The sequence below is a fragment of the Hippocampus zosterae genome, chromosome 4, assembly GCF_025434085.1.
Source record: "Hippocampus zosterae strain Florida chromosome 4, ASM2543408v3, whole genome shotgun sequence".
Classification (NCBI taxonomy): Eukaryota; Metazoa; Chordata; class Actinopteri; order Syngnathiformes; family Syngnathidae; genus Hippocampus; species Hippocampus zosterae.
Window position 1 is genome coordinate 12,308,951 of NC_067454.1, and position 69,161 is coordinate 12,378,111.

The 69,161-nt window shown below is 42.3% G+C and overlaps 4 protein-coding genes and 2 long non-coding RNA genes across 9 annotated transcripts; 3 read left to right on the forward strand and 3 right to left on the reverse strand.

Moving 5' to 3' along the window:
• Positions 1 to 421: 421 nt before the first annotated feature.
• On the reverse strand, positions 422 to 16,132 carry fam120b (family with sequence similarity 120B). Of its 3 annotated transcripts, XM_052063414.1 has the most exons (17): positions 16,050 to 16,098; positions 15,658 to 15,780; positions 14,675 to 14,865; positions 14,011 to 14,144; positions 13,810 to 13,932; positions 13,058 to 13,249; positions 12,708 to 12,972; positions 12,438 to 12,621; positions 12,245 to 12,346; positions 11,643 to 11,815; positions 10,290 to 10,382; positions 7,414 to 7,620; positions 6,497 to 6,638; positions 3,411 to 3,669; positions 3,256 to 3,341; positions 1,359 to 1,409; positions 422 to 607 (listed from the first exon to the last, which is right to left on the reverse strand). In XM_052063414.1, the coding sequence occupies exons 2-15, from the start codon at positions 15,776 to 15,778 to the stop codon at positions 3,311 to 3,313; spliced, it is 2,217 nt and encodes a 738-aa protein (XP_051919374.1). In that variant the 5' UTR covers positions 15,779 to 15,780; positions 16,050 to 16,098; the 3' UTR covers positions 422 to 607; positions 1,359 to 1,409; positions 3,256 to 3,310. The 3 variants fall into 3 exon arrangements, with proteins under 3 accessions (XP_051919374.1, XP_051919373.1, XP_051919372.1); XM_052063413.1 differs by lacking the exon at positions 1,359 to 1,409; XM_052063412.1 differs by lacking the exons at positions 422 to 607; positions 1,359 to 1,409 and having other exon boundaries at positions 2,710 to 3,341; positions 16,050 to 16,132.
• Positions 16,133 to 24,200: 8,068 nt separating this feature from the next.
• On the forward strand, positions 24,201 to 31,965 carry dld (deltaD). Its single transcript, XM_052063445.1, has 12 exons — positions 24,201 to 24,660; positions 24,828 to 25,142; positions 25,763 to 25,823; positions 26,345 to 26,602; positions 27,897 to 27,957; positions 28,063 to 28,193; positions 28,316 to 28,485; positions 28,568 to 28,784; positions 28,894 to 29,070; positions 29,161 to 29,899; positions 29,991 to 30,252; positions 30,361 to 31,965. Exons 1-12 carry the CDS (start codon positions 24,607 to 24,609, stop codon positions 30,364 to 30,366), a joined length of 2,451 nt encoding a protein of 816 aa, XP_051919405.1. The 5' UTR covers positions 24,201 to 24,606; the 3' UTR covers positions 30,367 to 31,965.
• An 18,936-nt stretch (positions 31,966 to 50,901) lies between these two features.
• mis12 (MIS12 kinetochore complex component) lies at positions 50,902 to 52,463 on the reverse strand. The gene is made up of 2 exons (XM_052063575.1): positions 51,837 to 52,463; positions 50,902 to 51,325 (listed from the first exon to the last, which is right to left on the reverse strand). The coding sequence occupies exons 1-2, from the start codon at positions 52,227 to 52,229 to the stop codon at positions 51,068 to 51,070; spliced, it is 651 nt and encodes a 216-aa protein (XP_051919535.1). The 5' UTR covers positions 52,230 to 52,463; the 3' UTR covers positions 50,902 to 51,067.
• A 517-nt stretch (positions 52,464 to 52,980) lies between these two features.
• Positions 52,981 to 53,649, forward strand: LOC127600104 (uncharacterized). 2 transcript variants are annotated; one of them, XR_007962274.1, is made up of 3 exons: positions 52,981 to 53,208; positions 53,290 to 53,352; positions 53,472 to 53,649. It is a non-coding gene; the product is annotated as an uncharacterized LOC127600104 (long non-coding RNA). The 2 variants fall into 2 exon arrangements; XR_007962275.1 differs by lacking the exon at positions 53,290 to 53,352.
• A 2,735-nt stretch (positions 53,650 to 56,384) lies between these two features.
• On the forward strand, positions 56,385 to 63,781 carry ppm1g (protein phosphatase, Mg2+/Mn2+ dependent, 1G). Its single transcript, XM_052063410.1, has 14 exons — positions 56,385 to 56,548; positions 56,822 to 56,958; positions 57,725 to 57,794; positions 57,946 to 58,031; positions 58,125 to 58,254; positions 58,373 to 58,484; positions 59,351 to 59,553; positions 59,644 to 59,837; positions 59,914 to 60,042; positions 60,924 to 61,026; positions 61,181 to 61,312; positions 61,591 to 61,720; positions 61,832 to 61,928; positions 62,519 to 63,781. The coding sequence occupies exons 2-14, from the start codon at positions 56,848 to 56,850 to the stop codon at positions 62,750 to 62,752; spliced, it is 1,731 nt and encodes a 576-aa protein (XP_051919370.1). The 5' UTR covers positions 56,385 to 56,548; positions 56,822 to 56,847; the 3' UTR covers positions 62,753 to 63,781.
• Positions 63,341 to 64,666, reverse strand: LOC127599453 (uncharacterized). Its single transcript, XR_007962119.1, has 2 exons — positions 64,542 to 64,666; positions 63,341 to 63,974 (listed from the first exon to the last, which is right to left on the reverse strand). It is a non-coding gene; the product is annotated as an uncharacterized LOC127599453 (long non-coding RNA).
• Positions 64,667 to 69,161: the final 4,495 nt, after the last annotated feature.

A 69,161-nucleotide genomic window follows, 5' to 3' on the forward strand; every position in this document is an offset into this window, starting at 1 on the left:
ATATGTGTCCCATTATTCCTCACTAATTAGTATCCTAACCAAGGTATAAGGTGTATGACCATTTAAAATATCAATTTAATCCAAGGTTACAAATATAGGTTGAAACTATCACCTAATACAATATGAATAACCTCTGTAACTGCTTTGAAAAAGAACCAAACATGTTATAGGGTGTCGATTTATATATATTAAAAAAAATCCCAATAAGATGCCTGTATTAGTGAGCACACTCTCCCTGAAACTCACACTTTGCTGAAGCAGCTTTTGGCGATATCACTAATGTTTTGGGGGATGAGTTTATCAGAAATTTTAACTTGACCACTCTTCTACATACAAAAGAGCTCAAAATGTGTCCAGAGTGCCAAGGCATTTCTTGTGCACAGCCCTTTTTTTCTCCCAGTACAAAAAAATGCAACACAAGTATATTTACTTTCTTTTATGGTAAAATCAACAATGGTTTGATTAATTAAACAAAATAAGATCCATCTCACAGCATATGAGGTTTGTTGAGTTTGTGGTAAACAATCTAGTAGAGTTCCTGCACACGTCGTCAGCGTGCTTTCATCAACACGTGGGAATTCCTCCACTCGGCCAGTCATTTCCATTCCTGAACATAAACATAAATACACACAAACACACAAAACAGCCAGGGGTGGCTTGATGGTGCCATTTGACTGAATGGCCTATCGCCATGGTTACAGCAGTACTCCATCAGTCCATTCAAGGAACAGATGGCCGATGTGCAACAGGAGGCACGTTTCAATGAACACACATACACACATGCACATACACACACACACACACACACACACACACACACACACACACACACACACCAATAATTCTCTCCTCTCTCTGTCTCTCTCTCTCTCACACACACACACACACACACACACACACACACGGATGTGCTATGGCTCAGAGGGAGGTTATTGAACAACCAGCAGCATATGTTCCACTAGTCAAAGTGCATTCATTCAAAGACACAGGGAGGACAGTGGGAGGGAGGGATGATGGAGAGTAGAATGGCCACAGGTAAGAGAAGAAGAGGCAGGCTTTCAACACACTTCAACAATTCATTGCAAGCAAATTGATCTCTCTCTCTCTCTCTCTCTCTCTCTCTCTCTATATATATATATATATATATACTGTATATATTAGTATATATTTTTATATATAATTAAAAGTATGTAATACAGTTGTAAGGATTATCATGTCAATTCAACTGAACACTTTTTTTCAATCACAATCAGATACACAGCCTCATATACAGTATGTTATGGGAGTTGCTCCCTCAGTTTTTTGACTTTGTACTTTTAGACCTATATTGTAAGTATAGAAGGCATATATTTAGTCACCGAATATGTATTGCACATATATGGAGGTCTGTGTCAGCGCTGTTCGTGCATCTGTAGAATAATCCAAAATAACAGACTGTGTCAGTGACTCACGACAATTTGACAATGGAAGCGCATCCACATCAAGAAAGCAACCAGATAGTATTGCCCGAGTATTTTGCCCAAGACTGTCAGAGAGGCATAAGTTTCACGATGGTGAATGTAAATACATGTCACGTTTATGGTCAGAGTATTTTAATCCACACTCATTCCACTTTTCATTCAATAGGAAATTGCCGTGGCTCCAAAAGCTTTAGAATGTGCTTAAGAGAATGTAGCAGGCAACTAATTCAATGGCCACCATAGCAGGGGAAACAGTTGAATTAAGCAATCCCAGACCGGAGGATTCCAATGGGCTTGACTGCATGTTTGTGTCCATGCTGCTGGAGGAACCACACCCACGCACGCACATATAGAAAGAGGAAGCCAACAGGGTTTCCTGTGGTTGAAACAACACAACAGACCATCAACTCCGAACATGTCAGTTTTCTCCTCTCTCCCAACGTCGCCTCACTTCTTCCATCTCTTCCTGTTTTCTGCTGGTCTGTCTATTCTTAGTAGTTCCTCCATTCCACCTTCTCCCACTGCTTTCCTCATACCTAATACTTGACCTCGCGCCAACAGTCCTAAATTTCCTTTCCTCTGTTGTCCCCCCCACTTCTTCTTTAATCAGCCTTTTCTCATTTGCTTCACCACAGAATACATCCTGCTGCTTCATATTAGTATCTAAACACGGCCACTTCACTCTTGTTACATTGACATCCAGGCTATCCAACCCACTAATTTCTCTCTCTCGTGAGTAGAGGTGGGTACTAACACACTCCATTCCATTATTACAATCCACGATTCTAATAGACCAATCCAACATAACAGCTAGTGACGTTAAATGACTCCATCTTATTCATCAAACTGAGCCAGGCAGTCACATGGTCGCATCCCCACGAAGAGGCAAAGTTTTCAAAGTGTCTAATTAACATCTGCCAGAAGAGACAACACTCCTTATTCTGGACGCTGTATTGCATTACAGGACAATGGCGTTCCTACGATCACAGCAATGAAGCACACCAATCGTTGCAGACACACAGAAAGGAGTGACGCAATACCACAAAACACGCCTATGTAATGTAACACCTGCAAGGTTATAGTACATCTAGTTCCAATATTTTATTCACCCATATATAAAAAAAATGATTATCAATTCACAAAGCATTATTTTTCTACGTAAGGTTCCAAATTAGAACAGTTTTGTTATTTCAGTGTATTGCTTTTTGCACAATACTGTACCAATGTGACCAAAAGAACAATATCCAAGTGGTTTTGATTTTTTTAATGTCACTGCACTGTACAAGTGATGTTCTTTCCCACAAGTAAAATATTTTTCAAAATCTTATGTCGTATGAGATTTATGTGTGTGTGTCCAAGTATTGGAATAGGTAGCATGTCAAGTACGGTAGTAGATCAGAGTGGTGGACTTTGTAATGGATTGCAAATGTGGTCATGGATCCGACAAAAGGTTTAAAAATAAAGGTTTGACGCTTAAGCACTCCTGCTGTTTTCAATCCAAATTTTAATTTTAAAATTGAAAAAAAAATTGTCTACATTTGTTTCTTGATACTGTCAACTTTGTTTTCCATCAGAGCAAGTTTGAACAGTGGCGAGTGATGCCACTGGATGTTTCTCCTTCTTCGAAAAACAAGCAAAACAAAAGCTGACGAAAATGACAAATTTCAATGTCCTTGACCTCTCAATTATCTCTACGAACCCCCCTACTGCATCCTTTAGTCAAACATTCTTGACTTATAATCAGTTTGTTCAGAGTGACTTCATTCTGTGATGCCTTTCATCAGCTCTTTCCTACCCTCTTAACTCTTCAAGTCCTGCACTCTAATCCTCTCCGCTATGACAGGGTGGAGTTATGTTCCAGGAGCAGGAGGCAGACGCCATCTGAGAGGAGGAATTCCAAATGAGGGACCATGAACGAATGTGATGATTAAACACCTTAGGCAATGTTACCTGGGAGCCAACTGGTATCGCCCTCTGCTAGGACGCCATCGACTCAGAGTGTGTTCTGGTCGAGAGCTCGTGTTCTGAGCACCTTCATCCACAGAGGGAGGAAGAAAGCGAGGGTGGGAATGTTGGTCTCCTCCCCTTACTCTGTGTGCAGGTCTCTCTTGTAGTTTGGCTCTGCTGTTTCCACCACTTCGCTGCCCAGTCTCCCTCCTCCATATTCCGAACGATGTATCGCCCCTCTCCCGCCAGTTGTCACCGCAAGCTGAAGGCGCAAGCATAGAAAATCACGTTTTCCCTCGCATCTTTTTAATTCTTCAATGGAAAAGTGAGCAACAATGCAACAAAGAAATCCAACACCGTCGTTTGCCTGCTATCTTGTAGCCTTTTCACACTGCACTTGGTTTTCATCACGAGGCAGGATACATGGATGACAAAGCCCAGGCGAAAGCTTGCTCATATATGGTAATAGTTGCTTAGCGGCCTACCAGGAAGTAGCCTAGAGCAAGATTATTATATTTAACAAAAACTAATGACTAAATTTTTAATAAAATTTAAAAACAATTTCATTTATAGAATTCAATATAAACAAAAATGCAAAAACTAACTGAAACTACATCTTACATTGATAAAATTAAGGGTTCGATTGCAGCTCTGGCGTTCCTGTGTGGAGTTTGCATGTTCTCCCCGGGCCTGCGTGGGTTTTCTCCGTGTACTCCGGTATACTCACACATTCCAAAAACATACATGGCAGGTTAAAGGACCACTCTAAATTGTCCCAAGGTGTGAGTGTGAGCGCGGATGGTTGTTTGTCTCTGTGTGCTCTGCGATTGGCTGGCAATCGGTACAGGGTGTCCTCCGCCAACTGCCCGAAGACAGCTGAGATAGGCTCCAGGACCCCCCGCGACCCTTGTGAGGATAAAGCGTATCGGAAAATGGATGGATAAATGGATAACTATAATTATAGTAAAAATGTCCTTCATATTCATCTGGAATGAACAAGGAGAGAGATAGCGACAATATTAGTGACCTATGATTAAGCCTAGATGAAATGTACAAAAAAGGGAAACCAATTTTTGGGAAGTTGGAAGCGAAAGGATCACAAACGGCTTGCTATAAATTTAAGGCTGTTAAATGAGACTAGTAGTTACTCTGAAAACAACCATGGATGTCAGTTTGTCCTTATAGGGAAAAAAAGGGAGAGGAAAGTAGATTCATGGTTAAGGAGAGATTTAGGATGGAGAGAGATATTTGCTGAGCTAAATTGGGCCTGATTACAAACACAAACCAAGCTAGGCCTGGTACGGCACCACAAAGCGACAGCACAACTCTAACGCGTGTGTACATAAACACACACGCACACACACGTCTGAAATAATGATGGGAAGTGCAAGGACACAGCCCTCCATCTTATGCATCCTCTTGAGACCCACAGAGCTTGACTTGAGTAAAGAGCAGACAGTTTGGGGTAAACCAACTTGGCACAAGCTGCTGCTTAAGAAAAAAAAAACATTCACCAAAAGTCACAGGAGTTGCATAAAAACGACGGGTTCATATTTCACAAGGCTGCTGCTGACTCGTGCCCGATGACTGACCAACAAGTGGCAGAGAGTTCAAGTCTATTCATAATAATAGGTACTTTTGTTTTTTTTGGACAACAAACATAAGTTATTTGAAAGGCCAATTACTTCATTGACGTAAAGACGAGCATTTCAATCAACATTTCAGTGGTGTTTCGCGTCAAAACTTTGACTGGAAATAGTTTTTGTGTACCGGGTACTCAACACTGGTCAGAGGTTTGTTTGAATTGCGGAAGTTTTCCATTTCTTTTCCGACTTGCAGTTTCATTCGAGCTTCACTTGAGCTGTCGGTGGAGTAAAGTGCATTTTGGAGTGGGGGATTACAATTAAAAGTGACAACTTTTTCTTTCCTTATTGTTGAGAACTGTTTCGTTTTTCTAAAACTTTTCAAAATGAATTTTGTGATTGATTTTCCTTAGGGAACTATACCTGTAATGAACAGTTTGACAATATGCAAACAATTGTACTTTTAGAAAAATGTAATTTATATGACAATGAGTATTCCACTGAGGTCGGGTCGAGCATCACTCAATGTTAGATTAAAAAAAAAAAATCTAATTCATGAGAAGTCTACCAAAGCTGAAGCTGCTCATCAGTAAAATTCTAAGCAACATTCTTGTGTTCACTGAGAAATTGATTTAAAGTTTACTTACTAATCATCTATGTTGAGCACTGTACATATACAGCGTGATGAACAATTGGAGGGAATAAACAAGCTGCCAAGATAGTTTTTTTTCATTTTGGGGGGTTAAAACTTTCCTGTGTTTCTTCCCTGTTGTTCATCAAGCTGTTTTTTTTTTTTTTTTTCAAAAAATATACAGACAGGAGGTAAACAATGGTAAGGTGTGAAAATGCTGCTGGAAATGAGGAGGTAAAGACAGGACAGAGAAGATAAAAGGATCATCGTATGGGAACAAGTGAGGTAAAGGGGAGCCGAGGGCCGAGTGGGGGGTGATGGGGGGGGTTTGAGACCTTAAAGAGAAGCCTGTAATCATTGTTGTTATGTGTCTTAAAATAGAGTGCTCCCAGCCTATAAACAGAAACATGCTATTACTAGTGTACTGACAAAGCAAGTGTTGGATTCAGACGTGCACATGTGCTTGCTGCCGTGTGTGTGCGTGCGTGTGTAAAAGACCACAGCACACATGGAGCTGGTTACAGCACGGCCCTCTGGGTAATGTGGTTCACTGAGGGCTACCAGAGAACTACAACCATTGATCAATGGTCATATTAATATGCTGTTTCTCCATTTGGCTCCATGTGTATTTTCAGCCCTGGGGTGCATTGTTCAAATGTGAGGCCTTTGCAAGATCAAAAAATGGAACTAAATACACAGTTGTTATGAGACTCTTGACAAGTGCGCCGAGTATTTGAGCCACAAAACTCAGTCTTAACTTAAACTACATAGTAATAAAACTGAAACGACCACAGAGCAAGTATGTTTCAGGAAGAGAAAATTGACGAATGACAAAAGATAGAGGAGAAAATATGTGAAATATGTCGCTTAGTCACCTGTGCGTCCATCTCTGTATCGGGGCCTATGGCTTTGTCCCAGCACGTTAACTTTGGATTGAGACTGCAAGACTCTGTTTCTCTTCTTGCAAACTTCTAAATGTTTCTCTCTCAGCTGGAGAAACAAGGCAAGACTGGACGGCTGGAAAGGGAACGGACAATACCAAAAAGACATTGCTGTTAATCGGGCCTGACTGACATTTTCCTTCAAACTGATACGTAAACACACATGGACGCATCACTGAACACATCTAAACAATCTAAAGAATTCCATTTGAAGATATACAGTATGTCAAAAGTGTTGTTGAACATGTCTTTTGTTGTGGTTGTAGTTTCAAGGGGAAGACAGCTGTTTCCATAAAGACGCAAACAGTGCATTGTAATTTAAATTCACAAATTGTTGTATTCAAGTCTTGGGTCATTATTAGAACTTTTGCTACCAGCAACACCACTGGCTTTGCTATTTAAAAACAATAAAAAATAAGGGGAAAAAAAACAACTCATAATAGGCTAAAGTTGGCCCAACTGTATAAAGTGTGACCTCCTCTTACATTCCACACAAAATAAAAGTCTTCAGTGAACCTAACCTGAATTGCAAGTTGGCGGAAGCAAGGTTGTACAGAGAAAACTCAAACCAATATGGGCAGAACATGCGAACTCCGTACCCCTCGACTGGGAGGCAGACATGCCAATCACAACTTCGCCAGGCTGCCCAGTTGCCCATACATCCTTTTATTTTCGATACTGCTTATCCTGTCCATGTTTGCAGAGGAATGGAGTCAATAAGAACTGACAATCAAATCCGGGCATATCTTTTGTAAAGAGGGAATTTTGAGCCCTGGATGTCTTTCGACCGTGCAGGTGTACCTCATGAAACAGAGTGTATTTAAACTGTTGGGCTCCCTGTTTCCACTCACATGCTTGTCCAGCAGCACTGCTTGCTCAGTGCCGCTATGCGCCAGCAGGTATTTCGAGTGAAAGAGCTGTCCATCGAAGCTCTGCCAAGGCATGAGGGCAGTGTTGGGCAGTGGGCAGCCACTGGCACAGTTGGCCCCCAGCATGTAGCTCAGTCCTCGGACGTAGAGAGAGCCCAGTTGGACTGCTCGGCTGCAGAGGAATGGCAGCTGAGGAAAAAAAAAAGAACTTTGGAATTATATTGCTTGGTCACACACATCACACATAGTCTGATGCTTTGTTTGATCATCTGTTGCGGCACTTGGACAAGAAGTAGCATGAGTTTGCACCGCGTCACTTTTCATTCTTACAGCAGACAGCTCAGTCGAGGACAATCGGCTTTTTGGGATTCTGGATTTTGCTTCGGTACTTTCCTTTCTTTTCTTATCCAAGAGCGATGACCAGGAAGTACTTTGAGGAAACGCTGTTCGAAAAGGTGCCTTGATGCAACCATTAATCTACCTTAAGGATTGCTTTCTTCTGACCAGACTTTATGACAAAAAGGCAGATATGTTACCTGTAATTCTTTTTGGCAGCAACATTTAAAGCAACAGACCACAGACAAAGTTCCAAACCCAAGTTAGGAAAAGTGGAGAATTCATTATAAGTAGTGCTATCTTTTCCCAAATTGGAAAAGAATCAATTATCGTTTTTCTTGATCACTTTAAAACATAAACGCAATTTTGAAAAGTAGAAAAAAAACACCATCTGTAAATGCTTATCCTCTTCAAAAGTTGTTGTTTTTTTTACTTGATGACAGTAGTGGTGTTCAGAAACAACATTGTCAAATACAGTATTCTTTTTATTGGCTAAACTTTTTTTTCAAGTGAGGACCTGTGACACTATTTAATTTTTTTTTATCCTGACATGGGCCAAAGTCAGCTTTTAAAATTGATATGACTGACATTAATCTCAGTAAATAGAATCTGAAGATACAAAATGAATATGTGCCTTAGTATCACTGCACAGAACATATTTCCTATACTTTTACTCGAGGTCAATAATCGCGAAAGCTGCAAAAACACGCAAGTTACACTATCTAAGATATCATTATAAATCCAGTTCAGGACTTGCTACAATTTGCAATGTTACTACAGAGTACTTATTGAATTATATTGGAAAGTGTCAATGACAGCAGGCAGATGTTCAGTGTGTGCACATTTTATGCTGTCACCTGTCACTTGGCAGATAGCGCTGATAGCTGTGATTATATACACACATGAGTGCATGCACACGTGCGCGCGCACACACACACACACGCACACACACACACACACACACTTGCGCAGCCCTGCCTGTCACCTGCTTCCAGTCAAACACAGCTTCACACACCAAAAACAATGAAGCATTGGACAGACGCAGAAAAAGCCTGAAGCGCACAAACAAACTGACACAAAGAAGGAAAAGAAGACTGAAAAAGAACAAAGAATAAGAATATGAGAACACAAAGTAGGACAAAAGACAGAAAACTGTGAATGTGTATATAGGCTGTTCATTGAGGTGTGTGTGTGTGTGTGTGTGTGTGTGTTTTGACGTAAATAGCTACATGTGGTGAGCGTCAGCCAGGACAGACGGGTGACTGTCGCCAGAACACTCTCCGTCTTTCTCACACACACACGCACGCACGCACGCACGCACACAAACACACACACACACACACGCGCGCGCGCAGGCAACTCCATGGGGAGGAATGCTGCAAGAAAACAAGGCATCCCAAAACCTAACCGCAACCTCTTTCCTTTCGAAACAAACACAAATGGCTGGTTTCATTTTACATTAATGTGAACATACACAACATGATAATGACTTCTCTAAATATACATTTCCATGTAGAATGTGCAAACACAGACAGACAGATATAATGATGGACACACACACTCTAATCTGCAACAATGGCAAACCATATGCAAGCCTATTCTTCTTTTTGTCTGTCCCTGCTTAGTGGTGAATCTATACTGATCATTTTCAGGCCCACACCCTCCAAAAGCCTCCAACCTCTCCCGGAGATCACCTATTAAATACAAGACATTGCCCTAATTACTGTGTGGCCAACAGACGAAGAGTCAAAACACAAAATAAGTACGGTAATTAAGCAGGGAAAATAAAAGGGTCAACAACAAGGCAGCGACTGGTTTTAGGAACAGCTGGTAAGACACTTTAAGGTCCTTCTCCGGCAAGAATCATGACTTTTTAAAAAAACTGTAAATTGTAATTTAAACAATGGATGCGGACCAAACCACAGACGTTATATATTGAGTGATTTTAAATCTCACATTAGCTTTTTTAAGAAAGTCAACAGGATGGATTGCTCCCAGCCTGATGACAGCAACATCAGGCTTGTGAGAAGTCAAACTTGTGAGGTACACGCACTGGTCTCTACAGTAGTTACAGCGGAACAATTTGCCATAGATGACAAAAGCCCCATTGAAGATTCTGTCTTTGCAAAAATGATACTCAGTTTTGATTGACAATGGCACTTAAAATATCACGTACGTTGTCGATAATGAACAAGAACTGCATTTCAAAGTAAGAGCTGCGTGTAATAGTCTCGACAAGACAGACGGATACAGAGACGATTTACAGTCATGAAAAAAAAGAAAAACACAAAATACAAACAACACCATTTACATAACAAGCTCACTTCTAATTGCGCTGTTTGTTTTCTCGACGAGATCCCCATTCAAGAGCCTATTTGGGTTTTCTCTACATTTTTTTCCCCCTTTTCATTTTCCCTGACTAGAAGCGTGTTTACTGTAAAGTATACAAGGGCCATTGTTCTCTTACATAGGAAAACACATCACATATTGAACGAGTTGAAATAAGCGACTACTTTCCTGACCTTGATCTGTTGTAACTCTTGCAGAGATCTGAGCCTCAGACACACAGCCTGACTCAGGTAAGCATCCACATCCTCTGAACATAAAGATGGTACCTACAAAAAGACCAATAGGAAGTTGGAGAAGTATATGGTGACGTACAAAAAAAGAAATGACTTTCAAATTCAGTCGTATCCCGTTGTGTCTTCAGAGTGGGTCGGTTTGTTTGGTCTGTCCTCACAAGGGAAAGTAAAAATCCTGAATGCATTAAAGAAAGCAGCCAGTGTGTATGTGTGTGTGTGTGTGTTCAAAACAAACAAACCCCGAAGCTATTCAAACAGACGAGGGGTGAGCGAATGTGAATACAGCGGCCCTCAGACAACAACAGCCACTGTTGTCTGTTGGCCCGTCCGCTCAACTTTGCTTGTCTACTCGTCTAACAGACCCTCAAACAAGCTGCCCGTCTGCTGCGATGTTTTTTGTTGATTTTTAGTTGAATTACAGTCGCAAAAGCCACCGTCTGACAGTTGTGTCAAAAATCGACCAGGAACCCAGAAAAACAGCAGCGACTAATATGGACAGTGAGAGCGGGTGCCCAGAAGCAAGGCATCGAAGCCGTACGTCCATACAGCATGACAGTTGACATAACCTTCACCATAGCACATATATTTTTATGTAGCTATGAGATGAACCCAAAAACATTTGAGCATATTACTTGAGGCGACATCAAATGGTTGGAATTATTCAATGATATTTGAATTTTTTTTTGAAATTTTCGGAAAACCTGTAAATCATCATTTATAGTTGAAAATCATCTTGATATTGTGGTGCCGCAATAAAGGAAAAATCAACACAGCCACTGTTGAGGACCTAACTGTTTGTGAAATGGTGAGGGAAAAACATCAACTGGATATTCCTCTTGAAAAACAAAGCATTGGTTTCTTGTTAACGCCTAATTAGTCTTAGGGCCAAGTTGTAATAAATTGTATGTCATTAACAAGCAATTCAAAATCTCATCTTTGGTGGCCTGCTGGTAACGCCAAACAAACGTACATGAAAAAGGCTAACACTCGAAACCCATTATAAAGAAACAATGTGGGTGAGGTGAATGAAAGAATGAAGTTCTTGGGTGGTTATCTCAGCTGCTGTTGACATTTCTCAAGCTAAACTGGTCACTCTGAGTGATAATTGCGGCCAAGTCGCCGAACATGCTATCAATGAGAACTGTTTAACATCACATATCACATGTTACCGAAAGAGCAGATGATCATATCCAAAACTAAAAGTCTGTTCTGGTGTTATATCTGCACTTTTTAACCAAAGTACATTTGGCTTTAAGACATCACTACCATAAAATTAGTCAACTTTTCTACTACCTGGAGGACAATATAGGTGACCAGACAAAGAGCAGCCAAGATAAAGTCTTCAATGACTCCATGCAATTCAGCAAACTCCTGGCAGTCAAATATTGAAAAAAAGGTCATCAGACGCAAGGCCGAAACATCTGGGCCAGAAGTGAACCACATCAAGTCCAGACTGGGCTGCTCACCTACAAAACCAGACAGATAACATATTCCAAGTGTTTGGTTGAGGATTCAAAAACACTGAATGCATGTGGCAAAAGCTGCATAAATGATGGGGAATTCTATCAGACGACTTAAAGAACGGTGAAGAAAGGCATTCACATAACTACATGTTTGAGGCATGAGAATATAAACGTAATATATAAAAGTTCTTGGTGGCTGGAATATACATCGTTGACAGGCCTTTTTCAGTCAAATGCGCCACTAAGTGCTGTTTTAGCTCCCCCTCCCCCCAACCAAAAAAACAAGTAAAGTGAAAAGGTGACGAAATTCAGAACTCCACAGATCTCAGCCTTTGCACATGTTTTCAGCAATTATCTTGTTTTATGTATTTACAAAAAAGTCACTGAGTGTATTAGCTGTGACTATTTTCACGAGGACTGCAGTTACTGTACATGGGATGCAGATTGGCACGGCGGGGACCATGTCAGGCTCATTCAAAGGGTTGCCTGGGTAGACAATCCACTCTCTGATGGCTGGAGGTTCCGCTGTGCCATCTGAAAACACACAAGGTTTTAAGAACGACTTTGCACGTGGGAGTGCATGGGTGCAAAGCCACTCTACATGTTATGTGTCTTCGGTGTCTACCATTGTGCTTGTTGAGGAGGAGCAGACCATAGATGTGTTGTCTGGAGGACTTAAAAACGAAAGCCTGAGGCAACAGTTCATGATCCTCCTCATCCTCCAGACTGTTACTACATTCAATCACTCCTTCGCACAGGACATTGTAAACCATGAAACCCTCTGCCGAGACATGCTTTTCTCTACAAGCCTATAGTGAGACAACCAAAGAGGGAAACATGGGTGAGACTCAGCAAAGTAGTTATAGATGTGCACATGGCATGGTACCGGACATACCTTTAATATTTCTGGACTGACATATTTCTCAAAGGTAGAGGTAAATGGAGGTGTGGCATCCTGCTGAGGAACTTTCAGTGCAGCCAGCAAATAGGAGCAAATTCCTTTTTCCAGGAGCTTTCTCTCTGCAGCTGGTAGTTTCAGAGTCAGAGGGATGAGCCCCATCTCTTCCTCCTCTGCGCCCCACAAAGAGCTGACAAACTGGGATACAGCAAACACCATTTGCCCCTGAGGAGCACCAGAGTGGGTTGCATCATACGACTTCCTGAGAAAAAGTAAATGTTTTGTGTCTTTTATCAGATGAATATTTTAATAATGACAATCTCAGATGAAGAGGACACGACTTGCACCTGTATGCGGCCATTGCATTATTCCGGATCGCCTGCATGCACTCCTCTGGCACCACATCATTTCCGAGGAGACAGGCCAATAGCGGTAACTGAGAAACATTCAATCCAATGGCACGGCAAAGTATCTCTCGGTCATACAGGACAGTGGTGAGGCTTTCTAAGTGAAGTTTTACCACTGATAAGTAAGGAGCGCTTGGAGAAAAACAAAAAATACACATTTAGATCTGGCACCTTGTGTGGATTTTCTTCAATTTTCTACAGTCAATTTGACTTTTCAATGACACAAGGGATGAATTTGTGCAAGGCTCAAAAGAAAATGAAGAAAGTCGCACACCATCTTTTTTTCATTATTGTTACAAGCAATTTCTGTGTGCTTGGAATGATGTTGTTTGACGGCTGGCTTTTTTTGAAATGTATTCATGTCATCAACATATTTCTCCAAATGTTTTTAGATATTTACGCTTCTCTTATTCTTTTGTCTGAGTCCCCAAAGAAATACTTTCATCTTGTCTCATGGATGAAGATGAAAAAATATTTCTCATCTGTGACAAGTAGAAAAGTATTTGCTTGACATGGAAGCATCATTTTTATCTTTGTATTTGTCTGTGAAGGAGAACACATTTTTGCTACACTATGGCTGTTTGAGATAACAGAATAACAACCAATGTATACGTTTTCATATTACAACATACATTCTTATGAACACATCACATTCATATTTAACTAAAAATAACAGCCTCAAGTTAACCAACCTGTTAAAAATGACGAAGTCTGAGTCCTGTCCCAAAATGCCCATGCAGCCATGGCGACGGGCATAAGAGGCAATCTCATAGTCAGCCTCCTGCACTGAGCAAAATACATCCTGACCTAACGACCTGCCCCCCCCCCAAAAAAAAATCAAAATGATCATCATTATTATTATTATCATCAGAATATTATCACATATTGCAAACCTGAGGGCAAAGCGTGTGAATGTTGCCAAGCCAGATGGCAGACTGAAGAGATCTTTGCCTGGTTGCTCTCCGTGTAACTTAATGTAACGGAATATTTTAGATATCTCCCCATTCACTCTTCGCCGCCGCTTCACCTGCAAGCAGTAATTAAACAACAGTTTTCAACCCAATTGAACAGGCAACATATTTCAGCAGGCACCACATAGATCACGGGTGTCAAACTAATTTTTGTCACGGGCGACATTATAATTACCATTTCTCTTGGAAGGCCGTTACGCCTGAAACTATATAAAAAAAGTCAATGATAATGTGTTATTCAATTATTGTTTAAGTAACTGTAATGAGGGGTTTGGAAACAAGAGAATGCTTACAACATTCATTCATTCATTCATTTTCCGAGCCGCTTGATCCTCACTAGGGTCGCGGGGGTGCTGGAGCCTATCAATTATACTGTATATGAACATTTGAAATTTTGGTACAGATTTTAGCAAGCATCATGGAAGTTGTCATTTTTGATTTGCTTATGCAGGCCAATTAAAATGATGTGGTGGGCCACATCTGGCCCCCGGGCCTTGAGTGTGACACCAGTGACATAGGTGAAATAGCAAGGTGTGAAAATCCTATTAAGGCAACAATACTGTCTATACAAGGTTGTGTTCCGCACCCACACGTGTCTCTTCTTCTCCTCAACCATTCCATCGAAGAAGAAGACAAGACGGATTCCTGCAGAGGTGAAGGTCTCCACCCAGCTTCTCAGGATGCTCATGTACTCCTTCCACTGCCCCCCGCACACCCAGTCTTGACACAAGTACCAGTGGCACAGGCAGGCCATGCCATCCACAACGAGTGTGGGACCTGAACCAAATGTTAATATAAATGAATACAATTTTCAGGGTAGAAATGTATATACAGGTATAGTAAATTCAGTCAACTGGCATATCTTTTCAGACCCCAGCCGAATTAGTACTTAAAGGGTTTTTTGTATGTTTTTTAAGTGATGCAACTGCAGAAGAGTACAAGAGATGGCAAAAATAGGATGATCAGTAAAGAACCAGAAAAAGTGGTCAACACACCTCTGTACTGGTTGCCCAGTACATTACTATATGATTGAGTGCTAATAAATCAGCATCGATAATTTTGTTGTACCGTGAATTGACTTACTTTCCACACACACAGTAATCTGTAACCATCGTTAAAATTATTCAAATAAATAATTTTTCCACTATTAAGGTGACCTTTAATATGTTCAACTCGATTTAAAGTTTTTTGCTGGCATGAAAAGTTTTGATTGAATGAGAATTTAGTTAAATTTTTAAATTGTAACAAATTGTTGGAGAGATGCTTGTCTGTTTCCGACTATAATCTTACGGTGTCCTTGAGAGAGGCCCCTGACAGACACAAGCAATTGACAGTAATGTGGATTTTGACATCAAATGCACTTGAATTTGGCAAATCACATCAAACTTATTTGCTCTCACAAATGTTGTAAGTAATACTTTTAAGATGAGAGTGATTTGTTATTAATTATTTCAATTCAACAAAACGTTGAAAATGTCTTGAGCATTTCTTGAACATGTGCATGTTGCCTTTGTGTCGTGACTTTATAGACACACTGCAAATATACATGAGCCTGATAGATAGACTCACAACTGGAAGAGTTGTCGGTTGTTTTGGAAACATGTTGTCTGGCCATCTCTCTCAGATTGACAGTCACGCAGGATTCTGGACAGCAGCGCTCCATGAAATATTGGAGACCTTTCACTCCCATTTCTACAGAAAGAGAGCACACACAAACATTCATTAGGTGGCACTATGAAAGCGTCTACTTGATATCTGTTGACGTCGTCACGCTCGAATGAGATAGATGCTACTTTTTGGATTCGTCTCTCCTTGATGCTAACGATTAGCCTAGTTTCCACTTTTCAAGGTTCATTAGTTACGGTACAGCCGCTGGCTGACCTTGCATTTCTAAAGTAACTCAAGACATACTCTTTGTTGTTGGCGCTACTATTTTAAATCTCCTTTATCAGGCTACTTACTTAAAATATTTCGCGTGATACAGCACAGCGTCCAGATTGTTTTGGTTTGCAGTCACTTCCTGCGTCGTGTGTGACGTCACGACGCTACACAACAAAGCGCACGTGCGGAGCGCATGCGGCCTACACTACTCGGTTTAAACGTGTGATCTGAATTTGTGCGGCCACTCTACAGATAAAACAGCATGCGCATGTAAAGATACACATTTAATAGAAATCGAGAGTAGCCGTTGAAGATTTAATTTGAAAAGTATAACCTTCTCAATGTTGCATGAATATGAATGGACCACTGCTGTCTGTGGCCTCAGTCCACCCATAAACTCTCCAGGCTGGGATGAGAGACGGACTAATTGCTCTCCAGGAGAATAGAGACTCTTTTCTGAAGTCACAAGCTATTAGGTCTACCCTCCATACAATAAACCCCCGCCCTCTCAGTTCTATTGTCTGAGCTTAGCAGAAATAAAGAAAGCGGCATATGCTGGCTGTCAGTCCAGCTGTCAGCATCTGTCGTTCCCCAGCCAGATGCTCAGTGGGCTTGGAGGGCAATTCACCTCTCACAGTCAACTGATCTTCAAGGAAGGGGGAGCTCAGCTGTAAATTTGCCCCCAGTGTGTGCCCTCAAAACTTAAGGCAATGTTGACATATCGTAAAAACATTTTAGTGTCAATCATATCGTATCGTTGTAGTTTTTTTTCTTGTTGAGGCTCAAGTTTCTCAAACTACAAGACATGTCGATACTGTACACTAAAAAATAGAATTAACATGACTGAGCGTTAGTTATCAGTCAGAACAAATGCTGATGATCCAGACTGATGAGGTTTCAACTCATCCTTCAGTTCTAAAATTTCAGTCTTTTTATTATTGTGTAAAGTAGAACTGTTATATCAAGGGAAAAATAAAAATCAGGTGTGCAGAGTTGTGTCCCACTTCCACCATCTTCAAGAGCTCTGCTTTTTTGTTGTGTTTGTCTTTTGTTTTGTCATATGGTATTTGTTGTCCTTCATGTGGAGTTTTTTAACATTTTGTCCACAACGCTCATGGAAGGAGAAGAACCTGTGCTCTTGACAGCACACGTGTACCAGCACTTGATGGGACGCATGTGTTTTTTGTGCCTGTAAATGGCAGCATTTTTTCACAGCCCCGCTTTGTTCAACGAAGATGTCTGCGCTGTTGGTGCGGATGGATGGATGACTGCTGGAGCTGAAAGAGGAGTGTTGGCGTGGAGCGCGGATGCTAATTTGGAGCTGAGAGTCGGCGCTTGGAATTGAAGCGGATTTACATGGCAGAGGAGAAAATAACACATTTATTTATTTCAACACCTCCAAAGGTAGCAAAGCTTCACGGGTGCTTAAAGTATTACATTTTCTCACTCGGCACCTGGATAGTACCTGCTTGCAGCACCAAAGGACTCCGCTAGAGATGCCCCATCTTGTCCTTGAAGCAGCAACACCTGTAACCGCATTCTCCTCATCCATCCGACTCATTATAAATGCCGTGCATTCTGTGTGAACCCGAAATGTTGCACAAGGTTTGTTGTATTGCCATAACGCCTTACATTTTTTCACTAATTTCACAAACTGTATTTTGGCTGCTCGTTCAAGTGAAATAGCTCCACAATTGACTCTGATTTCGGTTTGCTATTGTGTCTACAAACTGAAAACGAGAGCCTTACTCAGGCAGAAGAAACAGTAGCTCCCACCAAACGTGTGCAGTATCATTTAGATAAGCTCTCACAAGTTCAACGATAAACAGGAACTCAGATGACTGACATGTCAAAATAAATGATATTTTGAAATGCAAAATTATTTTGGAGTATCAAAGTATGGTTAGCAGGTATCGATATTTCAGTGATAATCTGCACATGACCACCAACCAAAAAACACCAATGAATACTCTTTCATAATTTGCAACCATGGGTCCAAATGCCAAAAGGTTAACTGTGTTATGTTGTAATAGCTCTAAAAAATTACTATTTGTTTGTCCGCTTGCTGAATTATGCAAAAATGACAAATACAATTTCCAGAAAGATTTGCTGAGCAGAAAAGACTCCATTACAATAGGTGAAAAAGAGTGAAACCTGTCGGATGAGAAAATACAGGTGGGTGATCACTAAGGTGTAGAGTTTGTTGATGAGCCAAATTGTTTTTTCACTTTTGTGTTCATTTGGAACCAGTATCCACAAGCCCTCGCGTCTAGGTGAACACAAGTAGCGGAAGGGGGCACGTATACAGCCAGCTCTCATTTGGGTGTTGTCGTCTTCCTCCTCCTACAACTTCTACAGACTCTTCCTTTTCTCCTCTTCCATTGCCGCCCCTCAGTTCAGCCCCCTCTGCGTGCCCCCACACCCCACCCTCCTCTCCTGACCATAGCTTGACTCAGAAGAAACAGAGGCAGATGTTCCAGGAACACACGACAGCCCACCGACCCCCCCACACTTCCATCTTCCACCATTTGTACTGGATCAGCAGTTAACCCCCGGAAAGAATTGACCATACAAGCACGCACACACATACAAAGACCACCGCTGCCCAAATCTGCGCTGGCTCAACAGTTGTCCAACTCAATGAACAACACACATACATACACACCGAGAGCTGTCCAAATCCCCCTCAGGGACCCTGATAGTAGCCACCCTGGGGTCAGGCCTTGTGTCAGCGTCCGAGGCCTGGGGTCTCTCTGGGCAGCTGGCCTGGCTAATCCTGCTGCTGGAGGCCACTGGTTCTCAAACTAAAGGCCAAGGACCCCCAGGGGGCCGCAGAGCAGGGATCTCAGCGAGCAATGGAGTGTGCGATTTGTTCCCAATGCAGGGGGCTTTGTTTGTTATTGGCTTGTTTTGGATTCAAATAAAACATCATAGCCTCGGCTATACAGTATTGTGAAATGATATTTGCCGGGAGTTGTAATTTCAGTCATTGAGTTTTAAACCATCGTTAAAAGCAGACTGGTATCTACACTCCAAAACACATACTCCAAATTGTTGAATTATACAACTTGTTTTAAGATGAAACCATACACAAAAAGACAAATACTGGCATTTGATTCAATATTAGGCCTTCAGCTACTTAAATCAGCCTCACTCTTTTTTATTATAAATGAGGCAAAAAACGTAATTGAGGAATTCTAAAACTAGAGTTCGAACCTGATTTGACAATCCTCACACTAGTGCTATAGATTAGGTTAACAGGCTGAGTTGGTACATTCGTTTAAGGCAGCTCTGGGGGTCTTTGCGTCTTAAAAAAAGGGAAGGTGTGGTGGGTTTAGATCACTGTTTCACACCAGGGGTCAACAACCTTAAAACTGAGAGCTACTTCTTGGGTACTGATTAATGCGAAAATCTGACAGTTACATACACATTTCTGAAATGTAAAAAAAAATGCTCAAATTACGTTTGTTGTATTGTTATTATTAAGTAATGATATTCATTTTTATGGAGACTAATCATTTTAATAATTTCTCATAATAGTTAAGAGTTAAATAAATATCAACACACAACGTTGAATTTGTAGAAATCTCTGCTAGTGCTAATATTTTTAAATAATCACCTCGACAACATATCAGAGAAAACCATCATCATGTCCCATCACTGATAAGCTATTTGGAGAACAGGCCGTTGGTCTTCTCAGGATCCTTGGGGTCTATCTGGTGGCTGTGGTCACCATGCAGGTGACCCCTATTTCACGCAATACATTTTTCTATCTATACAGCCCTATGTATCTCATAGGGCTGTTGATGGATTCAAAAATCAAAATCTTTGCCATTTTTACAAATAACGCGCAGTTCGGCTATTGTGCAGATCACAATCCAATACAAGAGCTGATCCCGAAACAGTTAAACAATGGACAGTTTCCGGTTGCGAGATTAGGTACGACCGTACGAATCCAATACATCATTTGCAAAGATAGTGTTGCTCACTTTTGACTGTCACTGTCAGAAAGGGACTACAAACATGATTCAGTATAGCACAACGCCACTGCCAACAAAGTCGCAACAATTAACATAATGCTTAATACCTCTTGAAACGTGTCATTCAAAACTAAACAGTATTACCTTTGGAAGGATTGGTTTTCATAAAATTATGCTGGTATGCCCAATCCTATATCCTGTGAGCATATCCAGCCCACCCATTCAAAAGTAAGTACAATTCGGGTCAGTCCATCATCACCGTGGTCATGTGTTAATGGCCTTACTTTGATTTCTGCAGGCTGCCATGCGAAGTGCAACAGTGTGTGTGATGGCGATGATGCAGGGTTTCCCACGACAGCCATCCATCCATTTCTTGGCATGCACACACACACATTGACACACATATGCACACACGAGCCATATGGCCACCCCATTGCCACTGCATGCCTCCACTGTGATCTGCCCAACGTGCAACTGGTTGCTTCCTGTGCAGAATGCATTCAATCAAAGTGGAGGAAAATAAAATAGACGAGACAGTAAACACCGATTCTGAGAGGTGAGTTGAAAGAGATTGAATTATTTGTACAGAGATGAGGGGAGTACGGGGGTGGGGGGGTACCATTTGGTAGTTGCTGTTGTGGTGTTTGGGGGAGCAGATGGCCAGGCTCGAGGAGGGGCGTGTCTTGTCCTTGCGACCCTTCACAAATCACACAGTTCTCCCCCGAGGGGCTCGCGACTCGTCCTTCAATAAGAATCAATGGGAATTACTTGGCCAGAGAAAGGGATGAATGGGCGGCGGGGCGCGAGACCTCTTCCTTTGTTGTAGTGGTGCGTGTCACAGAGCCCCCAGCTCCACACACACACACGCGCGCGCGCGCGGGCACACTCGCACACGCACGCACGTGCACAAACACAAATACACGCACGCGCGCACACACGCGCGCACAAACACGAACACGCTGGCGGTCGCGCGCGCACGCAGCAACACGTGCAACGCGCGCATACTAAGTGACCAAGTGAGGAGCACTCCAGTTAAACAATCGCCGGCCAGTTAAACAATTTCTCAAAATCGCGCACGTGTACGCGCGTAATAGGGAGATAAGTGGGCGGAGCTCCAAGTACACAATTCCAGAATCTCGGCGGCGTGAATTGAGGGTGGAGAAACGTGGTCATGTAAGAGCAGGAGTTGCTTGGGGGAGTGGATACTTTGCAATTCGCCATACGTCCCAGTCACGCTTTGCAGGAGTAATTGCAAAATGTGTGCCACGTCATGGTGATGAATGACTGATGGTATATGGAAGCAGGGGGAGAGGTGCATAGGGCACCTCCGATGGTCGCGATGAGGTGAAATAATAAAAGGCCTAAAAGAGAGATTTGACGACAGGCCACATCGGAGCTTTGTAACCCTTTGAGACACTCCACAATGCTGCAGGCCGAAATCAACTGGTTAAATGAAATCAGTGTCCTATATAGCTAAACACACACTGGTATCTGCTTGGAAGCACCGTGTCAAGCAAGGATAATGGTGTGAAAGCTCAAGGTTAAAGGCCCCTAAAGTCGCATGAAAGGACACGTTACAAGCACATTGTTGCTTATTTGCCTTGAGCAATGGTAAGAACTAAGAAAAGGCAACCATTTTGGGCAGTTTGAGTGGGGTCCAAAATGGATCGCAGAAAAAAAACAGAACCTCTTTTAGACAAATCAATCTTATTTTTATGAGGCAGCGGCGAGCCATTGGGGGCCAGCAATGTCTTCTCTGGTGCCCTAAACACCAAGCATTGTCTTATATTGACAAACTAAATTATATATTTTTTCTCCCGTGATATTATGTTAATATATTAGCAATAACCTCCAGTCGTGTATATGGCTGTCACCCTTTTTGTACAAAAAGATTTTAGCCTGGCGGGACAGTGGCTGACTGGTTTAGCACATCTGCCTGACAGTACAGAAGGCTGTGGCTTTCCGGTGTGGAGTTTTCATGTTCTGGCCGTGCCTGCGTGGGGTTTCTCTTGCTACTCCGGTTTCCTCCCACATTCCATAAACATGGTAGGTTAATTGAACACTCTAGATTGTCCCTAGGTGTGATTGTGAGTCTGAATGGCTGTTTTTCTGTATGTGTGCCCTGTGATTGGCCGGCATCCAGTTTAGAGTGTACCCCGCCTACTACCCAAAGACAGCTGGGATTGGCTCTAGCATGCCCGCAACCCTTATGAGGGTAAGGGGTACGGTTAATGATGGATGGATGGACTTCAGCCTGTACAGGTATATGTTTCCATAGCATTGTAATCCCCCTGCAGCCTTTAGAATCAGGAGCGCTGATTAATGTAATTTAAATTCCAAGCGATGAGATTGTTTGGCCAGTCAGATTTCAAATTTGCATCAAAGGGTCAGCTCGCTGGCCTACAATAAAGCCATAATTTTTCATCCCTCTGATCAGAGCAAGCCAACTTGCAAAACTAGCCAAATACATCTGGAGCAATTTGTCCACATGGATACAATTAAAGATTATGTTCAGTGAATTCAGAAATTTATTTCAGAATACATTATGAACGTTCAAAGATAACTTCTGAAAAAAGGTACAAATATTGAGAAATGTATAAATCTAAATTGTGGAGATAATTTAGAGAACAACTTAGTATTATGTTGTATTGTATTGTTTTGTATTGTACATTGGGAGCCACAGGCTTCATAACCCACACAATGAAACAACGCCACAACAAGTGAGGTGGTTACATATTGGTTTCTGTTCAACACTTAGGACCATATTTTCATAGCCAGAAAATGGTGCGTTCATCTTTATGACTCGCACCTTTGGATTTTTGTGCCATGGAGGAAGTCTTATTTTATGTGATTAGGAATTTGGCATGGGCTCTATGTTGAGAGCATTTCTTTTAATTTTTTTCACACGCCGATGTTGCACCTGTAAAGTGATACATTTCTGACAGTATAAATAAAAAATGCATAATTGTGTTTTTTTTAAAGGCAGAACTTACGATACAGGTTTTCTAATATGATCAAAAAGGACTGTATTGACAGTGACTCTAAGTGCAAAGCTATGAAAAAGCTTGGCAACATTTATTAGGCTTGGCATTTGTTGAAAACAAGATCAATTATAAGTGTAGTAAACCCCATTAGATGATCCATAAAGCAGTATAGCTCATGTTAAAATCAGGTTTTTGATGAAAATGGCTGCCATAAGCTCTTATTAACATCATGCAAACACGTGCAAATTCTCCGAGGAAACACGCACATGCACATCCCAAATCCAGTGTAGGGATTTATATTGGGTCCTGTGATGTGATTGCATGCAGAACGGTGATATGATCAAACCTGATGAGACTCTCTCTCTCTCTCTCTCTGGTGTTGTATTATTGTGGGAGAGCAGGTGCTGCTGGCCCAATTACCATACAGCTGAAAGCACAAAGAGAAAAACTTTACTCCCTGTATGTGCCCCCTCTACACACACACACACGCACACACACTCCTCTTTCCCCCCTCAAAGTCCCTTAATGACAGCCACGCGAGTGACACACCACCAAGTCTCTTTTTACTGCCTGCATCCAAAGAGAATCAGTCCTACACAGAAGATGACTTGCTTGCCCTACTTTTTGCATGCACATTTGCGCACTTTTGGGGAGCGTGGCATTGGTTACCGGAATAAAAATCCTCCATGCGCCATCAGTCAGTGGCACGAATGCGCTTGGCGAGGTGTAAAGTTGTGCATCAACCGGCCGCAAATGAAAGATAAGCCCATTAGAAGAGGCCATGCGGAGTGTGAACATGTGAAAGCCGCGCCAGGTCTTACACTAAAGGAATGTGGCTCGGCAAATGGTCCGAGGTGAACGCTTGGACGATGAGCTTTCTCTCGCGGGGGTGTGCCGGGCTGACTTCAACGTGCAGTATAACAATAATTCGAGGTCCGCGATCGGCCCTTCCTGCGGTTCAGCTCAGTGCTGCGATGGTTTCGTGGGTTTAAAAAATTGTCGGAATGTAAAAGGAGAGGAGGGTTGGGGTATCAGGAGGGGAAGCGAGGGGTTGTTGTACATTTAACAGCTCTCTATAGCCATTTGGTGTGTCCCTTTGAGAGAAAGAGACAAGAGCGAGGAGGGGGTGGGCCTAGAAAAAAAAGTTGTATGTGGAGTGCACCCCCCACAACCCCACTTTTTTTTGTGATGGCCCCGGGGCGGACTTGTGGTGGTGGAGGGAGGGGAAGAAGAGGAGCAGGGGGGTTTATTTGCATCTTATTACCCTGCGCGTTCTGGTCTGATATAAAAGCCTGTACAGGAGCGTCGAGCCATCAGACACACGCACAGTTAACCCGAGTGAGACCGAAGCAAACTTGTTTTTCCTCGTTCGGGACCCGTATTTCATCAATCAAGAGGGAGAAAACAACAAGGACGCCCACCTTTTTTTGCGCAAGATTATTTGGAATTATTTCATACAGGGATTTCCCCCAAGGATCATTCTGCTGCGGATTATTTATTGACAAAAAAATTCGAAATAAAAAAAGAGTCTTGTCTGGGAAAAAGAGACAATCATAAGGAAAGTGAATTCTTATTTAAGGACGAGCCCATCAAACTTTCTCCATGTTTTTTTGAGTTGAGCTGCACCAACCTGTGGAGCTTTGAGCGATTGTTTTGAACAGGCTGTCAACACAATGGGACGCCTGCGTCTGACCTTAGTTGTCACGCTCTCCCTTTTCACCTGCCAGGTATTGTAGCATCGATTTAACGGCACGGCCTCTCAACGGCTTCTTTTTTCGTCAATGATTATCTGTCGATTTTAATTCGGCGTTAACCCACCTAAATGACAGCAGCCGTATGATCGTTTGGCCTGCTTGTTTCTAATATCACCTATGTGTGTATGCTACGACTTTAGGTTTTGTGCTCGGGGGTGTTTGAGCTCAAGCTGCAGGAATTTCTAAACAAAAAAGGGGTGTCGGGCAACGCCAACTGTTGCCCCGGCTCCGGAGGCGGCGGTTCGGCTCATCAGCTGGGTCACCAGCAGTGCGAGTGCAAGACTTTCTTCCGGATCTGTCTAAAGCACTACCAGGCCAACGTGTCTCCTGAGCCCCCCTGCACGTACGGCGGTGCGGTGACCCCAGTTCTGGGCTCCAACTCCTTCCAGGTGCCCGAAACGAACGCGGACACCTTCACCAACCCGATCCGCTTCAATTTCGGCTTCACGTGGCCGGTGAGTGACTCAAGTGATATTTGTCATGTTTCAACATATATGTTTCGCAGCTGCGAATTTAAACGGAGCGAGTTATAAATTCTAAATTATAATTCTATAAATCGTTTTGTTCCATCGGAGCACATTGACTCTAAAAGTTATAAAACACAACAGATGCTCCCCAAATTGTGAGGGTCTTTGTCAGCAGTGTGTGAGAAGCTCTATTGTAGTGGAGTGTACGTGTATGTGGGGTTAGGGGGTGTTGGAGGGGGGGGTGTCGCGGGCGCATGGGGGTTGGGATTCGGTCGGGTGGTGTTTTCACCAAACGCCTCTCTCCGACCAGGCGTGGTGGGAAATTTAACATCCTCCGAGTTGGCACATCATTGGCAGCGCAGCGTGAAATTCCGCCTCGTTTGCTTCGCGACGGAGTCCTGGTGCGATAGTAGCAGGGTCGTGAAAGGGAAGCAGGTCGTCGTGAGCCTTATTAGGATCCGAATCAAGAGCGTTTCAATGAGGCTATGTAGTTTATTGGGAGGCGTCCCTATTGCCAGTCCCCCCCCCCCTTCCCCCTTTCCTCATGCGGCTCTGCAGGCTGAGCAGCTGTTGACTCTCCGTGTCTCTCTCTTTTTTTTCTCCCCCAGGGGACATTTTCACTGATCATTGAGGCTCTGCACACAGACTCCCTGGACGACCTGGCAACAGGTGGGTGACAGGCAGATAAACAGCAGTGTAACCCGAGGACATGACAGCAGGCTTATTGTGGCAATGTTTTTTCTTTAATGACATTTCTTCACCTAATTCAAGCGACTGAAGCTCAAAATAATAACACGGAACTTGTTATCTGATGTAATCACTTCATTCTGAGCTCCAAGGGATGCAAACAAAGATTTAAGGATTGGAGTTATAATAATGGCTGTTGCATTCGTAAAGCAAACATGAAGGTGGCTGTAACATGACGTGAGATAAAGGACACACTTTGGGCAGGTGTCACCTGCGTGTCTTATCTTATCACATAATGATAACACTGATGATGACTAACTGACCACAGCTTAGACGTGTGGCGATTCGGGAAAACGTGCTGGTCACTATGTAAAACGCTGATACGTACACATGCAAAAACAACTGTTTGGTTTTGAATCCCGATGATAGTGTCCTTCTCTGCGGAATAAAGTGCATGAAAAACAAATGACCAATGAGTTGCCGCGTCTGGGTGACTTTTACAGACAACCCAGAGCACCTCATCAGCCGCATCACCACTCAGCGTCACCTAACAGTTGGAGAGGAATGGTCCAAAGACATGCAGACAGCAGGCAGGACGGAGCTACGTTACTCCTACCGCTTCCTGTGTGACGAGCATTATTATGGCGAGGGCTGCTCCGTGTTCTGTCGGCCCCGAGACGATGCCTTTGGACACTTCACCTGTGGAGAGCGTGGCGAGATCATTTGCAACTCTGGCTGGAAGGGACAGTACTGCACCGAACGTAAGTCTCGATTGATTTGTTGACATCCGGCCTGCTTGGGATATAATTGGTGCAGTGAGATTCCTCCTGTTAACTGTTACTAATTTACCGGCTATTAAAATTCAACAATAGCTGTCGTTGTAGCGCAGAGCAAAGTACATCATATTCCATCATGCGTCAAAACTTGACCTGTGATAATGGCTTCAAATGGCATCCAGTAGTCATTTATAAAGTTAGCAACTCCAACAGTCACTTGGCTGTCGCTGCTGTTCAAGGACCCCAAGCCCCCCTTCCCTGTGTCCTAATGCAGGGCCCGTGTGCAACAGGCGTCAGTTAGTTATCCCCAAGCACCAGAGGCCTCCATTCTAATGAGCCGCAGTGGCTCCTCAGTAATTCACACGCCGCGTGCCTTCCATTAGACCACTGGGGCCTCCTCACCCCCAAACCTCCTCCCCGATTGGCCAAGTGGGGGTCCTGCATTGTTGTGGCCCGAGCCGGTGATTGGCCAAGCGGGGCTGTGTATTGTTGTTCAGGGGGCAGCTGCTCGCTGCAAGGAGACAATGGAGCAGCTGTCTGGTGGTTAGCGCCACACAGACCAGCTGGCCCTGGGAGAGAGGTGGTTGGAAGAGGGGTGGAGGTGGGGGTGTTGGGGGGGGGATGCTGTGCTGGGTGTGAGCAGAGATGGGAGGAGGAAAGGAGGGATGCTGATGGCGAGAGGAGAAGAAATAGAAACAGGACAGAATGATGGGAAAGGGAGGAGAAACAGATCAGAGAGGGCGCTATAGGTGTACAGTTGTATAGGTAGTGGTAGTTGGGAAGGGGGTAGTGGGCAAGAGTGAGGAAAAAAAGACTCCAGAGCCACAGTCAAGAGGGAGAAAGGCGTCTTTGTGTGGGATGCTTTTGTGTTGGAGAGCAACCGTGTTAATAGAGAGGGCCCATTGGCTGCTATGGTGGCTTTGGACACTAAAACCCGAATTTCCCCCCCACCCCCCACCCCATTCTTTGGTATCCAAAGCCACCATAGCAGCAAAGTCTTGAAGGTAAACAGTCCAGCAAATTGTGCAGCACAGTCTAAACTAATACTCGGCAGTCTTTATCAGGAATGGCCTCCTGACCCTAATTGACTGTTTTGCCCTGTGACAGCTGTGTTTTTATCGGTCTCCTATCAGTGGCTCAAAGTATAGAATGAAAGACTGAGAGACAGGTGAGCAGGTAAAGGAAATGGTGGCAAAGCCACAAAACAGCCCACAGAACAAACATACAGATAAGACATTTTGCTTCACTCACCTCTTTGCTTTGTTTTTCCTTTCTGTAGCAATTTGTCTTCCCGGCTGCGATGAAGATCACGGCTTCTGTGAGAAACCTGGTGAATGCAAGTAAGTTGAGAAATGACTTGTTGCCCCCCCCATTTTTAACAGACACTCACACTGACATGTTCTTGGCTTTGTTACTAACGGCATTTGATTCATGATGGCTTCTAGGTGCCGCGTGGGATTCAGTGGTCGTTACTGTGATGACTGTATCCGTTACCCGGGCTGCCTCCATGGTACGTGCCAACAACCCTGGCAGTGCAACTGCCAGGAGGGATGGGGCGGCCTCTTCTGCAACCAGGGTGAGTCTCTTGGATTTTTGCATTCAGTTGCAATATGGTTCCTTGCGTGCCAAAAGATTAAACTTTCAGCAACAACAACAAAAAAAATCTTGCTTTGAAACCTTTTTTCTTGCCGTTTTCAGATCTCAACTACTGTACACACCACAAGCCATGTCTCAATGGTGCCACGTGTACCAACACTGGCCAGGGCAGCTACACATGCTCCTGTCCACCTGGCTATACAGGTGCCAGCTGTGAGATCGAGGTCAATGAATGTTCTGGAAACCCCTGTCGCAATGGTGGCAGCTGCTCCGTAAGTATAAGCGACAACCGTCAATAAAAATGTTCACCGAAACAAGAAAACCGATCATCTTTTACCTCCTTTCTAATTATAGGACCAAGACGGAAGCTATCAGTGCACCTGTCCACTTGGTTTCTATGGCAACAACTGTGAGTTGAGTGCCAGTAGCTGTGCGGATGGGCCTTGCTTCAATGCTGGACGCTGTGTCGACAACCCGGAGGGGGGCTACTTCTGCCAGTGCCCCATGGGATACGCTGGATTCAATTGTGAAAAAAAAATTGACCACTGCTCATCCAACCCCTGCTTAAATGGTAGGCATTCCTCTGCTTGCTTGATCGTGCGGCAACATCACGAACGCCAACACCGACGTGAAATATCAGTGATTTCCACGCTGACTTCGTACTACTTTTCCCTCTGCAGGAGCAGAATGTGTGGATTTAGTGAACTCGTACCTCTGTCAGTGTACTGAAGGGTTTTCTGGTACCAATTGTGAGGACAGTAGCAGTGGCCTCTCTGGACATTGTCTGTCTTTTCCTTGTCAGAATGGTGGGACATGCCAGGAGGGAGCACATGGCTACACATGCACCTGCCCACCAGGTATGATTTCATATTCAAAATGACTTACCTTTCTTGTTTTAGAGTACACCATACACACAAGCAGACTCCTAAGACTGGTTTCTTGTGCAGGGTATACTGGCAAAAACTGCAGTTCCCCCATCTCCCGCTGTGCTCACAATCCTTGCCACAATGGAGCCACTTGCCATGAGCGCGGTGGTCGCTATGTGTGCGCCTGCTTGCCAGACTACGGCGGGCACAACTGCCAGTTCCTCTTACCAGAAGTTCCCAAGGGTCATCCGGTGGTGGATGGACCGGACCGACGATATTCCTCACTGGAAAGCGAAAGCTTTGACGATGACCACAACGACGACAGCGGCTTTCCCTGGACCGCCGTGTGCGCTGGCGTCTTCCTAGTTCTGGTGATTCTCATCGGTTGCTCTGTGTTGGTGGTCTACGCCCGGGTCAAACTACAGGAGCGGCACAGTCATCGCAGCGATAGCGTCCGAAGCGACAGCCACGAAACAATGAACAACCTCACGACCACCAACAATTGCCTCCGCAGTGACAAGGAGCTGGTCACTGTCATGACAACATCCATTAAAAACACCAACAAAAAGGCAGATTACCATTCTGAACTGGCTGGTTCGCTTGCTGGTCTGAGTGGGACCAGCGGGCTGAATGGGCTTGGTGGATCAGAGAAGCAAGGCTTCAAGTCTCGCTACTCCAGTGTGGAGTATAACCTCGTCCACGAGTTGCGGCCTGAGGAGGTGTCACCGTGCAAACGGGAGGACCACGACGTGCCGGAGGTGAAGTGTGAGCTGCTGGGAGAGTCTGATACTGAGGAAATATGCAGGAAAAGACAGAACAGGTACATGGTGGTCAAACATATGATAAACCCATGCTCAGAAATTATATTCATTTCGTTGACTTCCCAATGTCTCTCCGTCTCTGTCATGTAGTGATGCATCAGAAGCGAAACAAGCGGAAGAGTCACCAAGCTGCAGCGAAACCATGTATCCATCATCCTACGATCTGAAGCAACATGCCGCCAGTGATCTTAAATCCCAATCATCCAGTGATGTCAAATACCAGTCAAGCTGTGATGTTGAATATCACTGCAGCGCCAGTGGTGAGAGCAAGTACCAGTGCGCCACAGACACCAAATACCAGTCTGTGTATGTCATGTCGGACCAGAAAGACGAGTGCTTAATCGCGACAGAGGTGAGACATAATTTCTTGCACACTGAGTAGACAGAACTTCTACCGGCAGTGAGGCATTGATTTGTCATGAAATGGAGTGCATTTGGAAAGATGTCATTTGTCTTTCAGGTATGATACTCATCGTGATCAATCTCTGGGCGATGGTGGTCCTCGCTAACCCTGAGCAGTACAGCTCAGCTTGTCTCCGGGAGGTTTTACTCCTGCGGTTTGCTGCTGTTCCCTGGAATTTACCGAAGGATCCTGGAGCCAAGGTGACACTGAACCAATGCAGAGTCAGTGAATTTTGGACAATGATGACCTCAAATGAGGACGTCGCTTTCATAATTGATGCTCAGCCCTATAAAGTATCTTCCAAGCACCTGAAGTAGCGCATGACTTGTTCAAATTTGAAACAATGATGGACTAAGTACTCATGCTATCCGATGACTTTTGCTGAAGGACAATGGAAGAGCTTCATATCTAATACAGTATTGACATCGAGGTGGATCCAAGGGAGCGTTGGCCTGGATGATGAAATAGTAGTACCGTGGAGTACTGATCGAATGAACAGAGTGGTACCTTTGGAGTACTGGGAGCTTATGAGTTGTAGTACTGTGCTATGTGCTATCGTTATTAAAGTACAGTGTCAAAGCTGTCATAGGTGATGTTCTGTACAGTGCTGCAGAGGACAGAGTGTAGACATGGCAAAGGGTGGACGTCTTTCCAAGGCACTGGAGCCAATTTCCGAAAAGATCATAGATTTGTTTTTTTTTTCAGAACACAAATGGTCCGACTACACATCTTTAAGTCTGCAGCACTGACAGGCTATGTCGGCTGAGCTGGTTCTCAGCAGAAACGTACAGAAGTGAAGACTCCAGTATTGACTGCAAATCGATCCAACATGGATCCTGTTGGGCCATACTGGCCCCTGACCCTGAAGCTTTGGATACACAGGGCAATAATTTTGACAAAATATTCCTTGATATTACAAGCTGAATTTTACAGGAAAAAAAATCACTGAAAATAATCAAACACAGCTTATGGGTTATTTTACGACCACTATAGAGTTGTTAGGCCCAACCTCTGACACTGTTGTGTGTCTATGTCAAACTATGAAGGAGTCGTCGGAACTGCCAAGACCTCCTTGCACTACGGGGGTGCACGTGGACGAGAGAGTGTGAGCACAGACAAGGTCATTTGCATCTTCCAACTGTTAGCCAGTTATCATTTTAGCCACCATCGATCGCCCTTGCCTGCTCATCATTGGTTAGCCTCATGCGATTCATGTTTTTAAATCGTATTTGTTATTATTGAAACAAAGATGTTCTTTTAATTTAATTATTATTTGTGTTCCAATTTGGTGTGATATTTTGTGTTATAATTTAAGTATGATTGTTTTTTTATTTGACAGATAACGTATGTATGTATGTATGTATGTATGTATGTATGTATGTATGTATGTATGTATGTATGTATGTATGTATGTATGTATGTATGTATGTATGTATGTATGTATGTATGTATGTATGTATGTATGTATGTATGTATGTATGTATGTATGTATGTATGTATGTATGTATGTATGTATGTATGTATGTATGTGTTAGGCACTTGAGACCACTGTGACTGTGTTGTATTTAAAAGAAAAATTGTATGTCTGTACAGAGCCTGTCATTTTTGTTTGCTGGAAAAAAAGCGCAATATTTTTCCAAAATAAAAGAGAAAATATTAGTACATCAGTGTTGGAATGTGTGTCTTCATGTTTGCCAAAGGTGTAATCGCAGGACGTCATAGAAGTCAGTCCTGTTGATGCATGGAGAAAAATGTATGTGAGAGATGGAAACAATTTATTTCCCATGAGATATTTTAGGCTTGAGTCAAGACAATCCAACAAATAGGAGAGGGATTTCTTGTTGCCAAGTGATAGTGTCATGGTATGTGTTTGTGTGTGTCTGTGCGCATGTTTGTGTGTAACGGGGCAGAAGACTGTCTCCTTGTGGAACCACTAAATGAGACAAAGATACACCCCATAATCATAGACCAATTTGCAAGACCGAGAGTGATCTCTTTGCATGTATGTGTGTGAATGTGCATGGGTATGACACAGACATCACTTTATAATTTTGTTAGTTATGTGTCTTGACAGATTTCTCGAAGAAAGTTTTGTCTGAAAAATGTCTTGAATATCTATGTGTGAGTGTGTGTGTGTGTGCGCGTGTGTGCGCAACTGTGTGTGTGTGAGATCTTGTTTAAAGCGGAGGGATATTTATAGCTGGAGAGGGAAACCACAGTCTGGATTTAGTGCCGGTGGCCGCTGTCTGACTATGATGTGCGTATGTGTATGCGTCTGCATATGTGTCTTAATGCGTCCATGTGCATATACATGTCATTTGGTGACCACTGGGTGTGTAGAATTATTCATCAAACAAAGTAATTTGACTTGAAGTGTTATAAATACTTATGAAAATAAGGCAAAACATTTGGATGAACAAAATGCCCGCTTAGGCCCACAACATTTGGGCGGTGACAAATGTTTATATGTTGCCTCCGTAAATTGCTTTAATGTATGGTAAGAGGTTTCACAAAACATGGCATTTCAAAATTACAGGCACTTCATGTAGAGAGTCAACAGCTTCATTTGCTTCAAACTATTTGGACCACTGCATATTTATAAAAAAAACGTGTCATCCTATTTTTCACTTGGTTAAAAAAAAATCCATCGTAATCAAGTGCTGATTGTTTGAAGATAAGCATTGGTTCTTTTCTGAGTTCAGCGCGTGAAGAACATGTTTGAGTCTGTTGGTTTGAAATCAGGAAACTGAGTTTTTCCATCCATCCGTCCATTTTCTAATCTGTTTATCCTCACAAGGGTCACGGTCATGCTGGAGGCTATCCCAGCTGTCTTTGGGCAGTAGGTTGCCAGGGCACACAGAGACGAACAACCATTCGTGCTAACACTCACACCAAGGGACAATTTAAGATAAGAAAACCTTTATTAGTCTCGTAATGGAGAAATTCCCAATTCACAGCAGCAAAGTTATGAAAGGAAGAAGTAGAACAACAAAATATAATTTGGAGTGTTCCATTAACCTGCCATGCATGTTTTTGGAATGTGCGAGGAAACCGGAGTACCCGTAGAAAACCCACACAGGCACGGGAAGAACATGCAAACTCCACACAAGAAGGCCGGAGCCGGAATCAACCCCTGCACCTCTGCACTGCGTGGTTTTATCTGTTAGAAAATGATTAAAAAACTAATTTCAAACAAACATAACAAACTCAAGACTTCATCGCATCCTGTATCTTACAATAATCTCGTGGTGAGTTTTTCAAAAAAGTCAGCGTAAATCTTAATTTGCATGTAGACGATAGAATAAGGCCAAAACACAGAGAAAACAACTTGTGTTTGCGTGAAATCGGTTTAAGATGTTCTGGACTAGGACGGCCTTCACACAATGGTGTGAGTCATGCGACACATTTGGAACGACCACGTGCGGCAGCAGGCGGAAGCGGTCACTGGGCCAGCGCTTAGGGGCAATCGCGGGATATTTTGACTCTCAAAGACTGCGACTGTGACCGCTTAAAAAGTATTTGCTTGTATTACACAAGCGGCGGGTGGTTGTTAGCACATACCATGGTGAGCTTTTTAACTTAACTTTTTTTTCCACTGCCACAAAAGCTTTTTCGCTGAGTTGGAAAATCACAGGAGACAGGCTTAGGGCCTGCCTTTTGTTGCCACTAGGCTGTCCTGTGGCCCTGAACAGCCGCACACACTCGCATCCTCACTCTGGTGTCAATAGTCACACAAAGCCATGGTCACTGGATGCCATATGTTTCATAGAAAGAACAGCCCTCTTTGAACTTCTGAGGGACATAGCCCCAGTCCTTCATGCTAAAATGTACATATAGAAGGGCATGGTGTATGTGTGTTTTCCAGACATAAAAAAAAAATGGCAAGCCAACTAAACAAAGAGAAGAAAATGAGACCAAGCTGATTCATTTAAAAACTTTGTCCACCATTAACATGACCTATGTCCTGTACAACTTAATTGATTTTTTTTAGTCAAAAGAGGACGTAAAAAATAAACTTAAATAATGTGGTTGCAGAAGTATGCACATCTTATTACTGGGCCGAATACAGAATGAATCAAGCTCATTGTTAAATGGGAGTCGGCACACACCTGCCACCATTTAAAGTCACTCTTATTAAGATCAAATAAATTTCAGATGTTTTTTTAATTAAGTGTTTCCTGACCTTTGTTTTTACTTTGGAGCAGAAACCTCGTTTCATATTCTTAAAATCTCACACATGGGAAATGTATCATCATCCAATGAAAGAAAGATAAAACATTTTGGCCGTAATTCCAAAGGATCTGTACAGTGCAGTACGGTCATAGCAGCATTATGCTTTGAGGTAGTTTGTCTTCAGCTGGAACTAGTCTTAGATCAGATGGAAGGAATTATGAACAGTTTGAAGTAGAAGTCGGTTGTAAGCACAACACCTCCAGCTAGAAAGCTAAGCAAAGCAAAAAAACAAAACAAAACAAACACAAAAAAAGACAGGAAAAGCAGACAAAACCCCTAACTTTAACTGGGGCTAATCACAGGCAATATAAATGCTGGCAGGTGTGTGCTAACACACATTTAACACAAGGCTGAATGTGAATGTGTTAATGCTGAACATTGCAACATTCCAGTTATTGGAAGGTGTACACACTTATACAAACATATGATGTCAAGTGCTTATTTTTATTTCCTCTCTAACATTAATTGTATTTTCTTTTGAAAAATACAATACAATACAATACAATACATGCTGATTTATATAGCGCTTTCACAACAGCGGCAGCTGTAACAAAGCGCTTTACAAAACAGTTAACATAAAGTAAAATAATAAACACAACACATAACATAAAACACGGACAGTCATGCAGTTCTAACCACTTTTCCATCACACGCTTTGTTGTTTGAAGCGGTTTGAGATGAAAGAGGAGAGAATGAAAGTGTCCTTTAACCAGTGGATCAGAGACGTCATGCTCAAAATGTGCACACGTCGGCTACAAGCTAAGTTTCAAAGTCAACAAGAAGCTGTAGCATCCATTGACGAAAAAAGAGATGGGTTCACTTCTCCTGTCCCATGGAAATCCATTTCAATTCCAAGCGGCGACTCACGGTTCCAAATACGCATCGGCGCTCTTCGCCAACGCTCCTCTCTCCTCATCCTCAACTTCAGCGGCCATCCATCCAGCCGCACCAACGCCAACTGTCCAACAGCGCTGACATAGCCACTGAACAAATCGGGGTTGTGAAAAATGCTGCCCATTACTGCCGCAAAAAACACAAGCGCCCCAGGTCTGTCCAGCACCGACAGTCAATGGCGCCGACATTCCTCCCAATAAAAATCTGTGCTGGTACAGGCGTGCTGCCGAAAAGGCGCAACCACCAAGCACAGATACTTCTTTGACGAATGTCGTGGCCAAAAAGCGCTGAAAACAGTCCATATCAGGTCCACACAATGAAACAACAAACAACATGTGACAAAACAAAAGACAAAAACAGCAAAAAAGAACAAAAAAGCAAGGCTCTTGAAGAGCACTTGCCGAAGGCTGCCTACTAGTGCGCCATCTTGGAAAAAAAAAAATACGTTTTTTAATCATTTATCTTGATTTAATTTTGTCATCCGCAAAATCTGGGTATTTGAACAGGGGTGTGTTGACTTTTTAGATACACTGCAGGTCAGATACACATCAGGAAAAGTACTGTACCATATTCTATAATACCAATTTCTCCTTTGACAAATCACTTGCTGTGAGTCATTGTCAAATTTCAATTAAAACACTGCCCACCAACTGGAGGGGCCTGCATTAAACTGCTGATTTTCATTTCTGTGGATTTTTCTTCTTCTTCACGTCATACATGCACCATGGGAACTGTTGCTGGCAGAATTTGTGGTGCTTTACTTATTGTTTTCACCATTCACCGAGAGGGCTGCATCAATCTCACTGTACATATACAATGTACAGTATGATATGATTTTCTAACTTAACGGGTATTCTATTTTTAAAATTTTGCTTTGCTGCATTAATTTGCTTGAACATCATTCTGGGGTGTCTGCATATGATAAAACACTGCGTTTTTTAAATGTCCTTATGGGGCGGGGGCCACTACGGACTGTAGGTAGTCTGCCGCTCCCGCCATACTGTGTGCTGTTGCGTCACTTGCGTCATAATTTAATAATCCTTTATTCATTAAGAAGAAGAAGAACAAAAACCTTTATTTTTCTCACAATGAAGAAATTCGCAATTTACAGCAGCAAAAATGATGACAAAGCGAAAGTAGAAAAACAAAACAAGTATTTGCATGCAAGTAGAACAACAAAACCTACGCTGTTACACTTATTTTAGATCTACACTTTGTCTTATGACCGTTAGTGTATCTGTTTCATTAACATCCATCAAGAGCATTTTAGCACAAAATATTAGGATCAGAAATCAAACAAGTACTGCATGAAAAAAAAAAGTTGTCTGCGCTAGTCTCTTTCTTGCACTCACTAAGTCCACCCATGCCTTTTATTGTGGAGGATAGTAGGCAGGACCGTATCCAATCCAGAGAACAGGCTGTTTAAGTGTGTCTCTGCTATAAGCTGATTAAACTGTCCATTCATGTGTCTCTCCTCGAAGAAAATCTTAAATGACATTTTTTCTATTTGCATGACATTGTGATTCTTACTTTCAGTGAAAATGGACCCACAACATTTTTGTAAAAGGTTTAAGAACTACTCCCCTCACCAGAGCCATGCATTTGTGCGCCCCCCCTTTTTTTTTGCTGTCTCTTCAAATTGTAAAAAAGAAAAAAAAGACGTGTAAAAATGTAAATGGTGTCAAGCAAAACAAAAACTTTATGGCTGTAAAGAAGTAATGCAGTATGTTTTAAGTAAAAGCTCTTTCGATTAGAAATAACAAAAATGTTTTCAATTGGAGTGGAATTTAAAGATGTTTCGCATTGAATGAAAAGAAGAATAAAACAATTTCATTTGTTTTATAATAAATAATAAATAAATAAAAATAAATGGCCCACAGTATTAACCCATTTTCACTGAAAGCAGCCTTGTCTTTTTATGAAAATATTTTTTAAAATGTGTTTCAATTTGGGCTGTACGGTGGATGACTGGTTAGTACATCTCTCTACAGTTAAGAGGAGATCACGAGTTTGAATCTGGGCCCGGGCCTTCCTGTGTGGAGTTTACGTGTTTTTACGTGTCCTGTGTACAGGACAAGAATGAGACTCGTTTTCAGCCCTGGAGTTTCAGGGTTTCAGACCAGCCCACTTAAGTTCACATTTTAAAGAAGATATAGAATTTTACACTTATTAGCGTCTCAATCCTAAATAAAAGACCCTCCAACACTATTTGTATTGCTTAATTGCTTGTATTCATTCATTCATTCATTCATTCATCTTCCGAGCCGCTTGATCCTCACAAGGGTCGCGGGGGGTGCTGGAGCCTATCCCAGCTGTCTTCGGCGGGGGACACCCTGAATCGGTTGCCAGCCAATCGCAGGGCACACAGAAACGAACAACCATTCGCACTCACACTCACACCTAGGGACAATTTAGAGTGTTCAATCAGCCTGCCACGCATGTTTTTGGAATGTGGGAGGAAACCGGAGCACCCGGAGAAAACCCACGCAGACCCGGGGAGAACATGCAAACTCCACACAGGGAGGCCGGAGCTGGAATCGAACCCACGACCTCTGTACTGTGAAGCTGACGTGCTAACCACTGGACTACCGGGCCGCCGCTTGTATTAATTAAAAATCTAAATTACAATTGAATATTGAATTGAATATATTATATGCTCACAATCTGTTTCTTTTAACCAAGTCTGAGAAAATAAATAGTTAAACTGGGTAAATGGACCAATAGGCGAGTAATGTTTGTATCGTATTGTCTTTTCTAATGGGATAAGAGATTTTACACTTAAACACAGGCATGTTGACGGAAAACTGTTATGTTAGCAAAATTAAGGAAGTTTATAGGTACTTCCTGTTATTACACTTATTTTGAAAACTATTCATACTGTATCATTTTCGGTAAACTACACAACCAACTGACGCTAACTTGACGAGATTGACAGCATGAGGGTTTCCCATCATTTGTTGTTGTTACAAGTAACGCTTTTGACTTTACGCATCTTATATATTTTTCAAAACAGTTTTGTACAGAGAGTATGCAATTTAGTTTATTTATTTATCCATTTGTGTTTATATTGTATTTAATTGAAAGATGTTTGTTGTTTTTTTTTCTCTGTCTCCTTTCTTCTTACTACATACATTCTTGCTGCCGGAGGCTGTAAATTTCCCCAGTGTGGGACGAATAAAGGATATCTTATCTTATTTTATCTTATCTTATTAGTAGTTTTGTTCGTTTTTTTAAATTTATTAGTAAATTAGTGTGACTGTGACGTCCTAAGGATGAAAGGCAGACAGGCAGTTTGTGATACTGTATATATAATACAGTGGCATAAGAAATCGATGTTGAAAATACATTTGTAAGACAACAACATAGTCAGACTCAAATGAAGTCGATAGACTATACCAAAACATATTCATAGTCCAGAAGGAAATAACGGGTGTGCTTGTGTAGCAGCCAAAATAGTGTAATAATGCGATTGTACAGATTACCCAAACTAGGTCTGCCTTTGTGGATTTATCTCTGGGTACTCTGGCTTCTTGCCACGTGCCAAAAACACATATGGTAGTTTTGGGAACTCCATACAGTATTTTCCTGTATCTATTGGCTGTTTTGAGACTGGCCTGTAGTTTACTTTCAGAAAAAAATGAACTAATAAAGTGCTTGAGCATGTCGCCCGTCTCTACTCACTCCTGAACTGTTTTTTGCATTCTCATATTATAGAGTAGCAAATGGCTTTGTTTCTGAGTGTATGCTTATTTACACAGTTGACAATGAAACCAAAAAAGACAACCTTTTCAAACCTCAAACAAGAACCACCCCAAAAAAATGTATTCATATTCATCCTGCATTGACTGCGGTGTATTAGCAGTTGAGGTGAAAGATTACATTGCCACCAGGTTTGTCCTACCAGACGCAACAGCAGGTCTCCATACAATCTTCAGTGGAGACGGTTACATTGTTGTTGCCATTGTTAATATGTACCAGATAATTAAGACCACACTATGGATTTCATCAAAAAGAGGAAACTTGAGCCCATCTGGTTAAGGTGACCTACTTTTTCTCCAGACGTATCAGAGGGCAAGATAGTCCCGGAAACAACTGGCTAACATGTTCTTCTACTTAACTGCGTATAGCAGGCCAGGAGCTGCTTCTGGCAGGAATGAAACCAATAACAGTTAATTCTTCAAAGGGGCCGCAAAACTTTAAAAAATCTGTCAATTGCCATGCAACCAATAGTTAGGAGCCAGGGCCTGCAAGGCCTTCTCTGCTGGCCTAAACACGACTAGGAGCACTGACCTACATTTACAATTTACGGTAAATTAAATTGTAGGAAATTATTTATTCATTGCCATTCTCTCGGCCGCCAAGCCTCCACTAGTATATTAGATTTTTTTTCCATGTATTTTTTTAATGTCCAATCAGATTTTAGCTTTGATGCGTTGGCAGTTGAGTGTAATCTGCCCAAAGCCTTCAGAATCACAAATGCTGCAACATGACACATGCATACAATAAGCAATGGCAGTTTTTTTTCCTGTAAGATTTTCGCTACACTACTTTTGTCTAGCATCCACATTATTTTGTCCAATGATTGAGTGAGCTATGTAGTCTGGCAATTTGCACAATGGGTGACAGAGTACGACGAACGTTGTACATTATTGAAAATTCATTTTCAAGGTGGACTTTTCAAGAAAAACTGCACATTGTGAGTATAGGTCAGTAAACACAACCTTGCTCGAAAGTAGTGTTCTTGTTTGAATTGAGAAAAGACACACACACACCAAAAATCCCACGGCACAACACAGAGCAAAAATGTCACCAAAAAATATATATAATGAAAGAATGTAGTCTAGTCTATTACTGTTATGAATAAAGAATTTTTGGATCAATGAAATGAAATTGGATAATTTTCCGCGCTTGGGAATCAGTGTGCTAAAGCAATGTCTGGGAAAATATTGGACATTTCTATGCCAGAGTTGGATTCAGTGAAATGATAAATTATTTTCAAAACTCATTCAATGCACTTTATGTCATACATTTGTTTCTGATGGTCTTTATACTGATCAATATTAATTGTTAAGTGTAATTCTCAATTTTCTTTTCAAAAGGCTTTTTTTCTTTGTTTTAATTTCCTGTTTGCTATTAAGGTCATCAGAAAAGATGACTCAAACGCAGAATCACACAGACTGGGCACCTCTCTCCACTATTTATTATTTTATTTGCATCACTATTTGTCACCAGGTCAAATCCCTATGCAGAACATCAATGACTCCAGATTTTTAGTGCCGAATCTTGTGGGAAAATAGAGATTTCTCTCTCAGCCGCGCTCTATTGTTGCTCGTGAACAAACGAAGTGACCACAGCAGCCCGAGTCGCACAATGACAGACAGCTTATTCAGCGACTTCATCTGTCGCCATTCCCCAGGGACTCGACTCTGATCTTTTCCCAGAGCTCCATCTCTCTTGTTGACTTACTGATTCTGGCTGTGCCCCTCCTTCTTTCCTTTTTGTTTTGTTTTGCTCAAACTCAACTCATATCAACAGAATATGATTCAATGAAATGTTTTGATCCCATACTGCGCCAAAAGCACCTCATCCTTCTGGCGAGTCGCTCCACCACATCGGAGGTGATTACATTACATTTCTTCGTTTTTGTTGTCTTTTTTTTCTCCAAGTGTTGTTTATTGTCATCTCTCCCTGGGGGATTAAAGTAGTTGTAAAGACAGAGTCATTCCTTCAGAGACACCAGCTTCCATCAGCGCCTTCTGGCCATTAGTGGTGCATCGTGGGAACAGCTTGGAAGGGACAATGATTGGCCAGAACAATGAGGCCGCACAAGGCAACACAAAGGGCACGCCCACTGCATGATGGGAACGAGTAGCGCAGGAAGCAGATGTTGCCACAGAGGACACACGGGAGGAGAGAGAGCAAGAGAGAGAGAGAGAAAGAGAGAGAGTGGAGAGAGAGAGAGGGAAAGAAAACAGATGTCTACCTAGTTCTTAAGGTTTGTGTTATTTCTTAGTGAGCAGCAGGTGAGAAGAGACCTCAATACTTGACTGGTATCCAGATTGTGGTCCAGCTTCTTGGTGGTGTGGAATATTTCCTGGCTATGTTAGGCCGTCAGCCATCTTGTATGCAGATATCCATAAAGTGACAACTTCAACTCCCAATTAAGATGTTCTTTTTGTCCCTTAATATCACCAAAAACTGGTTGGTCACATGATAAAACGATATTTGACACAGATATGATGATGGATGTCTCCAGACACACTTGTTAAGCTCTTCAATCAACCAATTAGGAAATAAATGATATGAGTTTGATTTGGAAGAATCTTGGGATGTGGGTGGTCTGTGAAAGACTGAAGTAGTGCATCTTCCGAGAAGGACAAAAAGAAAGACTCGTTGTCAATGTGTGGTACGTCATCTGCCTTCAAATGCAGCCTGTGTTGGATGTCGCCGAATAATTTGGACAGCAATGATGCACACTGCCATCTTGTTGTTAGGGTGGGCTGTTTGATTCACGCCATTGTGACATAAAACTGGGAGGAGTTATATCTTGATGTACAGGTACTAACAAACAAACCAATGACTGTACAAAACCTCTGACAGTATAAGCAGCAAATACACTTTCAAATACAAAATCCCCAATTCAGTGGCCACAAATAAAACAAAAGATAGATTTGTACAACGTTTGTATACTTGGACACATTTTTTTGACGGCTGTTTTGTATTCTGATGATAGGGTTTTCATAAGATGGTGCTGTTAAAATGATGGGTTCCTGGAAGAATAACTAATCATGACAAAAATCCCTTTGCATGCACAATATACTGGATACAGGGAATGCTTTGAATTTATGCATTAGTACTTGATATGGGTTAAACCTTCAAAAGAAGCCCTAAAAGTCCAGAACATTATGATGTCATAGTCAAATTGACCCTTGAACTTCAGGGTATGCTAATGCTATCACCTAATCATTTTACCTTATTGAGTATTAATGTGAAGTGCAGTCATAATCAGTGTATGAATTTGGCGGTTATGGCCCAAAACATGTTTTTTGGCGAGACCACAGTGACTTTGACCTTTGGACTTTGACCGCCGGCCACAGCCCCACGTCTAAAGGGAGGTTAGTGTCACATCTAAAAAAGAGCCCTCAAGGCCCTAATCTAGCCAGGCGGAGTGGGCGGAGTCATGAGTGAGTGGAGTGGTTGAGCCGGCGCGATTTATGGCCATGGGGTTTGAGATGGAATATATTTGCTTTGTGAGAACATTTGCGCCAGCCAGCGCAAATTCTTTAGTCAGATGTGCGAAAAAACAGACCTTGACAAAAGGTATTGAGACACATCTCAGTCATGGGTTCGGCTAGACCACAAAGTTACTCAAACAACGTCAAATCAACATCATCATCATCACCACACTATCATTATTTTGGTCTCAGTTACAGAGTATATTGTGTTAATATTATGAAGGCTTTGGCTTGTAAGGCCTGCCGTACATTGAGGTAGCAGTCAAACGTGTCTGAACTAGATAATTGTGAAAAAAAATCATCAGCGACTCACACACACACACACAAATACACACCCACACATGCGTACACACACACACACACACACACACACACACACAAGTTAGCATGGTGGCAGCCGGCTGCATCTGACTTTATATGTGTTTTTGTTGTTAAAGCGCATGTGATAAGACACGTAAATTGTGATTGGGTTTCACATTTGGGTCTTTGAAAATTCAATTTTGAATCATAGTGAAATTGATGAAAACCAGAGGCAGAACATATAGTATATATGTTCTGCATATATGTCGGCATATAGCGCAACAGTTAGGTCTGCTTTGGCCACGTGTATGCGATACTGTAAATGTAAGCAAATAATCCTCCAATCCCCCAAATATTATTGAATCTTAAGTCTTCATCTCATCAAGACTTTATGAAAAATTATTTGCTTCTTGCTTCATGACAACAATGTGAGGTGGGCTCTTTTTTTTCTTCCTGCAGCACAAAGCCAGGTCAATTTAGTACAGGATGCTTGGGTTGGGTTGGTGTGGAAGTGCGACATGAAAAACCTTTGAGATGAGCTACAACAGAGATGAGGAGCCATGCCCTCTATTGGGTCAAGCATCTGTGACTTCTGACCTCACAAATGGATGGATGGACACACAAACGCTCTGCCAACATCTTGTAGAACAACTTCCCAGAAGAGAGGACGCCATTAGAACGACAACTCCAGATTTTCTTCCATTTTCACTTCCTGTAATGTTATCCTTTGTCAGGAATGTGTCTTGCTTTTTGTTTCATTCTGATAGCGACATCTTCCTGCACCTAAATTCCACTTGCATTTTCATTTTTTTTATAATGTCGCCTACTCTTCAATGTGCCCATTCATGATATCGCAACCAGCTAGACACCACATTCACCCAATAAAAAAACAAAACACTGAACAGCTGATGGGAACAAATCCTCTTGTGCGACAGTGCCACGAGGGAACAGTTGCCCCTTAAGTAAGTAAGTAAATTGGGTTGGCCAGGTCGGCTCAATTGAAAGAAGAGGTGTGGTCATGATGGAGTAAAGTGTGCACTGGGATGTTTCCGTGATTAGATGCTTGCATCCGTGTGTACGCTCTTTGTCTTCTTATGTGTGGTGTGTATGTGTGGGAATGGATTTAGGGTCTGACTCCTTGATTAATGGCCAGTGTGTGTATGTGTGAAAATGCTCCGGGTCCCGTTTCCATGCTAATGGGTAGCAGCAGATGGGAGAGAGGTGGCTGCACCAACAATGAACAAACGCACCAGCAGCCTGACTTCAGACACTCCTGTTGGATAATTACAGGGCTCTGCTTGACCATTCTCATCTGTAGTTGATGTGCGTGTTGAGAGATGCAAAGAGCAATCAGGGGAGGAAAACCATCTTATTAACAGGTACTCAAAAACTTGGGAGGAAAAGAAATCATAGAATAGTTTATCTCTTATTTAGTTTATCCATCCAGTTCCTTTCGCACTCATACCGAAGTACAACTTTTCAGTGAATTCAACAGGCAAGTTTTCTGAAATTGAGGAAGCCAGAAAAAACCTATGCAAGAACCTCCAACCTAAGGAATGTGCTCACCACTCACCCACTGTCACTATTTAGTTTAAGACTGAAAATGATCCAATACATTAGGGAGACCTGCAAAATCTAATGACATCCACTACAATAAATGAATGCAAAGAAATTAATGATAATGCTTGTTTCAAATTCATTCGATGTACTGTATGTCTTGCGTCTTGTGTGTGTGCGTGTGTGTGTCAGTGATTTAGGGTCCAACCCTCTGAATAAGCACAAATATTCCGCCTGATAACATGCCGCTGATTAGAAGCAAGACTACCGTGTGTGTGTGTGTGCATGTGTGTGTGTGAATGTGCATTTATATGTAATGTAGAGTAGTAGTGTTAATGCTATAGGAAACTGCGCCTGTTTCCTGCCAAGTTTTCTTTTTTATTTTTCTCCCTTTATTTTATTATCTCAATCAATACAGGATGTCAATCTTGGTTTTCGTGTTTCCCATTGGTCCTTTTATTCATAACATTTTCAAATAATTTTTCAAAAAACCCAACTGGTAGAGTGTGGCTACCTAAAGTTAGCTACAATTAAGAAATGATACATATTACTGAAAAGATTGTTTGGGGGTTTTTCTGCATTTTTCTGTCAGAGACAAATGTTTGAGATGAGAGTTAAACATTCACAAGTACTAAGACTGGAGGAACAGTCACCGCACACTGTGTGTCACTGCAAGGAAAACACACACACTCACCGACGTCCCGAGGAATGCTGTTGGAGTAACGAACAGGAAATGGATTCCCAGAGACAGGAAGTAACTTCATGGAGAGAGGAAGTGTTTGCCGGCATCCGCCCTCTGTCTACTGAATGTGGAAGGATAGGAGGGAGGGGACAGGGGTGGAAGTGGTGGGGGGCACAGTTAAAAGGGGCCTCAAATTATCTGGTTATGAATAAGAGAAATTTAGAAAAATGTACAACATATTACACACAGGCTGTCTTCAAAGATTCTTGCAATCACATTTCTTGGTTTTCTCCCAATTAGTGAATGCTGTCTTTCTAGCATTACTCCATCATACTGCAGATTCATAGCAATAGGTGAAGCTAGTGTGGCAAAATACAATTAGGGACGATTATTTTACTAGATTTTATTTCAAAACCAGCTCAGCTTTGCCGATTCCAAAATGTAAAAAAACAAAACATTGATTTCACAACAAGCTAATTCTCTTCATTCTCTTCTAGCATAAACAAAGTGCTACTTGGCTTTTAATAGACTCACATATCTTATTCACAGAATAAGAAAACAAAAAACACTTTTGATGCTTCATATATCTAAACAATATTCAAAATTCTCTTTTGTGGGACTAAATAAATATGTACGTATTAAACTTGTATATTTTATTTTAATTAACAATATTGCCAAAGGCTTACATATTCTTTTTCCAAAATATCACCTTGTCTACATGTTGTTTTGCAACAACACACTACTTTGTGTGTGCCGCAATAGTAAGTCATTCTTTGTAGGAGAGGAAACATGTACAATCCCCCCGCCCCCTAACATCCACCAAAACCTTTTCTTTTTTTATTAATGAAGGGGTAATTCAGAGTGCTGGGCATCCCTGATATAGAAGGGCAGAGGATGTTCATATTTGACAGATGGGATTACTATTTGTAATCTGGGGTGGTGAGGAATGATTACAGTGTGACTCAAATAGTAAATTCCTCGATCTGGATTTACACCCAAATTAACTTACACGACGCATTGCTCTCAAGTTTGTTTTTCCACTTCAACAGCTCAACTATGAGTTACTTTATTGCCAACTAAACAGCATTTAACCCCATTAAAAATTCCAAAAGAGCTCCTGGCTGACCACCCCCCACCCCCACTTCCCGAAACTGTCCACGCTGCTTACACGGATACTTGACATCCAGGCAGCGCATGCAATCATACAAAATCCCCAGGGAACGGGCTTAAGGTGAAATGTCAGGGGTCAACATAGTGTGTGTGTCCTATTGGCTCATCGTTGAGGAAGTTTGAGGAGCTCACAGCAAGAGTTGAATGCCACACACATGCGCACATGCATGCTCACACTCCCATTCAACACATTCGGGTACAGATTTGTTCCAGACTGGAACTCAAAGTTGTATTTTACCGCCACGGGGAAAAGGAGGGTGAACATGTGCTTGTGTACGTGTTTATGTGCAAACATGTGCATAGATGGAGATGGCACTCAATGGACAGATGGTCCTTTGTGACTCCCGACACCTGCCAGCTGCTGCTCTGCTCCTCTTCATCTCCTTTCTTCTTTTAACCTCTCCTCTTCTCATCTCCTCCTTCGCACCCGCAATGTACAACTCAGTTTTTTTTAAACTATTCTTTTCACCACTGTTCACGGCTAAAGGTATGGAAAAGATCTCTTTCAACCTGGAGGAGGGATAATCTGTGTCACTTTGAAACAGTGAGCCAATTTGGGGATTTTTTTATTTTAAATTTCCTTGATAAATGATGGGAAAATGTAAATACTTGGTTTGACATTCAATTGAAATTGTATTTCGATGGGGAATCTCCTTTTCTGAACTGTGTGTGAGTGTTGTAATGGATAGAACAGAGATGCCTGGAGGAATGTGTGGATGTTGGCCTTAGCTGCTTTCATGTTGTCCTTCTGGCCTTATACTAGTTGACAGTGTATACTTCATTTTGCCTAATTCTATTCCAAACACACTATCAAATAGTTACACACATGCAATGATTTCAACCGACTTGAAAAAAAATAAGGGATTCATTTACGCTAAACACAGACGGATCGTTACTCTGTTGTTCGACTGTTGGTACAATATTTTTATCTCTCAATACGCTATATGTGTTTGTATTACTTTAAACGTATATTTGAAGACCTGAAAAAATGTGTGCCGTAAATGACCCACCAAGAAAATGTTGACGAGGGAGTGTTTAATAGGACATCTCTATATCGTGAATTTCACTTTTTGCAGGGTTTGTCTGGAACTGTATAAGTTTGTATCATTTAAGAAACATATCAACAAGAATGTTCAGAAGGATCAGCCGAAGACATTTAAGTGGTACAATCCCCTCACAGCTGCTCTAAGTGACCCTCTACCCTACCCTCCTGGGGGGAGAAGCAGTTGGAAAAGATGATGGAAACAGGAAGAGAGGTCTACTGTGAGCATGTCGCTTTCCCTGCTGGGCGACACGTGGTTTTTTAAAAGAATCCGAGGGAATTCCAGACTCATTCATGCAGCCTGAGAAAACAATTGCGTCTGCTTTGCTGGCTGTCACTCTCGCTCCTCGCTGTCTCTAACCCGGACAGTGGCTGAGAAGGGACAGCTGGCTGGCAGTGTACATGTGTAGGTATCTAGCTTTATATGTGCTTCTCTTTTTCTTTGTGTATGGGTGAGCCTATGAGGTCACGGGTCAAGCGGCAGTTCACAGACAGCGACATAGTTCCCCTCCTAACAGGAAGGGAGGGCACTGTCCATATGCTGTCTTCACTCACTCTCACACACACACACACACACACACACACACACACACACACACACACACACGCGCGCGCGCGCCCCGACAGGTACACATCACAGTCTTCACCGGCACACACAGCGCACTCCCAGGGAAGCCAGATGTTGAATGGGACGTAGAATTCTGCCATTGGAAGGAGCAGATGAAGGGGTATGAGTACACATAACAGTTTTTTTTATACGTTTCTTTACATTCTTGAAGAGCTTCAAGAGCTGAGCTATACAAAGATGGCTGAATGTGCATGCCAGACAGGTAGATGTCACTCTGTAAGGAAACACGGCTCTAAGTATTTTTTTAACAAGGGTGACTCCACCCAAATTTTTTTTGCATTCTATAAGTGCGACATGATTCATTGTAGCCACGTCTCCTGGAGAATACATTTTTATTGGGGTAGGCTAGATATGTCAAGTGTAGCTTATGTGCAGGAAATGATGAAGGCTTCTCTGATGATGCTAAGCGTCTTCTATTGCCACTAGAACGACCCAAGTGCAATCATTTCAATGCCGTGAATTTCATCATGTTTCTCTGGTGACCGTGGAAACACATTAGTCCTATAATTCAAATTCTACTCGGACTCTTTTAAGCAGTTCCAGAAAATAGATAGATAGATAGCAAGACAACACTCACTAGAATGTTTTAAAAGCACAGGAAGATCTGGTCCATGGCTCGGCTCATTAACCCAAGGCGGGCTGTGCGGCCCAATACCAAGTTCGAAGAGACAAACTGGTGGTTAGAGAGTCTCTAAACAGTGGTCTAGAGACCACTGCTCTAAATCACAATCAACCACGTTCTAAGCCATTCCTGCTTCATGTTTCTTTGGCAGATTGTTCTTCCACTCACATGCAAGACTCTCCAGCACTCTTTCTTTGATTGATCTCCTGTTTTTGGTTCTCCCTGCCTTGTCGTTTTACTGGTAATCACCTCAGGCCTTTGTCCCCGACTATGAGTTCTGCCTTGGTCCTAACAGCGCAGTGTGATTGTAGAACATTACCGGTACTTGTCCAGGCACAAGGACCCTTCCCAAGTCTAAAGAGTATCTTGGTGTGAACTTAGTGAACTGTGCTCAGTCCACTGCTTTTCTCTGGAATGACTGCTATGGCATGTTGTACTGCGTTTGGGTTTTGCTTTTACCCATGACATTTTCCTGATGTTTTTGCTTTCCAGCAGAAGCCTGAATGTTTTGTACTAGTGTTTGGGGCAATTTTGATAGGATGCGATGAAATCAAAATGGAATTTAATGCTCATCATTACAAAACATATTTTGGGCAAAAACCAAACTGTTCAGCAAAAGAACAGTATACCTACTGTGAGAAACGGTTCTGACAGCATTTTGCGTTGGGCCTGTTTTTCTGAGAAAAGGTGAAGTGAATTATGAATGGTTTGAAATAGCAGTCACTTACATGGAACCTTTGATCTTCTGACAGGAATCAAAACAACATGTCAGGAAAAGCCAATTATATCACACATTTATTTGGGGTCAATAAATAGCACTTGAGGTGTATGCTTATTGCACATCCCCATTAATATGAGGTTGATTAATATGTGTTTACTTCAGTTTGAATACAGCCACACTGGATTCTCTCTCTCGCACACTTTCCAGGAATGTTGTGGCAAAAAGTATTCTTTTATGTTCGACTCTGTGGTTAATGCACATTCCTACATCCAAAGGAGGCTACAAAAACACACACTTACTGGTTTGAACATTGCTTGTCTTTGTAATTTCAGCTGTGCAAGTCATTTCATCCGTGCTATATGCTACTCATAGAGCATATTTGACAATAAAAGCTGACTTGACTTGAATTGCTTTGGCCATATCGAATGGTGAGGCGAGACGTATGTTACTGATCAGAGAGGGTGCCCCCTCGTGTCGTGAAGGGGAAATCTTTGTCAATTATTACAAAGAAATGATTTGGGGTGTTTTTTAAAAAATGTGATCATGAAGGCTTTGTGTTTTTGGTAACACGGATGATAAGCCTTTATAATAGGTAAAAGGAGTATAATGGGGCTGATAAGCAGTTAGACTGAGAAATCCCAAATGAAATGGATTAGAACCTTCAGTTTTGTAGTAGAGATTGCTACTTTCTTTCGTCAAGCTTGGCTACCAAGAAATTTAACTTTTTCTAAATGTGTGGTAATCGCTTTTCTAACTTGCTCCTCACATTGTAATACATTTTGAATCTGTGTTGCTCCATAAATTGCAGTTTTTAGCCAATATACTGTAGCCATGTCTTCCTCACAGTCTCCTCGCTGCCCATCTTTAAAGCCCTCCTCAAAACTCACTTGTATTCTTTGGCGTTTGACTCAGCATGACTTAGATTTGCTATTGGTTTTACTGCTTGGTGCTTTCTACCGCCTTATTACTTATTACTTATTACTGATTCGTCTTACTGTTTATTGTATATGTTAAATCGCTCCATGTACAGCACTTTGTATGCAGCGATGGCTGTTTGAAAGTGCTCTATAAATACTGTTGACTTGACTTGACTTGACAGTCAGACTCTCTGTGTATGAATCTCATAGCTTTTCGTATGAAGCTGGCATTTTCATGCTTGTATGTGTCTTTCCTTGGGAATCTGTGAAGCAGGTTTTCAGCAAAGACGGCGACCTAAAATTATAATTATAAATAAAATTACTGAGTAGACTGACAAGTAAGACACTTAGGTGTCTTTGTCTCCCAATTCCGCTACTCTAAGATGGGAGTACCTTCATGAAGAGAAACAGCAAAACTACGGTCAGCAAAATAGTGAGTTGTGTTTTTAATTATTTGTTTTACATCTTTTTCTCTTTAGGTTCATCAAAATATTACGCGAAACCTGTCCAAGGCGCAAAAGAGTTGGTGCTCGGGCTTGTCTTCTGGTGTGAATGATTAGCTGGACACGCCCTCTGCTGGTGATCACAGGGTCTTGATTTCTTTTTTAATGTTAATTGTTCAGCAGACAGTAATTACGGTAGTCATTTAAAATATACAAACATTTTTTAGACAAGGGTGAATATTTGCAGCAGCTCTCTCCTAAGTTCACTTAAAGGAGTGCAGATATCTTGGGGTAACAATCAAATTAAAGCGCATAGTAAGTTAAGTTGAGCGATGATTCGGCGCCTTGTTGCACACGTCCACAATGACCTTTTGCAATGTCTTTATGGATGTCGCCACCGGTTGGAAACTTTCCTGGAAACTGCCCTTTCCTTCCCTGAGCCAAGCCAAGAAGCCATCCAGCTGCTTCTGTACCTCCGCTTGCTCCTCGAGTTCAGCCTGCAGTGCATTTCGAGCACACACCTCGGCCTCATAAGCTCTGCGGACCTCCGTCAAGGACGACTCCAGTCTGAGCATCTCCTAGAAGTGGGGAAGTATAGTAGTACAAAATGAGAGTTCATTATAGTATTAGTGGTGATAATTAGTATCGATAATGATAAACATGCTGTTACATGCTTTAAATTTTTGATTAGCTCATTATATTCTCTTTTGTTTTATGTTTTTATGCAATACAGGGCTAATTTTCTTCATTAAAAACACAAGCCTTCGATCGTGAGATCACTTTTGGTTTGTGGACCATGTTGGCAGTTCAGAACAGGAGGACAAAACAAAACACTACGACCCCTATTCTCCTTGTTCCCGAGAGCTCTTATGTATAGAAACAGCTATGGAAACGACTACTGTACCTGTAAGACACATGAACTAATAGTACGGTATTTGTTACAACGGCTCATGTTTCCCGGTGTGGTTTATTTGAACGTTAGGCTGAAAATCTTCATTTGAAAAGACCACCAAAACGCTGCACGTGTGATCCCTTCAACTTGCTTACATTAAAGGGTAAATAATGTCCAAATTACTTGATATGACTCGCCTGTGTGTCCGGAGGATGTTTCCTGTGACACTCGTCCTCCTTCAGTAGGACGTTGGGCGGGACGGAGAAACAGCGGGTGACCAGCTGCTCCTCCATCCGCTCCGACAGCTGCTGGAAGCTCTCTCCCACAAACGCTTGCAGTTTGCGGCTACACTCTCTAGCCTGGACGCGGATCTTCTCCTCGGTCGTCGCGTCCAACTCGCCTTTACTCAGTTGTCGCACACATACTTTCTCCACCACGTTTAAAATGTCGCAAAGACATTCCAAGAAGGCGCTGGAGAGACGGAACATGAAAGTTTGCGGCGTGAAGCCGAAAAACTGCGACTCGTATAGTTCTAAAGACGACGCGGGCAGAATGCCGGTCTCCTCGCAAGTATCTTCTCTGCCATCCATCCTTGTTTTGACTTTTCCCGCTTCGTCTTGATCGTTTCTTCTTCTTTCAGTGACGTTGGCAGGAGTTAGACAACTCTATCACACTCTACTGCAACCAAGTGACGATAAATGGAATTGCAACCACGAGAAGCGCGCTACTGTAATGGCTGTCAAACATTTTTCCCACAAAGTACAACCATAGAATTGAAAATAGTACAGTAAAAACATTTTATGAATGATTCCTTTAAGAAGTTGCAGATGTTGACTCTCCTATCTGGTGTGCCACTCGGTGATGGTGTGGAACTGTGGGTGGTCCCCATCTCTGCGACTGACTGGCTGGCGACCGGTTCACGGTGTAGTACGGCTTTCGACCTAAAGTCATAAGCTCTAGCACAGGGGTGCTCAAACTTTTTGGATCGAAGATCTACTTTTCGATCAACTAACCTCCGGGGATCTACCCTTACCGGCACGCGCGCACGCGCACGCACGCCCTGATGAGAAACAGCCTGAAACTGAGGCATGCGACGCACTTTTGCAGCCTTTTAACTATCGTAGCTCACACGTACCGTTTTAAAGTGCTTCCCTGGGCCCTCCTAGATTCCTATTCTTTGCTCGTGCCCTCGGTGAATTGTACACGAAGCAAACTCTGAATGAGAATAATGACGATAAAAGATAGAGCGCAACAGTTCTGATCACAAACTGCAATTGCAGAGTGCAGACTCTAATAGGGAGCGGCTCCCTATTAGAAGCCGGCTCTGAGAGCCGGTCGTTCGCGAACGACACATCACTAGTGCCTACTGCTATTCCCAACTTGATACACCCATGATCGTCGTTGTAACCCTGACGATATTCAGGTAATTGGTAGCTAGTTTACCATGACGCATGTTAGGTGTTAATTTTGGACTGATGATTAATTATTTGAATGGTATTTGTAGAGCAAAATATTGTGGTTTGGAGCTTGAAATCTACCACTAGTGAGTCGCGTGAACAGCTGTACAGCGTAAGTGTTTGCAACATTACAAGATGTAAATATGTTTTTTTTTGGACTGTGAAATTATATGAACTGTTATCTGTTCTGTAGAGGGGAGATCATTTGTGTTTTTCCACATGCTTTGTTTGCACCCAAAACACCGGGACGTATTGAGTAAGTGTGTCTGCATCTTAAAACATTTGGGTTGTAATGATTATTTGTTCTGCACTTGAAGTTTAATGAAGTATTGTGGCTTGGAAATAATGTATTTTTATTTCAGTTTCTCTATTAAGCAAGCCACTGCTGTTGTCTATTATGGTGTAATTGTCTTTAATCTGTTAGATACTCTTCTTTAATCTCTTAGCTCCCTTTTCCAACGCTTTTAAAATTCAGTTAACGTCTCACTCAGTCTTTCCTCTTAATGCTGTACAATTTTTCATTGTCCAGTCGGGAATAAAGCCCACATAAAAATAATTTTGTGTTCAGTCCAGTCTTTCCAAAGACCCGGCTATACAATTTTGGTGTCAGAAATGGGATTCCCTATTAAATTCTGAGGTTGTAGTGGATAGTGTGAGTTTGAGTATAATAGACAACAGTAGTGGCGAAAAGTGAAGCAGTCCTAATGCCAGAGTGCGGACTGTCGATGGAGTGAGGCCTTCGTTTCCAAGCTGTGGTTCGTCTGGCTGAATGTGGAGCAAATTCGCATCGACATGCATCATGGGACACAAGCAAGTCTTCAAAGCTACCAGAAGAGAAATGGATTGACTTTTTGTGACTGTTGCGCTTTGCTGCGTTAAATACCTTGGAACGGAGACCTGAAAATGTCAGAGGACAACATGAAAGCAGCTGCCATCCTGGCAGGAACCCACAGCGAGGACGACCCAAGTTCTTTACAATTGGGTGATGAAGGTCGTATCTGTGTGACCGCATCACACTCACAGAGAACTCAATCGAAAACAGGAGGCTGTCATGTCAAGCCTGGCAAGTTTGGGTAATGTTCAGCCAAGATCAATGGTTTACATCCCAAGGGAAAAACACATTATACCTTTTTCTGGTGAGAATGGGAAAGATGTTGACACTGTTGATGAATTTATAGAGGAAGTGGAACGGGCAATAAGAACGAGAGGTCTACAAGAAGACCAAGTAGATGTGTTTTCATGTTTGTGTGAAGCCTTTCGAGAAAAACGCACTGTCCCGCAGCTCCTACATGCTTTCTATGCTCGCAAACAACTAGATGGAGAAGAATTGCGTGAATTTTCATATGCTCTCTCGCAGCTGCTTAATTCAGCCCTCCAACAGTCAGTCAGTGGTAGCTGATTCCAACAGTCACAGTCTCAGTTAGCTATTCGAAATCAGTTCGTTGAGGGAGTGCGAGACTCCACCTTGAGGCGTGAATTGCGTAGGCTGCTCAGAGAGAAACCAGAAAGTAGTCTACCGGTATTTGACGTGAGAAATGAGGCAATGATGTGGGCCCTTGAAGGCCAACCACAACACACTAGTGTTGCAAAGAACAGAAACCTAGTTAGTGATCACAAGGATGTGACTTTAGAGAAGAGAAACATAATCACTGAAGTCTAAACAGTAAAGTACCTAGTTAAAATAAGTTCCCAACAGGGAAAGGCTATTAGTGAGTTCACAAATGCAGTCCGTGGACTGTTTATTGTATATGTTAAATTGCTCCATGTACAGCACTTTGTATGCAACAATGGCTGTTTGAAAGTGCTCTATAAATACAGTTGACTTGACTTGACTCACCATGGCAAATGGCAGTCCTAAAGTTCAATCCAAGTATACGACTGAAGGCCAACCAATTTGTCTGCGGTGTGAAGGAGTTGGACCTAATATGGCAAGACAGTGCCCGGTGATACGCAAACCGCCATACCAACGTCCTACTGTGTCCAACCCAGCGGTCCAGGGAAACGGGAATCCTCCACTGTTGTGAGGGGTTGGAGTGGAGGCTCAGGTAATATGTTGACGAGAAAACGTTTTATAGAAAGGGCTGTAGGCAAGTGCCCTGAAGTAGACAATACAAATAGGTGCAAAATAATGCATACTGGACTCCGGAAGCAATGTAAGCACCCTCACAGAAAGTTTTTTCAGAAACTGTCTTAATGGAGGAGATGAGGATATGCACTGTACTGCTAAATGGCTTAAACTAACCACAGCAAATAACGTGCCTCTACCCCATTTAGGTTATGTTGAGTTGGATGTGCAAGCAATGCTACTGAGCAATGATCCCTGAGTGTGGATTTAATAATCCAAGATAGCACAGATGAGACTGGCCAATCTCTTCAGGGAATTATTGGAATGAACATTACCAAGCGATGTCAACATTTGGCATTGGCACAGTTTGACACCACTTTTGGAGGGAAATTGGATTTTGCCTGAAAAGAGGCTTTCCAGCGAGTGCAAGAAACAGAGTTCATAGAGAAGGTTTCAACTGCTCGTGTCATAGGAAAAAACAAAGTAAGAATACTGTCTTTTTCTGTTGCAACAGTTTATGCAAGGGGCCTAAGGAGGTCGTCCAATGTTGCTGTAAGCATGTTGCTTGAACCTGGAAATACTGTATCCAATTACCAGGAGGATTGATTGTTGTACCGACGGTAGTCTCTACCCATAGCCATGTTCTCCCAGTCCAAGTCATCAACTTTTCTCCAGAGGATATCTGGTTGACTCAAAGAACAAGGCTAGGTATTCTAAGTCAGTGTCAATGCAGGGAAGGCGATCCCGTTGAAGTGAACTTTCGACAGATTTCAGCTAACCACGAGGAAGTCACACTTAGTCAAAAAAGTGTTCAAAAGTCAAACTGTGACCTACAGGGTTTACTAGACCGGTTGAGCAATTACTACAATCATCGCGACAAAACCTTGAGGCCACATCAGATGTGGCTACACCTGTGCCTACACCGAGGGGAGAAAGAAAAGTGACTGTTAGTGTAGGTGTACCCAGTTCTGTCCTACGCAAGAGTCAGTGGAAAACTGCAGGGAATGTCTGGGTGCCCCTGTGCTCAACAACATCAAAAACATTATATCTCCAATTTTTGCTGAAACTGGCTGGGCTTATCGTCAACCTTTTGTCTTCAGGGTAGGTTTTAAAGAAGACATGACTTGTACTCGGTGACAGGATTCATTGGACTGTAATTCTTGAAGGTCACACTTGCAGTCCGCCGCCACCTAGCGGCAAGTATTATAAGCGGCGCACATGACGTAACCGTCAGACACGCCCCCTGTTTGGCGGAAAAAAAGGGACATGCGCGGTGTCACTTCGTATACTTTCCGTGTTCCTTTTCTCGGCTTGTCTCCTCGTAGCGGCTTTTCGCTTCCACACGTGTAGCCTTTCCTATGTGAATCTCCCTCTCCTGAATCCACGTGTAAGCTCACCCTGTTGTCTGTATAATGTGTGTGATTGTATGTCATCATCAGATCCACCGTGCTCCGTTGGTATGACGGGGGGCAAAGATTGCGCTGTGGAAGTTTAGTCGGCTCTTGTTAGCATGATGATGTTAGCTAGCCGACGAGCATCCACTTTTTGTTGTTGTGTTGCTAACGCTAGCTAGCTAGCAACCGTAGAAAGAGCAAGACTGAATGCGACTAGCAAAACCTGTGAAGCTAAATGAAATGTTTATTGCGTGTCGTCTCTTCAGGTGTGAAGCCACAGCAACCGGCAACCATGGGGACTTATCTGTCGCAGCCGAACACGACCAAGACCTCCTCAGATGGCGGCAACAGCACCATGAGCTACGGCTTCTCCGCTATGCAGGGCTGGCGGGTTTCCATGGAGGTGAGCCGAATGCCCGTCCTTATCAAAATGTACTTGCATGTATCTTGTCGGGTCCACTTGAACCAGTGAAAATATCAAAACAATCACCACCATATTTTGGACCTCCTCTCCATAACAAAAGCTTAGTGTCCGTTGAAGTCAGAAAACTGCGATCAATGTTGACCAAAACCTATGTGGACATCTCTACCCATACCCACATCAATCTCTAACAATATCAAATTAATAGCACAAATATTCTGGATTTTATGGATATCAACATCTTCACTCCATAGGCGCTCAATCCATTGTAAGGAGAAAAATGCTTAATCCAAAAGTTTGGAGTGATCATTTCGATATTTTTCAGAGATTCAAGTGGGCGTAGGTAGAGATGTGCACATGAATTTTGATGCCAGTTGGTTATTGTTTACTAACGTTGCTTAAGCAACGTGACACTTTTTCTCTACAGTGAACCTCTATGGGGAGAAAAACTCCCCATAGAGTTTTAAAATTCAGAATACAGTCCTGTGGTGACTGTTTTGATTTTAAAAGGTTGAAGTGGGCATGAGTAGACACATGCATGTGAATTTTGGTGACGATTCATAGCAGTTTTCTGACATTAAGCAACATTAAGCTTATTTGCATGTATGGTACATTGTTTGTCTGTTTTTGATAACAGTAAAGTGACTTCAGTGGCACTGATTGCAAAGTCTTGTAGTTGATATCCAATACTATACAGCATTCAAATCTGGATCAATATTAATTTTGTGTACGTATGTTTATGGAACAGGATGCTCACAATTGTATCCCCGAGTTTGACGAAGAGACCGCCATGTTTTCTGTGTATGATGGCCATGGAGGTAAACGTTGTTGAACACACTGTTCATTTATGAATGACTCATTGCTATTGAACACAAAAAATCAAAATCATATTCACTGAGTATTCCACACTTGTTTTGTCCAGCTTCTTTCACCATTGCTGAGATATTATGAGCTGCTCTTCCCTTTTAGGAGAAGAAGTGGCTCTTTATTGCTCAAAGTACCTTCCTGATATCATCAAGGAGCAGAAAACCTACAAAGATGGCAAATTACAGAAGGTTGGGCGTGTTGCTGAGAAGTACATATTTCAGAATGGGGGCTCTTCACTTGAGATTACTTATAGACTTTGTTTTTGCGTGTGTTCTTCATAGGCACTGGAGGATGCCTTCTTGGCCATCGACTGCAGAATCACCACAGAGGACGTCATCAAGGAACTGGTGCAGATCGCCAGGCGTCCCATCGAGGAGCCCCCCATTCAAAAAGTGGCAGACGAGGATGACGGTGAGTGGCTCCTTAAATAGAGGGAGGTTACAGCCCCCCATTTCGTGGGGTACAGTGCTCCTAATGGCAATCTCTCATGTTCTCTCGCTCTATGCTGTTTGTTCTGTCTTCTATCCAGTGGACACAGAGGAGGCGGCGTTACTTCATGAGGAGGCCACGATGACCATCGAGGAGCTGCTCGTGCGCTACGGACAGAATAAGAACGCTAACAAACAAGCCACTGTTAGCAGGTAAGCGCAATGTCTTTGTTTTCGGAATATCCAATTTCCACGTTGAAACAATCTCCCACACCAGGAAGAAATATACATGACACTAATCCCCATTATGGTGATTCTGTTGCTGTCATAAAAACTATTTGCTTTTAGTGACATCTTAGCATTCTTGGAACTAGTGCAAATATAATGTTGTGACCTAAGACTAAAACTCTTAAACAACTTGGATATGTGAACAAGAGTATTAGGTCACAACAGAATTTTACCTTTCTTGACTGTCAAAATTGTGAAAAACAAGTTAAAAGCAATAAAAAGAAACGACACCCTTTGGTGGATGACGCTAATAATATCCAGAGAGGCTAACCTTTTGCGCTTCACATTAAAATGCAACTATCTTTCTGTAATTTTCTGTCTCCAAAAAAGCCAAAGAGAAACAAACATGCTTTTCTATGCTCACGAGCTGTACTCTGACATATGCTAGTGCCGTTAAAGTTTCCACTGTGTGTGTATGAAGCTATAAATTACTCTGCATTATAAAACGACACCTGACAACGACTGATATGTTTCAAAGAGAACACGGTGAACCCTCTATTGTGTTCTGAGATTCCACAAACAATTTACTGTACTGTGTACCGGTCATTTTTATTGACACAAACATGGCAGGATGTTTCAGAGTATAAGCAAATTGCCACAAAGCAAGGAAATGGGCCAGAATAAAGGAGTGGGCGTGTATATTTTGAGAATCTGGAGCCAATGCCCCATTCACTGACTTCACCTGTGCATTTTGGTCGCAAAGACTGTCCATTTTTGACCAATCGAAAATGTTGAAAATGACTCGCTCTCACAGGCAAAGCAAAGATTTCCTTCTACTTTCTTGTTTCCAGCGCAACCGTGAAGAAAGCATCGGGCCAGTCTCCAAAGGCCTCTGGACACAAGGGGGAATGTGAGGAAGGACCAAAGAAGGAAGGGAGTGTGAATGGAGAGGTGGAGGAGGAGAGCAATGGAATGGAGGAGGACGACGGAGCAGACTGCGGGTCCAAGCTGCGGGCATGCCGCAAAACCCTTAGCGATGAAGTCTGTGGCTCAGGTAATATCACTTGATCCTGGTCATCCTTTTAAGTCTCACCTGAATGCAATTTCAGTCTTGAAGACTTTTGTGCTCGTTTCGCCTCCGCAGCAGCAGACTGTGACGGCTCAGGAGGCTCCAATGGTGATGACAAGGCCGCTAAAGCTGAGGTGGACGCAGGCCCCTCATGTTCTTCGTCCTCCAAAACTGAAGGCGATTCCAAGTCCAGATTCTTCGATGACAGTGAGGAGTCTGAAGGGGAGGGTGAAGACGAGGAGGAGAAAGACGAGGGCAGTGAAGAAGAGGTGAGGGGAACAGAGTCTGATTGCTGGGTTGGTCAAGACAGTAGAACAACATGCTGATGTTCTTGTGCTGGTTCAGGATGGCAGTGAAGAAGGGGAGGAGGTTGACAGCAGTGAGTTAGAAGAGGATACTGAAGAGGGAGAGGAAGACTCTGAGGATGAAGATGATGAGGAAATGAGTCTACCTGGAATGAATGGCAAAGAGGAGGTGTGTACCCGGAAGAAGGTGTTTTTATTTAATGAAACGGTTTGACACCTTTTGTCTTTTGTGCCTGTCTAATTGCGTTTTTACTGTAGTTGTTTTTTCTTAAATTGTGTTTCAAAATAAACCCCACCAAGCCTCAACAATCAAAGAAGCAAAATATGATACACAATGCAAAAGAAAGACAATCAATTCTATTCTTCTTATGAGTGTGAAAAAAGTAGCAAGCACAAAATATCAACAAATTAAAACACCAACAAGTAAAAGGGGATGTGATCATCAGTCATGCGTCACATAAGTTGCACTGTGTTCTTCTCCCGTCACTTTGGTCCGTTGCACACTCAAGCCACGTGACCGAATTCGTTGAGCAATGTATCCGGTACCGCCACTCACTTTCATGAGTGGCCAACCCCTTGGTTTAATTTCATTGTGACCCGTGGAAAGACTCTCGCCAAAATGCACGAATGCTTAAAAATGAATTGGATGATCATTGGCAAAACTGCCTGTCAAAAGTATCCACACACACACATGCTGACTTCTTTATTTACTGCCCGTTTCTTCTTTTTATTATTGTGATGCAAATACAGCAGCGAGAGCAATCCGCTTTTTCCTTGAAAATGTTGTTTGTTTGTTTTTTGGGAAAAAACATACTCTTTGTAGAACCTCATACGGTTCTTTTCAAGTAAGAACACTGTGTGGACAAGGGTCCATCAGCATGTGTGTGAGTGTTAGTCACCGACTATAATTTGTTGATGATGATTGTGCCTTAGTAACCCCTTTTTTTGTTTTTGTTGGAAAATTGTACCACAGTGAATGTCCTTGTAGTTCAGTAAGCATCTTTCAAAGTGTAACCAGGCTCTTGTGTTTTGGGGGGCGCTGGATTGAAGCCTGGCTCAGACAGCGGCACCACTGCTGTTGTGGCTCTGATCCGAGGCAAACAGCTGATTGTGGCCAACGCTGGAGATTCCCGCTGCGTGGTCTCAGAGCGAGGTAACGAGCCCATATTTTGCTTTGTGTCTGCCACAAATAGTTGCTTTTCTCTATTTAAACACCGGAACGTGTGGCTCTTTTGGTTACTGAGATGTTCAGAGCTGGATTTTGACACTGTTCTATGGCTGTGGCACAACTTCTGGCTTTTCCGCAGGGAAAGCGGTGGACATGTCTTATGACCATAAGCCTGAGGATGAGTTGGAGCTGTCTCGTATTAAAAAGGCTGGAGGCAAAGTAACCATGGACGGACGGGTCAATGGCGGACTGAACCTCTCTAGAGCCATTGGTATGTATGCACGTTATTACCCAATAGCCACTCAGTTTGGTACGACTGCACATCTGAAACCGATAATTCAAAGTACAAATACTTTGTGTTTGTGTGTGCAATTATTCATTCCCCTTTTATTATTCCTCTTTACTTTGTCAAACTATGTTTGTGACTTTTCTGAATTTCATTTCTTTAAAATGGACAATGCACATTAATTTACGCGGGTTTTCTAAACGCTTGACCAAAAATATTCACAGACTAATGTTGCTGATCTGCGCTGTCCTCCGTGTTCTCAGGTGATCATTTCTACAAGAGGAACAAGGTCCTGCCCCCAGAGGAGCAGATGATTTCGGCCATGCCCGACGTGAAAGTTTTGACCCTCAACGATGACCACGACTTCATGGTCATCGCCTGCGACGGCATCTGGTGGGAAGCTTTTAACTTTGAAATACTCTCTGCGAAATAGTTGCTTCACGTTGCTGCCGTCGTTACTTTTGGCCTGTGGCTGAGCCTCGTTTTCTCATAACGTTCACGCAGGAATGTGTTGAGCAGTCAGGAGGTGGTAGACTTCATCAGCGACAGGATCAAGCCGGACCAGAGCGGCGCCAGACCGCTTTCGTCCATTGTGGAGGAGGTGATTCCAAAAAAAAAAAAACATCACATAAGCACGCCTACACATGACCTAATCCGATTCAAGAAATCTTGATCGACTGTGTCAGAGATTTATTCACGAAACAAAAAAGTCATTTTTGTGGTTGTTGTTGTTGTGCGGTGGTGTTGAACTGGACTTCAATGGTTCCTCCACTTACGAGTGACCCAACGTCAATATGAATTTCGAGATATGAGGTGTCACACAAGCGACTTGAGTTGCAGGCAAAAATGGGAGTTACAAATGGAAGCAAACTTCACACTGAACAGAACTTCGGCAGATAGTGAACAATTAAAAAGCCAAGTGCTTGTTTCAGGTGGTTTATTGCCACTAATGTATCGCACATCTTAAATCTAATATTGTTTATTTTAATACAGATTGATGTATTGCTTGTTTCAATATTTGTGAAGAGGTTCTTGAAAAAATAATTATGTATTAAATTGCAATATTAATATTGACGATGAATAATTGCAATTAGATTATTTTTCAAAATGGTTGAACCCTACACTGACATAATCCCCCCCCTCTCCCCACCAGCCTGACAAATTACCTTTATGATTTGTTTCCCTCCTCAGCTTTTGGACCATTGTTTGGCCCCAGACACATCTGGAGACGGGACAGGATGTGACAACATGACCTGCATGATTGTCACCTTCCGACCGCACCCGTGCCTCGCACAGACCCTGTCAGATGACACGAAGAAGAGGAAGCACCCGGAGGAGGAGCAAGAGGAGAAGGCGGCGGCGAGGGGAGCCGAGCTCAAGAACAACGGGAATGACGGCAAAAAGCCCAAAAGTGACCAAAGCTAAGGAAGAACTGTTGGGGGCGCGAGCAGCTGGTCATAAGAAATGAAGTAACTGACCTCACACAATGCTCACTTCACCATGAAACAAAGTTTTCTGTTTTAGGTGGATCCTCACTTTAAACTCACAAGTTGTTTCTGTCCTTTGCTGACATTGGTAATGACGACGAGCACCCTCCCTCCAGCCCTTGCCATTCAGTGGCAACTAGAGCAATTCATCTTTTCCTTACCTACATTTAGACCACGCTTTGGTTCATTCCCGACTTTTTCTGAACCGCCCCGAATTTTCTCTACCTGGCTTTCGCACACTTTCATTTTCATGGGAGTTTGAGCTTACTTTGCGTTTCTGTCCCCAGCTTTCATTTTGCCCAACACCTGCACAATACTCCTGGGGTGTTCTGAAGCAGTCTGCGCCACTGCCAAGTGCCATAAAAGTTGTGATTTGCGTTTATTTGTCCATCTTTAGATTGTCTGCAGGCAGAGCACAGGTGCCATGTTTGCTGTAAAGCGGTGATGAGACAGACCAAGAGCGTGTTTTGAGTTTAGTGCTGTATTGGTTGCCCCCCCTCCCTTTTTTTTTTCCTTCCTTCCTACATGTCGTCAATGTTTAAATGAATTTCTGGAAGCGAGAAAGTATTTTTTATCCCCCCAAACATCCTTAGACGTCCATCCAGAGACATTCATTATATCACCGTTTTCAAGATATTATTTTTTTTGTTTAGGAATTATATTAAACAAAGGCAATTTGTACCTGAATAGCGCTATCTCTTTATAAGATCGTCGCGATCTGTGGAGGCGAAGCACCAAGTTTTTTTTTGAGTGGTACAATTTGAATTCAAGACTTTCAACTCCTTATGATTGTAAGTTGGTGTCTTGCGTTCTTAATTAGCCCTCCTGTACATAGCCCCCCCCTCCCCCCCAGTCCTTGTACGTGAAGATTAAAATCACCTTTTCTTTTTAATTGTATGTCTGTGTAACATTTTTGGTGCATTCTCTTTTGACACCAGTATGTAAGTACATTCAATTTTTTTTTTTTTTTTTTACAAAAGCAAAAGTGTGTTTCGCAACTCACGTGTGTCTCACATGGTTTTCTTACCTTCTTTCCGGATCATTCAAAGTGATGCAAAAGCCCAGCAGAGGGCAGCAACGATGTTTGAGTGACAGGAGGATGAATTACGGGATTGCTCAAGAGGGCCCCAACCGCAACATAGTAGTCCCAAAGACTGCACCTAGATAGAAAAAGTAAATACAAACACAAGAAGGAAAAAGTAACGGTTTTGGACATTATTTTCACAAGGCACTGACAATTTTAATACATTAAAAAAAACAACCAAAAACTTATGTTTCGGGTGATAAAAGTACTTTTCATTGATTAGCGACACAGTGACTGCATAGGAACTGATGCTGAAACTGCGAGGGGATTCATGGAGTTTAACTTTACATCTGCTGTGGCAACCCATGCCCTGTGGGCCAGATATTCTTGAATTAGCCTCACCAACCATTTACATCAGGCATGGGAAACTTAAATGCCGCAGGGGGCCACAGTTTTTCCATCTGTGCTACTGAGGGGGCCACCTAAGGACCACACACTTTCCTGACCATATATGACAAAAATGCCCCTTTAAATATGGACAAAATACGTGCGTATGTGCAGAATGCATGCTCTCAATATATTTCATCATCTATGCACGCTTCTCTCCCTCTCTCTCTCTCTCTCTCTCTCTCTCGCTCTCGCTTTGAAACTAATATGTGGCCTTTGAATACAAAAGTTAGCCTGTCCCTTCTTTCCATCTTACTTTAAGTTGCCAAGTGTTCAGGATGCTTGTCATAGTCTTCCTATAGACTGCTGCTCCCCTTTGGAAGGATCATTGTTGCTGCAGGAACAATAGAAAGACTGAGAGGAAACATACTGTCCCTGGATTCTAAAAGCGTCAGCATGGACACACACACACACATGCAAGCACACTTCCGCTTGACTTAAACAGGCAGGATGTTTTTTTGTCCTCACAGTGTAGATTACAAGTTTTCGTGTAGGATCCATCGAGCCAGCTTTGTTCATTGATCGGAGGGAGCCCCAAACTGTGGGAAAGGCCTTGAGAGGTAGTGTGAGTGCAAACTATGGACAATTTAGAGTCTTCAATAAACCTAACAAGCATGTTTTTGGAATGTGGGATGTAGACTGAGGGCCTGCATAAAGACCACACAAATATAAGAAGAACATGCAAAGTCCAAGAAGGCCTGGATGTGCTACCCACTATCACACTGTGCCACCATCATACACGCAGTCTAGAGTAAATTTAAACTCTTGAAGCGGTCCAAAAGTATCTTGAAACCCGTAAAAAATGCTGAAGATGTACTAGGCAGTGAAATACTGAATATGCTATCAAGCAGTCACTCCAATTTTTTTGTGCAAAAATAAATCTACAAAAATGCTTCTACGAATGGCTACTTGGATAGTCAATTGCCACCTTGTCCAACTGTGCGTGTGTGTGTATGTGTGTGTGTATGTATGTGGTACAGTCCAATATAGCACGCTATAGACCACAATAGCAGGTTGTAGTTAGACAGTGGGAACATTCATCAAGATTCCAAGTCTTTTTTGGTCACCGGCTCTCGTTCGTCAAACTCTGTTCGTCAGACTCACATTGCACACACCTCAGCACACACACACACACACCAACACACACACACACATTCCAGCAGTCAAAGCTCTGCAGTCAAAATACCGACTGAGAATGAAAATAGATGACTAACCATACTGTGTGTTTTTGAAAACCACACTGATCTGCATTCCTGCTTTGATATACTGCAGTCCATGCAGCACGTGATACACATTTTTAAAGTGGATTGTTAAAAGCGACATGAATATTGCCTGTCGAGCTTCTGAGTGACACAGGATGGGTATTTGCCTAAAATTCCGTCTGTGACTATTTGTGGAAGGCTAACAATTGATTTTTTGTGCATCATTTTCGATACCACTGGGGTCATTGTGGGTGAGTTTGTGGTCGAGCGGACTTTGGGCGAGAGGTGGGGTGGTAATCCCATGGACATGTTAGCAGCTAACTGTCACCTAACTTTCACAGATAGGCAAACAACAAACCTTCACACTCATGTTCACATCTAAGGACTATTTAGTCTTTAGCTGAGCTAACGCACATCTATTAACCAAAATGCGCAACGTATTGAAACTTCATTCATTTCAAGACTGCAACGGTGATAAATGAAACAGTGAATTTGTCAATTAGTTGACAAAATGCCCTAAATATAAAATAAAGGTTCCAGTGGAAATGCTTTAAAGTATATGTGTCAAGGCCCGGGTCCAGATCCGGCCCCCCACGTCATTTTATGTGGCCCGCGGGAACAAATCACGTGTGTCAACTATCATGATTCTTGCTGAAATCTGTACCAAAATGTCAAACTGTTTGTCTTTAAAGAGTGTTGTTTATTTGCTTTCACCCTCTGACACAATATCGTTAAGCATTGTGAAATGTCTGTTTTGTATCGACTGAATAAACGAGAATGAATTCTGATTCACGAACATACGCACAGTGGTATTACCTGGTATGGTATGGCGTATACAATGAAGTTGTCCGCAGAGTAAGACATTTCTACACGCTCGTTAGTAAATGAGGTCGGTATTCTAAACTCATGAACCGAGCAGTAAAATGTTACTCACAGGTAGCTGAACTAGTTGACAAATTATCAATTCACAGGTTAATGACTTATTATATACTTCCCTGGTACGAATACATAACCATTCAACCTTATCCAGTTCACGCTGGTGTGGAGCTGGAGCACATCCTAGCTGAGCGAAAGGCTGTCAATCACAAGGCACATAGAGAGACAGACTCCACACCGGAGACATTGAGTAAATGATTGAAATAAAGAAAAGAAGAAGCCAGCAGACGAAGACTTTCAATGAAACGTGGAGTGATGAAATTTGAGTTTATTGGTTGTTTTGTGTTTGTTTTCAATCTTCCCTGTTACCTGCGATTTGCCTTGGCCTTGTAGAATGAAACGATTCACCACTCTCGGTCCTTAACATACAACGCGTCATACGTGTCAACTTTACCTTCTTTAAATAGCCAAACAGTACATGCCTAAATGTGTATACACACACACACACACACGCACGCATGTGCGAACATGCCAATGTCAGCTGTTGATGGCAGGATGTCGCCACATGTCAGCTCCAGACACATCCCCTGGAAAAGTTTCTGTGTGTGTGTGTGTGTGTCTTATTTGCTGATGTAAAACAGGAAAATGACCTCTTCCTTTTTTCCTCTCCACCTCCTCTCTTGTTCCTCCCATTTTCGATACATTTGTGTCCTCTAGTGTTCTCCATCCTGAGTGATGCTTTTGTCTGCTCTCATTGTGTCACTTCCTCTCATTCTTATGTACAGACGTGCAACTTGTAAAGCCAGACCACATATTTTGTCCTCTCAGTAAATGTAAATAAACCCAGTCGGGAACAGCACAATTGTTTACTATATGGCGAGGCAACAACACTGGTGTAAAAGAAAAAAAAATGGAAAGAAAACAATGACTATAACTTAAGACAATTTGTTGTTTCTGAATTAGAATGAATTGGGTTATTTATGAAGATTTGATTCATCACTGTTGGAGTGAAAGTGATATTGTTGGGTAATGTTGGAAGTTGTACATTTCTATTTGATACAGTAATCCCTTGTTTATCGCGGTTTATGGGGACCAAAAGCACCCGCGCTAAACGAAAATCCGTGAAGTAGCAACCAATTAATGTATAAAAAGGTTAAAAAAAACATTTTTTTAAAGTCCGCAAACAGCCTGCGAGAAGCTTCAAAACAACAGCGAGTCATATAGAGCAACTTATACAGTACTGTACTCCGTGTATATAAAAAAATATATATATATGTTTGAGTGTGATGCACTGAACCCGCGATAAACGAACTGCGAAGTAGCGAGGGATCACTGTACTTTTGTCTATTTGACACCAATTATTCAGTTTTGGATTATTTTCTTACGATTACTATGGTAATTAATTGGAGGGTTACTTTATTACTTTTACATATGTCCTTTTATTGAAGAGTATAAGGCGCACCTTCAATGAATGGCCTAGTTTTCATATAGAGGACGCGCTGGATTAAAAGGCGCATAGAATTGAAGCTACAATAGTGGCGGAGGTTGCGTTATGGATCCTCTAGATGGAGCTATGCTAAAGGAAATACAATACAATACAGCTTTATTTATAAAGAGCCTTCGCAACCGCTGCAGCTGTAACAAAGTGCTTTACAGAACGTCAAAAATAATATTGATCCATATGTCGCTCCCTCAGGATGTAGCATGAAGCAGACACGAATTCCAGGAAAAAAAACAGTTTATTTCTTGGCATAAATAAAAATAGCATTACGAAACAATAAATGAAAGACAAAAGTTATGAAAACAAGTGATTCAACAAAAAGGCACACAAACCTCATGATTTCACATCCACAAGGGGCTCAATATGCTTAGAGGTCTTGCTTGTCACCTACTTCCTTTGTTTAGTCAGTAGTTTACTGTGCTTTTGGAATGATCTTCGTTTCGTAAAGGCTTCGTAGGGCTCCTAAAGTAGTTGTCTTTTGGGGCGTGTGTTGACGAACGCACATGTCAATCAGTGTCGGGCAGAACCCTTTTACGTTACAATTGCTTCCTGCTAATAATCACCACTGGATGGAATCGGAACACTAACAGGGAAACAACTTAATTGGGGAATATAAAGAGACCATGACACTATATATGAGGCGCATCGGATTATAAGGCGCACTGTCGGCTTTTGATAAAATTGAATGCTTTTAAGTGCGCCATGTAGTGCGCAAAATACGGTACATTTTTTTGTGTCCTTTCCCTACATTTGGCCTATCGTCTAGCCTAGTCCAGTCTAGTCTCGTCTAGTCTATTGTAATATTTACTGTATTCCATAACATTTACACTGTTTTTTTCATTTCAGTCCACCCCAAATTAGAGACCTGAATACTAAACTGTTAATGGCAACATTCAGTTAGATGTTTCACAAGCAGATGACTTTACGTGTGCAACATTAAAAAAAATATACAACAGCAGTAGGTTACTCTTGTCAACAAGTACTGCAGGTGCTCTCATGTGCTGTCTAGTTCTTTTCCTCTTTTTTTGCATTGAAGTTCTTGACTTGGCGGAAGCAGGGCAAAGTTGCGTGTGCAAGTACAAATACAAACAATACACTCGCCTTACTTTCAGTCAGACATAACAAGCGGTTGTTTGATGTACTGCTATAAGATTAGATCATTTCACTTTTTTTTTCGCTGTCTCGTTCTCATGCCTTCTTTGTCACAGTAAATCACGTTCGAATAAGTGGCTTGTCATCACCCATTTAAAAAAAATATTTAATCTTGTTCATTATGCACCATAAGAAAAATGTTTCA

Bases quoted from the DNA above. Each gene is read 5' to 3' on its own strand.
- fam120b (XM_052063413.1), bottom strand. From the start codon at position 15,778: ATGGGAGTGAAAGGTCTCCAATATTTCATGGAGCGCTGCTGTCCAGAA. The intron at 12,973-13,057 runs GTGCAAGTCGTG...ACTTTTTCTCAG, and splicing joins AATGCAATGGCCGCATACAG to GAAGTCGTATGATGCAACCC. The intron at 7,621-10,289 runs GTCAGGAAAGTA...TTTTTTCCTCAG, and splicing joins AAGAGTTACAACAGATCAAG to CTGCCATTCCTCTGCAGCCG.
- ppm1g (XM_052063410.1), top strand. From the start codon at position 56,848: ATGGGGACTTATCTGTCGCAGCCGAACACGACCAAGACCTCCTCAGAT. The intron at 61,313-61,590 runs GTATGTATGCAC...CCGTGTTCTCAG, and splicing joins GAACCTCTCTAGAGCCATTG to GTGATCATTTCTACAAGAGG. The intron at 61,929-62,518 runs GTGATTCCAAAA...TTCCCTCCTCAG, and splicing joins TTTCGTCCATTGTGGAGGAG to CTTTTGGACCATTGTTTGGC.
- dld (XM_052063445.1), top strand. From the start codon at position 24,607: ATGGGACGCCTGCGTCTGACCTTAGTTGTCACGCTCTCCCTTTTCACC. The intron at 24,661-24,827 runs GTATTGTAGCAT...CTACGACTTTAG, and splicing joins TCTCCCTTTTCACCTGCCAG to GTTTTGTGCTCGGGGGTGTT. The intron at 29,071-29,160 runs GTATGATTTCAT...TTTCTTGTGCAG, and splicing joins CACATGCACCTGCCCACCAG to GGTATACTGGCAAAAACTGC.
- mis12 (XM_052063575.1), bottom strand. From the start codon at position 52,229: ATGGATGGCAGAGAAGATACTTGCGAGGAGACCGGCATTCTGCCCGCG. The intron at 51,326-51,836 runs GCGAGTCATATC...CCCCACTTCTAG, and splicing joins AACATCCTCCGGACACACAG to GAGATGCTCAGACTGGAGTC.